The sequence below is a fragment of the Cyprinodon tularosa genome, unplaced genomic scaffold, assembly GCF_016077235.1.
Source record: "Cyprinodon tularosa strain WSP-4 unplaced genomic scaffold, ASM1607723v1 ctg966, whole genome shotgun sequence".
NCBI classification, from domain to species: domain Eukaryota; kingdom Metazoa; phylum Chordata; class Actinopteri; order Cyprinodontiformes; family Cyprinodontidae; genus Cyprinodon; species Cyprinodon tularosa.
The window spans coordinates 49,429-119,952 of record NW_024039747.1 but is presented as its reverse complement, the minus strand read 5'-3'; the positions used below and the strand labels follow the sequence as shown (position 1 = coordinate 119,952).

Here is a 70,524-nt window from a genome sequence, read left to right as displayed (position 1 = left end):
GCCATTCTAGTTGTTTTCCGGTTTTATTTGTGTTCTTATATATTATATAATATTTATATAATAGAGTAATATTTATATTACTCTATTGCCCCATTGAGTCAGTCTCCTCCCCCTTGGTTCCCTTCTCTGTCCACACCTGCTCTCAATCAGTTGATTACTTCATCCTTTGTTCTGTTTGGCATATATACTCCTCCAGTGCAGTTACTCAGTGCTAGATTCTCTTCATTCCCTCCATGTGTTCCACTTATGCTTCTGTTGCCACTACTTCTTATTAAATCAGCAAGAAACAACCTCAGCTTCCGTCTCTACATTTGGGTCCTCTAAAAACCAGCACACAACTTGACAAAACATGGGAGCGACAGCATGTTCGGTGAATGTTTACCTTTAGCAGGGACAATGGAGCTGATGGAGAGAGAGATGCATGGAAACACAGGGCAATCCTGAAAAATAAAAACTTGTCAGCGGTTGCAAAATACTTTTATCTTGGGTGAAGGTTAATAACGGACAATAACCTAAGCACGCAACCTGAGTAAATGGAATGGTTAGGAACAAAGCATGTTTATCCACTGAAAAAGCTGATATTCTAATATTCTATACTAATCAGGACAAGCTAGAGTTAGGTTTTTGTTTTATAAAACCTGATTACAGATGTTTTAGTTTTAAATATATAAAAGCTAGTACCAACATAACCCAAAAGGCCTGCAGCTGAGCCTGCAGCAAATGGTAGTAAGTTGTACATTTTTTGCATTTTTCCATCAAAACACCTTGTTGTGCTTCGTATGTTCCTTATGCTGCCTTTAGCTTGTTTTTGTTAATTTTTTTAATTTTACATAGTTTTTTTTTTTTTTTTTTCAAAAAAGCTTTAAACTTTCATTTTGATTAAAGTTTTCTTGTTTCCCACCAACATTAGTTATCCTCATCTTTTTTTCCCCCATAATATATTCATTCAAATTTTAGAAATTTAACCAAACATCTTGAACAATATACAGAATATAATCACAACAATAGTTACGTTACTGTTCAAGTCAAAATAAAATACAGACAACAAATTTCCTCACACAACATTTGTTCCAATGCAACTGATCACATTTCATGCTTAGCCTCTTATACTAAGAATTAAATTTTACAGTATTTGTCCTCCAAAAAATTGTCTTTGGGAACTTCGGTTCACTTGTTCTTCAATCACTTGCACCTTTTTTCGAGATATTCAGTCTTAACAAAATTAATGAAGGAGTTCCAAATAGGTTCAAACAGGTCCCGTTTGTCCTTTAATATATAAATGATTTTTTTCCAGAGGGAGGACAGATAACATCTGCTGCAGCCATTGGTTTATTCCTCGGTCTGTGGGTCTTTTTCCAAAACATAGATATACATCTCTTTGCATTAAGCAAACTTAAGTTTATAAACACTCCTTCATTTTTTGTCTAAATATGTTTTTCAGGGAATAATCCAAACACAAACAACCTTGGTTCAAAAATTATTGGTTTGGAAATTATGTTTTCTATAGCACCTTTTACTCCTTTCCAAAACTGTATAATTTCTCTACAATGCCACATACAGTGAACCAGACTCCCTCTATCCCCTGTGCATTTTGGACATACATCAGGTATCTCTCTGTTATACCCATTGAGGTCTACTGGTGTTATGTAAATTCACATTAGCTGTTTATATTGAATCATTTTCAGAGATGTATTAATAGAGCTGGTATGGGCCAATTTACATGCTGTTATCCTCATCTTTACTCCGGAGTACCATCTTATCATCTGTTTTTATTGTATTAATCAATTCAGCACTCTGTATCTATATATGAATATTTCAAATTAATTTTTGTTGTCATATTCTCATATGCATCATATGTTTTTGTGTAGAATTATACCTTCTTGCTGCCTTACAGCTGTATATGGATTTTTTTCTTCTTTTCCCAAATGTCAACTTATTTTAACTTCACTACCCAATATCTCTTTCTATCAACATAATTTGGTGACACTTTAGTGTAAAAGTCTTCAGAACTTAATAGTTGCCAACCGCACCAACAGCAGAGCTTTGATTGCAGGACACATCCAGATATGCAGTGGATCAGACAGGCATTACCAGCAGGCTCTACACCCACAGACCTACAGCTGAATAACAGCCTGTCACAGCCAGCTAATGCTTACCCCCTGGCTTCCCATTATGAGGCATTCCAAGATAATTCCAACTTACTTTTGCTGCTGGCTCAATTTCACAAGCTAATTTAATCTCTTTCAGAACCAAACATCCAGTTTTGCCATAAACCTAACCTGTTCATAAATTGAGTTTCTTGGATTAGGTCAAATGGTAAGCTATATCAGTGAATGCATCCTTGTTTTTTTATTTATTCAGTGTAGAAATGTGACACCACTATGACCAATTACAGTGTTAATCACAGCATTCTGTCTGAAAGGAATGGCCATCACCATCTGCCATCTATTTCAGAGATGTTAATAAATGTCATGTTCTGGAGACGGAATGATACAGAAAGAGGTAAGCATGCAACACTGGACTGTCACACAGATTTCTTTCTGGTAATTCTTACGCTAATAAAACCAAGATAATTTTGTCAAAGTGCTCTTTATCCCTGAGAACTTGCTTTAGCTGATTCGACTGCTGAAAGCATGCTTTGAACAGACTCTTTACAGAGGTAGATTATGTAGGAGGTGATTTCACCTTAAGCCTGTGCTCCCAGTGATAGTTTTAAAATGCATTATCCCCGCAGTAGCAAGTTTCTTTGATTCTCCTAAAGTAACACAAGGACTGATGCCTACTTCCATCTGTTTGTGGTCCGCTGTGTGCATTTGTATTCATCCACCCTTATTCAGTACTAAGAATAATCTACTTATGCTGCAGTTACTGCTGCATGTCTTTTGGGACATGTCTCTACCAACTGTTCACATCTACAAGCTGAAATTATTTCTATTCTTCTTTGTAAAATAATTTACCTCAGCCAGCGCCTGTAACTACAGTTTTAAAGTTTTCTATAGTTTCTTTAGAGAATTTGTGTATTTCCGTATTAACAAATAAATTTGCTTTGATGTAAACCTTTCAGGTGTCGCTAAGGCTGTATGTTCAGAATCATCCTGCCACTGGAAGGTGAACCTCTGTACCATTCCCTAATCTTTCAGAGCCCCTAACACTTTTCCTTCATGGATTGCCCTGTATTAAGCTCAGTTCGTATCTCCACAACTCTGAGCAGGGGTTAGGTTTTTTTTTTCCATCACTAAGGACAAAAAAAACTATATAAAATCTTGTAAGTCCAGCATCCTGTTTCCTTACAGGTTTTTGTCAACAATTTTGAATTAGGGTTTGTGATATTGTAGTTTAATCTTACCTTTTATAAAGTCTCTGTCACCTTTTTAAATGAACTACTGTGAGTCTACATTTTATTATAATTTGTTGACTCTTGTGATTTTATCTGTGAAAGGTGCTATATAAATATAATATTAATGAAATTTCTTCTTCTTTAAACTGTAAGAGTAAATTATCATTCATATTTTTGTATGCATGATCAATGAAATCCCATAGACAGATGCCACAATCTGATTTTTTTGTTTAGGTATTCATACTTTGCAAAGAACCCCAGGATAGACAGAATATGCCATCTAATTAATTTATATACAGTCATATAACAAAAAAGGCAATCATATACTCCAGGAGCATACGATTGGTTACAAACATAAGTCCAGTTAAAGTTAAATCAAGTTAGGAATATTGTAAAATAATTTATCCAGTATTTATATTGTTATTTTCTTAAATAGGTCAGGCTACCAGAAAGTGCTGCTATAGAAATAATGGAAAATGCTTGCATTGCTTAGAAATCAAAACCAGTTTTAGAAAGATAAAAAAAAAAAAAGATTTATCATTTTTTTCCTTTCTCTTTTCTAGCTTGCCTAGTTTCTTTGCATATGTGATCCAAATATGAGTAATTAATCTCTGACACTGAGCCCTGAGCAGGAAGATGTTTTGGGATGGCACCATATGATGTGGTGTCCACAGCCCTAAACAAAGCCTGACAAGTGACTGCGGCCTCAAGAAAACTCCCTTCACACACGCAGAAGCCAACCACATGAGGCATTTTAAGGGGATATCACAAACAATACTTGCTGACTATTTTCTTTTCCTAATTGGGATAAAGTCTGAGGGAGCAATCTCTGCAGTGTCATAGTTAATTATACAGCTGGGCTTATTTAGTTCTTTCAAAGTTTTTTCCATTTTATGAAAAACAGAAAAAAAGGACAGATTGCAGGCAGCAGTCTATGTTGGTTAAAAGATGAGAGAAATGTTCCAGAAAGGCCTAAATTAATTGTCATCTCAAATCACAGGCTCAACAAGCCTAGAGCCTGCAGAAGTATAAAATGACTGTAACATGAACTGCAGTGAAGGGCTAGCTTATTTAGTAAAAGAAACAAATAGTTTGCTTCCTTTTGCACAAATTTATACTCTGCTATTTTTGGATATCTCATTTAGAATATGTTTTAACTATTTGCTTTAAAAAATCCATCTTTTTTAGTTTTTATATCCTCGTTTCCCTTGCTCCCCATGCTGATTTCTATTCATGTTTGAGAGGCAGCTTGAGCCCTAAAGCTCAAAGAGTTCAGTATGTTCTCTGTGAATAGAAGGAACTAGTAGGCAGAATTAAAAACAACACAACTGTGCAGGGAAACAAGCTTGAATCTAAAACATGTGCTTTGCCAAGAAACATACTGGCTTATTCATCAAAACTATATTCTTCACATTATCACTGTGGTTGTTACAGTCTGATACATGGCGAGAAATGTAAAAAGCCATTTTTTTGGGAATTTTAATAGTCAAATCCTTCTTTTAATACACATGCAGAGATTCCAGAGCGCATCAAAAAAATTAAAGGAAATATTTTCGTGGTAGAAATATAATTCCAATGCATGCTTTGAATAACATTATGCAGGTAAGTAGTTCTAAAACATTATGTAAAACTAGGGATGAACAATATGTTGAATATCATTTTTGTTGTTCTTCTTTGCAAAAATCAATGTTTTTACTGAAATAGCCAACAAATATTTCGATGCAGCTTTGTTTAAATGATTATAGCACACACTGACTAAACATACCAGACACCGATTTCACTAACCAAAGGGCTTGAGATGTGCAAAGGGGATGAGATGGCAAGAAGCATAGAGGAAAGGGGGATAATTGCAGTTAACAACTTTTATGCAAAAACATGTTTACATGCAGCCAGATTTATAAGACATATTTATTTAGAGCAAAAAGGCAAAATTGCTATAACTGCTAACATAACACAGAGGCTTGCTATGATTCTTATTGAAGCAGGAACTGACCTGTTAACCTAAGAATACTGCTTTTTTTCTGCTGTTCTGTTTGTTAGAAATTAATGATTGAAACCTGAAAAGCTGTTGTTAAATAGCTTTTTACACTCTAAGAATGGTTAGTCTGGGACTTCAGCCAGTCTAGTTGGTTAAACCAATTTTGGTTAGATTCACCAATATATTAACTGACCAACCCATTGATTTTGGAAACAACCAATACATATGGTTATTGATGGTTTACTACCCTGACTATTTGGCTGTAGTCTAGTTTAGTGTTCAATAGTTATGGATCTAGACAATAATTATACTGATGTGTAAATGTACAGCATGCAAATCCAAGTATTAACCATTTTTAGAACTTATAATATAAAGAGGTATTAAATTCCAGGTACCATTAACAGGGACAATGGTATTGGATGCAGAGTTTGCCTCGCAACCAAAGGGTTGGTGATTCAAGCCTTGGGGCCTGTACCACAAAGCCATATTACTGGGTTAGCAAGACAACTTCAGCCTCAACCCATACTTTCTGGTACCACAAAGCCATATTCATTCTTAACAAAGCTAGTCTCAAAGCTAACATACTCTGAACGGTAAATCTGCACTGGGAAAGGCTAGCTTTCAGAATTGATCTGAATCCTAGAAAACGCTCCACCCAGCAGCCAATCAGCTGTTTGGGGACCAATGCATGTCATTACATTGAAGACCTGATTTAATTCAGAGCAAAAAACAAAAACAAAAAAACAAACAAAAAAAACTATACAAAACAACATCATAATAAAATAACTTAAAAATCTAATAGTATTTTAAACAAAGTGTGTTCTTGACAAATTGAGTTGTTTTTTTTTATTGATTTTTCCTTTGCCTCCTTTTTGACAAACCAACCTTTTACTATTTTTACTACTTGTATGATGTCCTCACACCCCTGGCATACTCTTGTTTGTTGTATAATGATATAAGAAGCTAAATAAACAATGTGCAATACATATCAGAGCATAAATTGTGAGAAGATCCTTTGGATCACTATGACAATTACTTATATAAGTGATAAAGGTTTTCACAGGACAGACTTGCATATATTCCAGATCATGGAACTCACAGGGATGCGTTCATAACGTTATCACAAAATATATGTATGGACAGGCAACCAGCAGCTTTATGTACACCTTAAGGGATGCTGAGCCACTTACCTGAACACAGTCTACAAAATGCAACTACAAAACAGATTGGTCAAATTCAACCTCTGCCTTCAACTAAATGTTCATTGATAACTGATTCTCACATCCATGCCAATCCTTGTGTATTTTTTGTTTTTTGTTTTACTTGAATCCAATGAAAAAGTGTGTCTGGTTTTAAAATTGAAGTGCATGGAATCAAGAGGTAAGTAACAGAAAAGAAGCAAAGTAAATCCTTAATTGTTGTGCTTCATGTACTGTTTTTTTTTTGCCTGACTATCACACATAAATAAAATTTGTTTCTCCAGTTCAATTTCAGGGGTGCTTTCTTTAGTATAACATGAAAAATAAATGCAAAAAAACCATGTGAAAGATTATAGGGCTGCATATGTTTTCCCTCGTTATCTCTGTCCTGGCTTTTACATGCAAGCCTCTCTCTCACACACACACACTTACACACACACACATCCACGTTACACACACACATAACCATCAGTAAAGACAGCCTGGCAATTCTGTTTACAGATATGCGGATTGGGTTTAAGAGCGGAACACTGAGCATTTCAATCTAAACAGTAAACAGTCCTAATTGGATTGTGTGCTTTGATGTGAATCCTCTGAGGACTGTATATTAATAGGCCTAATTGATTATAATACATATTTGCACAAGTTTAGGAAATTATCCCCAAAGAAATGTGAGTCGTTTTATTGTTAATCTCACTGCAATGCATTAAATTACACCTTTTACTGGAAAGACGCTGGAACGGAAACTCTGTGGTGTCTGAGTTCATTTGGCAGTCCGGGGAGTGCACTCTTTCTGTGGAGATAAACTACAGGTCTCCTGATCATCACAAATGAGGCCCAGAGGTGGTGATAGAAGGCAACTGATGGGGCTGGGGTTAAGAGCTGGAGCACTGATAGTGTGTTGCTGACCCTGTTTACCATCACCTGCCTCCAGAGGCAGCATGTCAAGCAATTCAACCTCATCCACATGAGGTAAATGTCTGTTTCAGTGTTCCTGGAACAAACACAAAGCCAATGCAGTCGCCTTGTTGATGGACATGCAGCAGTCACTTCCACTGGGTGTGATATACTGTCTCAGTGAGTGGATGTGTTTTTCTCAATCTTGGGAACTCCATAGAGATCGACAAGTCAAACTGCAAAGTTCAAGAGAAGTGTAGAGTACTCTTAAAACAGACACACAGTTTTCTGTGTGAAGGAAAAGGTGAGGACTGATTGAGGGCTTCTTTCTATTTCTTCCATTGTGTTTCTTTGAGTTTAGCAAATATTTGCGACTAAGACACTAGTGTTCATTATTGCTAACAGATTATCAAAACTCAAATCGATCTCATTGCTTATCAATTGAATTCATTTAATGTGGAGCATAAAGAACATCTGTTAATATAAACTTATATTTACAAACATCGAATAAAATAGCAGACAATTCTAAGCTAGACATCATTTATCATACAATAGTTATTTTGTATGAAAATCAAAGTTGATTAGAGCCCTAATCTAATCAATCCTATTTTTGAATCTATATCAAAAGAACTCTTATTTTAGTAATGGGTTTCAAAATTGTATCATCTATCTTATGCTAAAAGAAAAAGATTAGAACCAGGGAAGAAAGATCAATGTTCCTGTTACAAACCTCTGGAAAATCATTCACATCAAATTCTAACCAGGACAACCATCCATCCATCCATTTTCCGTCACGCTTATCCGTGCTGGGGTCGTAAGGGGTGCTGGTGCCTATCTCCAGCTGGGCGAGAGGCGGGGTACACCCTGGAAAGGTCGCCAGTCCATCGCAGGGCAACACAGAGACAAACAGGACAAACAACCATTCACACACACACTCACATCTGAGGAGAATTTAAAGCAGCAAATTAACCTAAAATTAATGTTGTTGGACTGTGGCAGGAAGCTGGAGTACCCGGAGAGAACTTAAACATGCACAGGGAGAACATACAAACCCCAAGCATAAAAAACACAGACCAGGAACTGAACCTGGAACCTTCTTGCAGCAAGGCAGCAGTGCTACCCACTCCTCCACTGTGCAGCCCTCGGGACAAGCATAAAGGGCCCTTTGTGGTCCAGTAGATCCTGTTGTCTTCTGTTCACAGGAGGAGCTTCAGGTACTTGGCCCCATTATGACCGTCTCTTTGATTAATAGGTGCATCTGAACACAATGGATGGCACTGCTTTTGTTGTAGCACATAGTTCACTTTAACACAGGATTGTAGCAGTAGTTTAATATGCTCTCTGTTAGGAAATCTATTACCGGTAGATCATTTTATTTGGAAAAAGGTTGTAAATGCAAATACACTTACTGAAGCATAGCACATAGAAAGCATTGCCCACATTGAAGATGGTGAAAGGTCAGGGTATTTTTTATGGGATTTTCTCATGAGAAAACAATAGTGAAAAAATGCAAATCCATAAATTATTCCCCTTTAAAATACAAATGGTTCAATTGAAACTCAATACTTTATTTTGTTTTATTCAAAATGGAAAGCAGACATTCAGTTAGATTTTTCCCTCATTTATGTTACAAATAAAAACATCATGAAATCATACCAACAAACAAAAAAACCTGACCTACTTTTGTCTTACTTTTATGCAACTTATTCTACAGCCATCATATAATGGGGAATGTAGGAGATTCTACTTCCTTTACAGGTGCTGTCCCATATTTCCTGTCAGCACAAAACAAATATGGATAAACATGAGCAAATAAGACAAAAGAAACACACTTATAAGGGTTTGTGCATACTGTAAACAAATAATGTAAGATGCTTGTGAAAACAGTTATGAGGCAAAGGTCTTCAACCTACAGTAGAGATCTTTGTTAACCTTCATTATGTTTGATTGCAATGTTTCTTTTCATTTTTTAGATGAGGAGAATTATCAAAAGAAGTATAAATAAAATTAGGTTAAATAAGAGGCCATGCAGCTGCAGATAGTTTTAATTTCGAAGAATAGCCTGAAGTGGCACAAAACCATTCTGTTGTGAGGAAACTGGTTCTTGGAGAATAATGTAATCATTTGGCTCATTAACAAAATGGCCATTTTAAGAGTCTTTGAGAAGGACAAGTCAAAATTCAAAGGTTATTTAAGAAGGACTGGTAGCTGTTCCCCGCTTTGCCTGAACATCAGAACTGAAATCCATTATTATCTTTAGTATCGTTTAAATAAAGCCTAGGCCTATTAATCTTCACATGTAGGATCATGGTAGAGGTGAGTGTGCAATTAAAGATTTGAATCAAGCCCGTGTTAAGCTTGTCGCTCCTGACACAAATAATAATTTGCCTGAATTATTGAATCCTTGCACAGCACTCAGCCTCTTCCCAACCTGAGCTGCTGTATTCTAACTTCTGCTTCTTTAACTAACAAGCTAAGACTTTAAACTGTACTTTTTCAAAAGACTTTTAAAAAGTTAAAATACTTTTACTTATTTACGATCATTGTGGCAAATATATAAAAAGTTTCACTTGAAATTTTGGGGGTCTGATGATTCAGAAAGTTTTTAATTGCTAATTATTTTTTATAGTTTAAAGATCTGAGTCATGGGATTATGTTTAAGTAAAAAAACAATGAAAACTTTCAACATTGCACTATGTAGAACATTAAAAATGCACAAATATATTCATTTTTTTTTTTTTTTTTTACATTTTCTCTAATGTTCTCTTCAATTAAAATCAGAAAGATCCAAGTATCTTTTTGTGATGAATCCCAAATTTTTTTTTTTTACCCATTTCCATAAAAAAAAAGTTAGCAAGTAGATTACCAGACTCAGTGGTTTGCTTTTAACCAGCATGGTAACACCTGTCTGTAATCAGCAAATCAGTCTCTGTTTTAGGTCGTAGGCTGTCTGATGCTTTGCAAAAACATTTGGAGAGTCAGAAGTCAGCAACATTTTGCTGCCATGAGGATTACGATGACATTCCAAAAATGTCTGCATCTCTTGTGTTTTCTGAGGTATTATTTAATTTGACATGAAACCATCTCAACTTTTCACAGCCCTGCCCTTCCATTTTTATTTGTTTTATTCATCTAACCATCTGTTGTTGTTTCCAGTACTGCTGTATTTTACTCTGTATCAGCTGGAGGTGCTTACTGTGCTAAAACAGCAAGAGGTATGTAATTTGCTTTAATTACTGTTATAGAATACTGATAATTTCCAATTAGTGGGTATATATGACATTTTTAAAATGACACAGCTAACATACTGTAGATAACTATTGTTGCCACTTGCTTGCTCAGGATGAGGGGCTGCTACTTGGATGACACAATCCAGTCAATGCTCCTCACCTGAACAATTTATTACTAATTGCCATTATGTCCCAAACTGTTTTCTACTCTGTGTGTTTAACTGGACTATATGTAATTTGTATTCTGTTCCAAATATCCTAGAAAACAACAACAACAACAAAAAAAAAAAAAACCCAGAGATATTTTAGAATTTGATATAAATTTAAATTGTTTTCTGTTTATTTTGATTATGGTTCATTAAAACCCCCTGAATTCTCTTTTTAAAAATGTTGTGTTACAGAAAAATATCTAATCAATACAAATATGTTTGGCTCTCGGAAAGGTATACCCAAGCAATCTACCGGTAAATGTTTATGTGCTCACCTTGCATCAATGACTGGCCTAGTGGTTAGGGCATAGAGTTTGAAATACTGAGGTTCTGAGTTCGAGACCCACTCCCACAAACTGCCACTCTGGGTCTCTGAGCAAGATCCTTAACTCCACACCGCTCATCGGGTACCCCACGATGGCAGACGACTGCTCCCCACTGGGATGGGTTAAATAGCATTAAGCCCACTAACCAGTCCTATGTCTTCCAAAACTCTCGAAGTGCTTGAATTGACTATTTTTTTTAAATCAATTCAGTTCTTTGTTAATCCTATTGCATATGCACCCATCCAGATATTTTTCCTTCCGCTCAACCTTCAACTGCTGTTGGATAGAGCACTCTAAACACTCAGTTTGTTTTGCAATTAACTTTTTTGTAGATTGTCCTCTGAGGACAGTATGAGGAATTGTATACTTCACAACTGTCAACCCTGCAGCTTTTTTTTTTTAATAACAAAACCATAAGATTTCTCTTAATCCTTTTCAAGCCAAACATTATTTTTTTCTAATATACCATTTAGAGTTTGTCTTAGCTCTACTACCAAAATTAACTGGTACTGAAATGGGGGGGTGTTGGCCTAGTGGTTAGAGCAGTTTGCATGTTCTCTGAGAAGGTTGCAAGTACCTGGCTTGATCCTCACAGCCTGTACTCTGGGTCCCTGAGCAAGACCCTTAACCCCATACTCTCGCACAGTGGCAGCCCACTGCTCCCCAAGGGGATATGTTAAATGCGGAGGTGAATTTCTCCAGTGTAAGATCATTCAAGTTCAAGTATAATTAAATGGATCTCTTGTTGTAATTAAAGCAAGTCTTTAGTTGAATTATTGTATTTAAATTGATTCAACTTTACCAAGAAGCAGCTTTCTGTTCACTAGAACAAATTGAATTTCTGATTTCACTTCAGGATGAAGTGGACTAACCAGCATAGGGAGCCCATCATGTTCCTAATTGCTGCCTTAATCTATACCGTTGCCCACAGTCCTTTTTCGTTACCGGACATTTAGGCAAACCCTCCTCACATGGTTTAAAAAAAATAAATTTCTTCACATGTACTGTGTGAAACATGCTAATGTTTGCAGTTCAGTCTGTTATGTTAGTTTGTCTTTCTTTACATTTTAATTTTGAACTGGGTCTACATTTAGAATGTCTGTTTCAGCTCGTGCCGCTGCCTTGGGTTTGGAGTATCCTGGAATCTATGGAGCCCCTGATCTCTCTTCACCAGCTGCCGGTTTGATGCATTCTAAAACCTTCAGCTTTGATAACCCGGCTGCAGCTGAACCTAACACGAACTCTTACAGGGATATTCAGGTGGTGGGAACCCCTTTTGATCCCACACTGTATAGACAAGTTCTCCCCAGGGCCTCCGGTGGGTTCCAGTTAAGCCATGACCCATACCTACAAGCATCAAGGAGACATCTGGCTGACCAAATGCCCCACTTTTCTCAAGGTCAGTTCTTCGGAGAGCCAGAATCCAGTATGGAAGCGGTTGGACATATTGCTCCACCAACACTTGCTGAAGCCCCCAGCCGTCCCTACCTAGCGACCTGGCACCCTCAAGGTCACAGAGGGCTGCTTCTGTCTGTCCACAATGAACGGAACCCACCTGGAGAGAAGTATGCACCCCAAAAACGTGGCCTGCCTTATGCTGGGCTTTCTTCCCTTCTGAGCAGAATTCATGCTTCATACCATGGTGGCATTAATCCTGAGAGAGCGGTCCCAATTCCACGCTCTGCTCGTCTCTCGCACAGAAAGCGGAAATGGCCTGGTTTTTGGAAGGGGGTCAGAAATGCTGGTCGCCTTGCTCGCAACCCGCATCAAGTACTTTCTAAAGCTTTGGTTCAAAGCTTGAAAAAAGCAAAGATGCCTTCGAAATGAGTGTGAAGAAAAGGGCCCGACATGTAGCACAGCTGTCTTGTCAGATAATGTCACCATGACATGTATTAACAGGCTACCATTTTAGGGCTGATGGGAGGGGAGATGAGGTTTGCATGACCTGACTTCACTGCAAATGTATATGCTGTCATACATCTTTACAAGTTCCTGTGCTGTTGCTTTCTCATCTGTAACTCCAAAGCAAGTCATATCCCACCCTCTCCCAAATATAAAATCTTTTAAAATTGTCAATGCTTCTCCTTCATTTTGGTTCCTCATTATAAATTAGGTCTGTTACCAGAGTGCCATCTATTGGTTCTAATGGGTACAAAGCATTTTGGCTCAGTGTTTCACACAGGTGTTGTTTAACAGAAGGTCAGCCTTTGACAAATCCCATAGTCTGTTAACAATCTGTGTGCAAGTACTAATGGTGCATACCCTAATTTCCCTAAATGGGCTTTAAATTATATGTTTCACTGGTGGTCTGGGCTTAGTTAAAGCAAATCCAAAATTAAGAAATGCATCCTTTTCTACTTGACCATTTTTCAGTACAGAACAATAGTGCCACAGCTTATTTCCTATAAAAGATTAATAGAAAAGGAGTCTCTCCTTTTGCCTTTGCCCATTGAGTTTGAGCATGTGACGTGGCAGGTGGGTAAGGTTATCGCTGATCGACCCCCATAAATCAATCAATCAGGCACTCTGGGAGGGAGTCGGTCTATGAGCAGTCATTTGGAACGGGGAGTGAGAAAATGAGCAGCAGAACAAAGTAAAGCAATCAACTGTGCATGAGCAGCAGGAAGGAAGGCAGGCAGGCAGTCGACAAAAGCAGCAATACATCACAAAGGACATTGGGTTGGGCAGGGAGAACAAGGGGACCACTTGGCAGCAGAGGGCATCGAGTTTGAAGCCATGATGTGATGTTGGGTTTGATTTAAAGCAGAGTAAAGCCTGCATGGAATATTTTGATCCAAGTTTCTAAAATAATGGAGAAACCTGTTTTGTGCAGATTTGCTTTGAGATGCTCCCCTACCTTAACATTGATCAATAATGCTTTGTCATGTGTTCTAAGGGCTTTTATTTCTGTATAATGACTGGTGCGCTAAAATGCTTGAAGAGGGAGAAAAGCAAGCTGTAGCAAAGATTATATTTTGTTCAGCAAGCAGCTCATTTTAAAACTGCAGGGCATGTTAAAACTGAATCTATACCTAAAAGCAGTTTCCTTATCCACAGATTAACCAGAGTTTTTTTTAGGGTTTTTTTTCTCACACACAAGTTATGAAATACTGAGATGGTTTCATTCAGTTGTTACACATGTTTATTTTCTGAGCAAAGTTTACAAATAATCTAAATCTAAAGTATCTGGGTCTAGAAACTTGGTGGTTTTCTTATAGGTTTGTATGAAAGTTTTTCATTTTAATTCATTTAAAAGGGAATAGAGGGAAATTTCCATATCAGCAAGTGGTGAGCTTTTCAATTAATTTTTTTTTATATCTTTATTTTACCAAGAAAGGTACAACTAAGATTAAAAACCTATTTTTTTTTTAAGGCAGTACTGGCTAAGAGGCATCAAAAGTAACATTACAATTACACAAAAATGCAATAAAACATGATTAACATTAAACAATTACAATTTATGGAGGCATCCTTACTTTGCCTTAAAAACTATAGATTTAGTTAGCTGCCTATGTTTTTGAAGACTGTTCCATGTACTGTAGATAGAGTGAAGTGAACAAATTTTTTTTATTTTTTCTCCCCAGCTCTGTGCTGGCAAATGGAACAAATAGAAATAAATGATAAAGAGCAAGACTTGATTCTTCCTTGTGTGATCAAATTGCAGATGTAGAATGCAGAACTTAGGAGGCAGAGATCGGAGCTACAGTTCAGGATATGTGGGCTGAGCCTAAATGTTGTTGCCTAATAGAATACTCCTAGCTGCACTGTGGATCCCTGCAGCTCCTCAAATTGTGTTTATCAGACAGCAGACAAGTTTACTACTTCCTAGTAAAAAGTTCAAATAAGCCAATTGGTTGGACCAGATTTTATTGTGTGGTATCAAAATAAAAGGATAATAAAAAAACACTTTTTTTTTCAAAATCCTGTCAGCTCAATGTTGCCTTGGTTTTGTCCCATAAAAACCCCAATTAAAATGTGACGCATGTGGAGAAAGGATTTGTATTTAAAAAGTACAGATTACTTTTATACTAGCCTCTTTTTATTTTCAGATAATGTAATATGTTTTTTAGTCCTCAAGGTTTCAATTACAAGCCAGGTTAGCATATAACTTGAGAAAGGACTGGGCTATTGTATCATGTCTGCTGTGTAAACCATCATGCCTACAAAATGTGAAGACATAAAACTGCATTTTACTCATGCAGTCATAAACAACGGATGCTATTGTGTTTTTTAAAAGCACCAAATGAGTTTAATTTCTCCATTGTTTTTAATTATAATGGTGTTGGCAGCTGCACTTGGGATGTTTGGCAAGGAGCAGCTAAAAATGATATCGCTGCAGACCACACAGGCAGCACAAGCATTTGCAGGCCTCTAGCTCCTGTTTAGTGTTTAATTTATTATTTGAATGAATCATTCGTTTTTAGACTGATAGGAAATGTTGGTAATACAACGTTGAGTTTGTGTCAAAGAGCAGGAAATCTGGTTTAACCTGAGAAAATAATTGCAGATCAATGTTTTTTTATCTCGATATGCAAAATGTGGCACTGAGCTCAGAATGAATTGTGAGCAATTGTGATGATTAAAAAGCCAGCGATAAATCAGCACTAGTGATTTTGTGTGTAAATATGTCTACAGCTATGGACTGAGTGAAACCCTTATATGGTAGCTGTAAGGATCAAATACCTCACTTAATGGTGAAGGCATATAGTTTGGCTGAGAACCTTTCATACACATGATGGGAATAAGAATATCATTACATATTTGCACTCTAAAGGTGAATTTTGCACTTTTAGCATCAGATGATTCTACATCCAGAGGCGTGCACAGACTTTTGGGGGGCAGGTGCTCAGGAGGGGCGGGGCTACTTTTTAGCGCACGTGAAACACTTAATTATAAAAAAAATAAAAATACACACGCATGTTGAATGAAATGTGACTTTTATTTGTAACATTCTCTAAACGTGAGTTTTCAATGGAAAAAAGTCACACCACCAACAGAACAGACTAAAGCGTACTACTTGCTCATCTTTCTTCTTTCATCTGGCTCATCTCCCTGTTTTCCCTCACCCATCTGTTCTCCCTCATCCTGGTCTTTTTCTGTCTCTGTGTCTTCCCTGAACTGTTCCTCATCTCCTGTCCTGGTAGATGTTGATGGTATAGAGCTTCCCTGCTGTGACTGGCTACAATATAATAATAGCCATCATGACAATAATAATGATAATAATAATAATAAAAATAATAATAATAGCAATGACTTATGGTAGCCTACAAAATAATAGCTATTTTAATACCTGCTGATTTTGTACAAACCACTTAAAAATAAAATGTGAACAGCTTTTAAGGTTTTTCAATACAATTAACCTACCTTTCTTGGCATTGTGCTGCAATTACTAAATCAATATACAATTAACACAATAAAGAGACCAAAATGTGTTAATTTATGTTGCCTAACAAAACCTATACAACAGAAAACGTTTGTCTTAACACCTAGATTTGCAATTGAAAACTCTACCGAAATTATTCGTAGCTTATGTGGTCGTCCTCACGTTATCTGTCATTGACTTGGGCTACAGTGTAAAACTTTATCTAGCCTAACTAGTTTATCAGGTGACCAGTCGGCAAAAATGCTTGTTTGGTGCTGCTGATTGAGACATTTTAATGCACAACAAAATGATTTTGCTTGATCTGTATATTACCTGGCTAATGGGGCACGGGAAAAGCAGCCTGTCAGCGACCATTCCTGCTATCTGAAGATGCTTACTTAACTGCTATGATGCTGCGCATCTGCGGGCGACCGCGCGAGTTCACGTGAAAAAGGGAGAGAGATAGGCTGTTCGGGTGTGCGAGTGTGAGTCGGAGGTGGCTCATTTCGGGGCATTGTTTCAGTCGTTTTTAATGGCTCAGGTTTTCAAAAGATCATTTCAAAACCAACATCAGTAAAATCTTAATAATAATAATAATAATAAAAAAAACGAGTTTCAAAAGGGCATTTTCATTGATAAAGGGCAAACTTCCTAGTGCTTTCTAACAATAAATTATGCCTTTTGCTTTAACTGACTCTGATGAAATGTTTCAGTGCATGTTTTTTTTTTTTCTGAATATACAAGTACCAAACATTTTACTCCAGTATTAGTAGCACTAGTATTTTCCAAGAAATGACTCGAGTAAAAGATTTGTGTACAAAAAAAATAAAAAATAATAACTTCCAAGGTGCTTAGTAAATTATCTCCTTTTTAATTATCTAAAAAACTGGTTTGATATTTTAAAATATATGTTAAGTTACTCAAACATGTAAAGTTTTACTCCACTTCTGGAGTTTCAATGACTAAGATAAAAAATAAATAAAAACATACAGTATTTACATAACAATTTCAGGTGGGAGAGATCCTTTTTAAAATATATATAGTAATACTGTTTGCAATACAGTTTGTAAAATCAATACTTACATTATGTTCTCTTAAGTAAAAAGTACAATGAAGTAAAACTACTGCTTTTTTTTCTCAAAAGTTACTTTTGTAAATGTAACTAGTTCTAATCACCTCTGCATATACAAAAAAATTGGCACAGCGGTGGGAGCAATCAAATTAACAGTTATCCACCCCGGTGCGCTATAATTATCTTTGGTAGAATTGTTTTTATTCTAGTATCTTTTCCAGCTGCAGCTCATCAGCTAGAAGTACCTTCCTTAGCCCCTTAAGGCAATACATTAAAAGAAAAAATCAGGTTGATGTATCATGCTATTAAAAATGCAGATTGCTATCACTGAAATAGTTCTTAGGTTACATTTACAAAAAACTAAATCTGAGTGCTGCTTTGTGTGTTGTATTGTAAAGCATCGTATTAGTGTGTTGCATTTTAACCAACAATGCTTTTATCTCAAGTTCACCAATCTACAGTTAATTTCAACCTCCCCTCTAGATAAATCACTGCAATTCTATCAAGGCTGTACCCAGACTTGTGTGTGTCTGTTTGGCTGTGCCTCTAATAACATACAGCTCTTTTAAAGCAACTGCCGCCCTCTATACACTCAGCGAATGAGGTGGTTAGCAACAAAGAGTATATGTCCTTGTGTGATTTGTCGTGTGTGTATTTCCTCCTCCAATATCTGCTGCCCTCCTCTTGTTGTCCCACTCGAGGCCCTCAGCAAGCCAGCTATGGCCTGCCAGCGCTACTGACCTGCGGTAAGGGGGAAATCAATAGTCAATTCCATTTTGCAGCCAGTTTGTGACAGGTACTAGATAGGAGTGGATTGGGTGCATGTAGGAGCAGAGGCGTGAGTCTAAGCTTGTTTGAGCCTCCTTTCCCACAAGTACTAAATGTCTCATGTGGTCACTCTGAAATCCCCTACAGTGGACCTTGCAGTTAAAGCACAAGAACATGGTTTACTCCCTAGCAACTTGGAAAACTATGACACACAGCGCCCTGTGTTTGGGTGTATGACATTCTCTCAAGCAGATTAATAGTAACATTAATAGTAACATATTGTCCAAATTTCAAAGAAAAATCCATCCAAGAAAGGTTGTTGATCTATGTGACAAAAGTGAAAAAAATAAGGATTTTTTTCAAAAAGGAATACATGACTGACAAAATATCATTTCTTTTTTTTTTTATGCTTAATTTTTTTTCTTAAAAAAAAAGACAAAACAACAAGTGCAAGAATACATAAGTAAAGCCAAAAAGAAAAAGAATTACACTGAATTACCAAAAATAGTACATCTACACAGGCAGCAACAGCAGGTAGTGCTTGGGAGGCAGGATAATGTCTTTCTGTTGGCTTTATGTTTTAATAGATGATCCAAACAAGTTGCCAAACATCCAAAAACCTATTAAGCATATCCTATAATGTATATCTGATTCTCTCCATGTGCAGTAAGGCAGGCAGTCCTGTGAACCACATTTGAAATTGGGGCACAGTGTCAGACTTCCAAATAGTCAAAAAAAACTTTCATAACAATTACCATTTCTAAAAAAAAATCATAGATTGTGTCGAGGAGCTGAGGAGTAAAAGGGGAGAGGATCCGAAAAGTACAGTTACCAGTTCTGGCTTTTATGTGAAGTTGTACATATCAGCAAAGCATTTAAAGATATCCAGCCAATGCTTGTTAAATTTGGGACATGTCCAAAATAAATGAGGTTTCTCCAGATTTCCACGTAACACATATAGGACTAATAGAGGGGAAAGTTCTTTGGAATTTTTAAAATAATGGCATCTATGAAGCAATTTAATTGAAAGAACTTTCTTGTATTTATAGAGCAGGACCGGATCTTGCACAAACTTCTCTCCTACACCTCTTCCCTAATTTGCAAGCTCCTCTTCCCATACTTTCTTCAACATGGGTCAACTTAAATGCTCAAAAAAATAAAAAATCACTATACCAGTAATCAACTTTTCAGGATTCGGGGAGCCTGTAAAATAATCACTTGAGAGATTTCAACTAGATCATAATTTACAGACCTGTGGTCCCAATTCAACAAAAACACAGTAAAATAACTTTTTTTTTTTTTTTTTTGTATCTCTTGTCTTAAGATCAATTTAAGACCTGGGTGAATACCTTGATTCCTTTACACAGTTATTTTCTTTATAGGTGTTGGATTGTATAGTAATTATTTGTATTATCTTATGTTTGTGTTATTTTTCTGCCGTTTTAGTGAAATAATCACAAGCAGACAGTGAAAGTGTTCATGCAAATTGGGCAATGATGAGCAAAATTAAAGGTTTTAATAATAATAGTTTTTCCACAGTACTTGGTTTTAATCATATGTGTTCAACCAATCTTTTGGCTAATCCAACCAATCTAATTTGGCTGTGTTTTTACCCAATCTATATTTGTTGTAGGGCAAACCAATACGAATTAGTCATATTAGCCAAAATACTTGTTAAGTATTATCACAACTTTCAAAAGTCTAAGGTGGGTCTCAAACCAAATACCTCAGGAATGGCAGTCAGTGTTTTATAGCTGACACCACTAGCAATGGTAACTGCACACATACTACTTAACACTAATGTTGCAACTGTAACCACTGGCTTCCTCAGATTTTCATCATTACATTGTTTAATCTAACCAAAATAGTTTTAACCAACTATATTGGTTGTTTTTCAAACCAACCTGTTCTTAGAATATATCCAAACTCTATGCAACTGTCATAAACTCTCCTACAACTCCCACATCTTGACTGAGTAGTAGCGTTTAAATGCCTGGCGAAGTTCTTGCGCAGTCCAAACCACTTCCTGTGGATCTGATGAGAGATAAGGAGCGTATGGGCGAAGCAAAGCAGATAAATGAAAAATAAATAAAACCCAAAATATAAAGAAATTTTTCCTGTATGTGTTTTGTTTCCACTTGTTCCTGACCTGTTTGTGCCCCTGGACTTCTGAGTTTTGGCTGCCCCTGCTTTGGTCTGTTTGCCTGTTCCAGACTGTTACCTGGATTCCACCTGTTGTCGACCTTGGACCTGTCTTCTGACCACGGCTTGGATTTGCCTTCCTGGATCCTTCGGTTCATCTGCATACACTGGCAGCTGCAAGACGCTGCTCTTCTTCTGTCTTGATCTCTGGTAACGGCTCAGTAACAAGCAACGCAGTTCCGCTCTTCTGGATAATAATCCTCCTTCTGAGCACAAACTGAATTTTGCCAGGTTGTTGGCTTTCATGCTCATTATCGTTCCTTGTTTGAGTTTTGAAGTCACTGACCTGAGCCTCTACTCCTGCAGAGTTTCCAGTGAGCCCGCTGCAGGTCTATTTAATAAAAGCTTTTTAATACATCACTATTCTGTCTCGCCTGAATTCTGGGTCCATCAACCATCCAAGGCAGAGCTCTTCAACAGGGGGTCCACGACCCCTTGGGGGTCCACGGAGGTACTGCATGAGGGTTGTGAAAGTTTTTTTTTATATTCCCCCCTGCAATTTTTTCCACTAATGTCTTTAGAAGCACATTAACATGAATTTAACACACTGTAGTAAACAGATAAATGGAGACAGATGTCTTTCAGTCATCAATGCACACATTCACTCTTTCAAGCTGGGCACAATTTCATTCAAAACACCTGTCCCATCAATGAGGAATGAGAATCAGAATCAGAAATACTTAAATTATCCCAGGGTGAAATTACTTTTGTTACATTACTCCATCTGTAATAGAGTGACCATAGGACCAGTTTGATATACCGGTAACACAATTTCATACAATATATATAATTAGGGGGTCCCCGCTCCATTTTGCCATCAGTTTTGGGGTTCTTAGCCTTGAAAACTTTGAAGACCCCTGATCTAAGGGAAAACAGGACATTACTATATTTTATTTCTGTTAACAGAAAACAGTCTGCAAAATCTTGCCTGAAATGTGTTGATGGGAGACCTTCTTCATCAGAAGTCTCATCAGCGGCTGTTCACATTAAACATATTTGTCAGTAACAAAATGTGGAATATTCTACAATTTGCTTTATTACAAGTAACCCTCATGGACTGTACTTCTATGAAAATGTTTTTATTTTAACAAAAAATTTCAGAAATGTAGTTAACATTTTATAAAAGGTTAACTTTTTGGCCACCAAATAGATTTTTTAATTTAAATCTAAATCTTCATAGTTAGTATCATTACAAAACTAACTGCATTTAAAGTTCACTCCAGTAATAAAAATAAATTTTTGAAGGAGTAACTAGTTTCAGGTTAACCCCAATCTTTAATGTAAGGATTGAAAGACAAGACAGCATTCTGGTAAGTACAGTGGAAGAACTGCAATCAAACCAAGCTAAGCTTCGTCGGTTCAGCTTAGCTCCGGGACTCTGCTAATTTTACTGCTCACTGAAACGTTGCGTGTAATACCCAGTGGATGGAGAACACTTTGTTCATTACTGCTGATTAGGAAATAAGATCAAGAAAAATATGTCAACTCATGATAACCAGTTAATGTGTTTTTAATTAGAGCCCGCTTTTCCCCTGTCCCAATGAGTCTTGCTCTGAAACCCACCGCCGCTTGTGTTTAATTCCTCCTCTAGAGGCCTCTTGATTAAGAGTTAGACCCTATTATGATTTTAAGGGTAGCCTGGTGACAAAGCAGAAATGCAGCTGCTAGATTAAAAGTTTAGTGGATGGGCTCACTGGTGAATCTCACTGACTCTTTGAAATGACATCTCATTAATGGAATACTTTTAGATCTCGTGTTAATAAAGGTGATATAGCAACCAATCTCCAAGTGCCCCTAGAGGGCTAAAGCCTGGCTTAAAATCCTGTTTAAAAGCTTGTTCTATTATCATGCAGACAAAAGTAAAAACCTGCGTTGAGACAGAGAGAGATAGTGGCATTTTAAAGCAGCCTTGGTAACGCTGCAGGTTTGCTGCTTCAAAGGTCACCCTCAAAATAGAAGTGGTCTTAATGCAACATTATTTCATTTACATTAGAAGACAACTCCCTGGATTAATCATTTTCCACGTGTTATATATTTTTTTAACAAAAAGAACAGAAAAATCAGTTTTATGGTTTTTGTATAAGATGTTTAAAGATGAATTGTTCAAAGAAAATATTGGAAACAAAATAAACAAAATCACAACAATCATTTTTCATTTTTAAGATATGCACTTACCATGATTTTATATATGGTTGTACTATGTGCTGTATTCCCTCATCACTAATGACCCCAAAACCTGATTGAAGTTTGCCGAAGATGCCACCAGACATGTTCACAAGTCATTTTTTGCGAGTCCAAGTCAAGTCTCAATTCTTGAGTAGGCCTATTGCAATAATCGATTAATCGCATAATAAATTCTAATCACGTTTAATTCAAATAAGTGCAATAATTTGTGTAGGCATGCTTGTTCATTTCCCCTTTTGATCCCATCTCTGTCACTGAAACTGTTAACTTGTCCAAGATTAAATTCAAGTTAATCTTGCTTTTTCTGCAGCAAGCTCAGTTAGACGTTTGGTCACTGTGTTGCGACTTGGCAGGCATAATCTCTCCTCTACCACTGCCATAGTGTTTTTAAAGCAGGGCTTTTTGATCAAAGAAAGAAGGAGGTTGTATGAAATAATAAAGTCCTGTATTATTGCTTCAGTAATAGCCTTATGTCTGGGTTGTCCCTGGCTGTACACTTGCACTCCCTTTGTCCGTAGGACTTGATGCTGCTCTGTCCCTCTCCACTTGCCAGTTTTTTGGATTTACTGAATATAGAGAACCTGTAGATAAACATGGTTGTTTATTTAGATTATTACCTAGCCTTCTCCAATATCATAGTTTTTTAAAGTGTACCGATATTAGTGTGGATCCAATAATTAGTAAGATAGAAATAGCTTAAAATAATGCATTTCAAAGCTTCTTTTCCTTCTCTATAAGCATAGAGAAATAGCAAAACATTACATTAAAGTAAAAAAAAGCTGATTTTAACTTATTTTGATACTTCAATACTTATGTAATTTAATAAAATAATGTCTGCTTTTCTAAGTACTCGAGTATACTTTGTTTCTAGCATAGATGTTAACCTATTACACAGTGACTAACCTTTCTGGCTGGGTTTTCAGGTGGCAGATAAAATTAGATGTGGTGGACCCAGCATTGTGTATATTTTTTCTACAGAAGCTTCAGTTTGTTGCTTTTTTTTATTCCCTCCTTGTGTGAAGTCTTTTGTAGCCAAAGGTTAATATGAAAGGTGGGACAGAAACGGGTGAGATCAACATAGCCTCCATATCTGTATGGGTTGCAGACGCGCGCATGTTTCATGTAGCATTATGTCAGTGCTGCGTTACCGCCTGACAGCCCCTCTGAAATCAGACATTCAATGTAGTAAAACAAAAAAGAAACATTTCAAAATAAAAGATTGTTCACAAGTCTGAAATGATATGCGACTTAAGTGAGACTCAAATAGGTGTCCAAAACTCAAGTCTCCATCTCTGTATGCCTTCATCACCAGAACGATCAGCTGCAGCAACAAATCAGAGGACAAGGTGGAGATACAAAACCTGGTCAGCTGGTGTTGCAAGATCAACAGAGAAGAAGGATCTCGGTTTCATATTCAAGAGCCTGCAGACAACACTTCTATCTTTACCGATGGAGAGATAGTTGAAATGCTTACCAACCTCAGTTTCAGGTCACTTGGAGTGCACAAGAACACAACCATGCACACTACTGCGCTACAGCAACCATTCTTCCTGAGGATTCTGGAAAAGACTGGACTGCAACATAAGGTGCTGATAACTTCCTACCACGGCTGCAATATTTTTATACACCGTGTCTCCATATGATTTGTCTGACAGAAAAGCCCTTTAGTGTATTGTCCCCAGTGCACAAAGAGTTGTAGAAACCTAACTCTCAAAGTCGGGTGATATCTATAAAACCCAATGCCTTAGGAAAAATGGCAGCATCTGCAGGAACCCCGCTCATGCATGCCACCTCTTATTTGAACTGCTGCCATCTGGCAGAAGGTACAAAGCCCTCTACACATACAAAACAGCCTAAAGAATATTTCTTTCCCCAGAGCTGGGGCTCTCTCAATGAGCACTGTGAAGATGTAACAAACTGACCTGAACCTGCTTTGCACATGAATGATGTCTACATTGCAATATGTTCAGTTTCTTTTTTTTCCACTAGATTTCTGCACAAAAATGCATTGTTCTGCTCCTCATTCACCCCAGTTATTGCTATTTTACATGGTTGAACAGTTTCTGATCATTCACTTTCAAATCACCTATTTAACTGTTTGAATTCTACCAGTTGTGCTGTAATGTAAGAGGTTAAGTTTAATTGTTTCAAGCTTTTGTCCTTATTAGCTGTACAATCAGGCACCGGTGAGAGTAATTATACATAAGTTGAGGAGTAATTCTTATTAACTCCTTGAAAATCAAAGTATGCAGTGCAAAAATTATATTAGTTATTAGTAACGAAAAATAGAAAATCTTTCAAATAAACTTTTGCCTGAACCAACCACCTCCTTTTCAAAAAGAAAAAGAAACAATGCTGGTAATTTAAACACCCCGCTTTTCCTTCCCAGAACAGGGCCCCATCAGTCATGTGTTTCTTCCTGGAAAATAGTGAAGTTTCACAAATCAAATTCAAAACAAGGATGTTAGTGCTGCTGTTGCTTAGCTGACACACATGTACGTCCTCCAATCTGCGCCGCTTTGAGCCACACCGTTTCATCTGGTGCTATCAGGGTTGATGAGAGCCTCTTGTCTTTCTCGGTCTGCTGCAGCTGCTGTGGTGAGTGGCAAGCCTCTCTGATGGCTCCCCTTTATCTTCACATCAAGCAATTTGCTGCTCCTTTTTATTATGATCCTTGTGCCAGATTGAAAATGAAAACTTTGAAAAACTTGTTTTTTTGTGTAACTTCAATAAAAGCAGACCAGCTGGAAATTCTGGTGTAATTTAATTCAACTTGAATATGTTTTTTTTCTATTTTAGCCTGTTTGTTAGTTGTTCTTCTTAAACATTTTCATTGCAGACAATTTACATTAGATTGCAAAGTGAAAATGGAAAGATTTCATCTTTAAAGATAATGAACCTTTGAAAAATTAAATTAAATGTTAATTATTTGAACAGTTTGGTCAATTGGTTAATGACTAAGAAATCATTAAGTCAAAGCTTCTCTATGTTTTTTTTCTTAGTGTTAGAGTTTGGGAGGCAGATTGTTGTTCTCTAATAATGAAAATTGAGGATGTGAGCCAGATTATCTTCTTGTTTCTAAGATTGTGGGACTTTTATGAGTGCTGACACAAACCATATCAGATTGAACTTCAGCAAAACTAGGATTAACTCTTCAAGGGTAAAGTGAAGCATTTGTAGAAATTCCCTATTTAAAATTCATGGCTTGGTGTGAAAAATAAGTCCACAAAAGAGGAACTAGTAGAGAGTTGTGATTGCACTTCGTGTGAAGGATATTGCCAAATCCTGAGGGTGGGCGTTGTGTAACCCCTGAAAACAACGGGGAAGGAAATGTACAGAGACTAGAGGGGAACATTTCTTTACCCGTTGTGACATTTCTCTGTGAGACAAAAGGAATATTCCAGACACGCATTTGCATTTTTTAAAATGAAAACATGTGCAATTTATGTTTGTTTGTTGACAAAATACACTCCAGGTTAAATACTCTCTCTCGGTCTGACAGCCTCTTTTTCTGTCTTTTTCTCGGTTGTCTTTTGTCACAACCGCAGGCAATTATCCATTAGCGCTGAGCAGGAATTCTTAAAAAGGCAAGAAGAGAAAATGGAGGTCTTTTTGCACACTGCTGATAAGAAAAATGGGAGAAATTCTATTTCACCCTTAATGCAAAACAAACATCAAATATTCAGTTATGGACAAAGAGCAGAAACTTTAGTTGGAGTAAGAGCTGTGAATGATTTAAATCATGAGACATAGTTTAATAAATTGAAGCAAATCCTTTTTTTTTTTTTTTTTGTTAGCCAAAAGGAAATACCAATACAACAAATCATTTAGAACAAATATATTTTAGCCAAGTATTTCTGGGGGATTCTAAGATTTTCCAAGTGTATAAGAAATTCATAGATCCTCTATAGTGCTCTGGGTCATCCCTGGTGTCTCCTCTCAACAGCATGATGATGGTATCCTGATCCGAAGCGACCCACCGTGACTGTTTTCTTTTAAATTGGAGGAGTGGTAGTTCAACTTTAAGCTCCTACTGGATTTGTGAGCTCTTTGTATGCTGGATCTCAGTTTGTCTGTTATGATTCATAGCACATGACCAGAAGAAAATATATTGACAGACTTCCAATAATCAGTGTTAGGGTTTTAGACCAACCTCTTTTATTACAGACTGAAGAAGCACGTTATTTCAGAAAATGTCTTACTTGCTCTTATCTCTAGCCATCCATCACTTTAAAGTGTTTTAAATCTGCTTGAGACTGAGCCCCAATGCTAAGACAGAGCAACATCAAAGATTTTGACCACCATGATTAATATTGTAGGGGGAGTGTGGCCTAGTGGTTAGGGCATTACACTTGGAAACCAGAGGTTCTGAGTTCGAGCCCCACTCCCACAGACTGCCCTTAGTCCCTGAGCGAGACCCTTAACCCCGCACTGCTACCTGGGTGCCACACAGTGGCAGCCCACTGCTCCCCAAGGGAGGGGTTAAATGCAGAGAGTGAATTTTATTGCTGTGACAGTGTAATGACAATTTAAAAAAAAAAAAAGCTAAGAAAAAAATAATATTCTCTTGACCTCATTACAATTGTACAAATGTCCCACAGACCCAGTGAGCATAAGATGTCAATTCCAGATCAAAAGGACATTAAACACAGATGTCAAACTGTAATTGTAATTTGGTCAGAAATGTTAATCAATTCTTTGACATCAATTTGGTGTATGTCAATTATTGATTTTAGTGATATAATTTCATTATTCAATATTAAGCTTACTTGAATTTTCATTCCAAAAATGATAATGATAATGATATTGATGTTATTTTAAAACTGTTTAAGCTGTTTTTAGGCTCTAGCGCCTTAAGCCTTTATTTTTGTTAGAGCTTAAAATAGACAATATATTTTAAATAAAAAAGTTTGAAATAAAACAGTGTCAAAGTATAACTCAATTAAGGTAGTGTCAAAATTATATCAATAAAATCATGAACATACATCTAGTTGATTTCTGTTTTTTACCAGTTTATAATGACAATTTGATGTTAGTGTGTGATATGCTATTGATGTAAAACTGACATCTTTTGCCAGTTGGGAATCCAATTTTTGAAAGCATCAGATTTAAGGGGGATGTTTTTTTTTTTTTTTTTTTTTTTTATCAAAGCAGCTTTACATTTTGCAGTCTTTTGCTTTAATGTATGTAAAAGATTGTGGCTTTAAAACACCAATAGAACCAGATCATCTGCAAAAAAGGAAAGATGCGACCCTAAGGGTCCCAAAGCAGAGAAGGAGCTCTTCAAAATTATGCCAAAAACACTAAAAACAGGATGCTCAAGAGGGGGCACCCCTGATGGAGATCACTATAATGTATGTCCCTCTTAACTTGGGGTTATCCAAAGCTAGCTTAGTAATGTCATCTGTGTGGAGGAGGTCTGGTTAACTAACTTTCCTCCATGACCGAGGGTTGATAGATTCGAAGCAGCAACAGGAGCTTGCTCACCGTAGTCTCAGATATTAGCATGAATTTTATTTCTATGTGGGAGGTCAGTGATGATGAAATAAAACATTTCTTAACCCTTAGCCTACTGGGTTTCTGTTGACATATGAACATTTATCTCTGTGTGCTTTCAGCATTAATCAGTTACTACAACAAATGCTGCCATAACTTTGTTTTGGAAGTGAAAGATGATAACTGATAAAAAATCTATAATTTCCCAAAGCATTCAGCAGATCATTTCAGTCCTTATGATGTAATGCTTTGGATTTATTAAATGTAGTCCTTACTTGATCAGCTGTTATTTCAACATCAAAAACCTCTATTAAACAGTTTACTCAAGCAATTTGAGTAAATTGCTTGAGTAAATTAAAAATACTGGAACAATATGAAAGCTTCAGTTTGGTTAAAAATTTGCATATATGACACGATGCATTATAAGTATTCTCATAATGCATCTTGTCATATATGCAAATACATTGCAAACATAAAAGCATGCATTCTAAAAGAAGCTTTATAAGTAGTAGTATGAGTATTCTTATAATGCATCATGGTTAAATGAACTGTTAGCTTCTCTTTTGGTAAGTAACTATTTTCATTAACTGTGGTGACATAAAACAGTAAAAAATAGATTTTTTTCAGTTTTCTGAAAAGTGTATTTCGAATTCAATGTATTGAAAATTTTGGCCAGTATGCTTGACCACTAATCAAGCTTAAAATACCTTTCAGCCAGCTCCTAATGGTAGGTATTATTTGCTGGAGTACCAAAACTATGTTTTCTTACCTACAAACCAAAAAAAATATATATATATTTGTCATTGTTTGGAAATGAGATGTATACCAGTTATTTTCATTGCCTTAATAAAAATGAGAGGTATTTATGTCCAAACATTGAACGGTTTTTCAGTGATTCCAAAAAAAGATAATTAAAAACATTCCACTGTACTTTGTTTCCAAGTTTGAAGACATTTCGCTTCCCATTCAAGAAGCTTTTTCAATTTAAAATGTCACGAGCATTGAGTTCCAAGTTTTATACAGTAGCCCATCAAAACCTTGTTTTTATTTAAAAAAAAAATGCAAATTGAAACGGACGAAGGGGTCCATCCCTTTGGATTTTCAGTGACTATACTATTAAAACCAGTTAGTTTTGGTAAGCTGTATCTGTACATGCTAAAGAAAACAAAAAAAACTCACTTAAATGGTTACTATGTTGGTGATTGAAATAAAAATTTAAATGGTTTATATTACCTTAAAGCTTGGACTGGAAATCGCATCTACAGGTGCTGGTCATAAAATTAGAATATCATGAAAAAGTAGATTGATTTCAGTAATTCCATTTAAAAAGTGAAACTTGTATATTATATTCATACATTACATACAAACTCATTTTTTCAGATGTTTATTTTGTTTAATTTTGATGATTACAAATGACAACAAATGAAAATCTCAAATTCATCATATCAGAAAATTAGAATATTACTGAAGACCAATAAAAACAAAGGATTTATAGAAATGTTGGCCAACTGAAAAGTATGAACATGAAAAGTATGAGCATGTACAGCACTCAGTATTTAGTTGGGCCTCCTTTGGCCTGTATTACTGCAGCAATGCGGCGTGGCATGGAGTCGATCAGTCTGTGGCACTGCTCAGGTGTTATGATAGCCCAGGTTGCTCTAATAGTGGCTTTTAGCTCTTCTGAATTGTTGGGTCTGGTGTATTGCATCTTCTTCTTCACAATACCCCATAGATTTTCTATGGGGTTAAGGTCAGGAGAGTTTGCTGGCCAATTAAGAACAGGGATACCATGGTCCTTCAACCAGGTACTGGTAGCTTTGGCACTGTGTGCAGGTGCCAAGTCCTGTTGGAAAATGAAATCTGCATCTCCAAAAAGTTGGTCAGCTGCAGGAAGCATGAAGTGCTCTAAAACTTCCTGGTATGTGGCTGCGTTGACCCTGGACCTCAGAAAACACAATGGACCAACACCAGCAGATGACATGGCACCCCAAACCATCACTGACTGTGGAAACTTTACACTGGACTTCAAGCAACGTGGATGAAGTGCCTCTCTTCTTTTCCTCCAGACTCTGGGACCTTGATTTCCAAAGGAAATGCAAAATTTACTTTCATCAGAGAACAGGACTTTGGACCACTCACCAGCAGTCCAGTCCTGTTTCTCTTTAGCCCAGGCAAGACGCTTCTGACGCTGTCTGTGGTTCAAGAGTGGCTTGACACAAGGAATGCGACAGCAGAAACCCATGTCTTTCATACGTCTGTGTGTGGTGGTTCTTGAAGCACTCACTCCAGCTGCAGTCCACTCTTTGTGAATCTCCCCCACATTTTTGAATGGGTTTTGTTTCACAATCCTCTCCAGGGTGCGGTTATCTCTCTTGCTTGTACACTTTTTTCGACCACATCTTTTCCTTCCCTTCGCCTCTCTATTAATGTGCTTGGACACTGAGCTCTGTGAACAGCCAGCCTCTTTAGCGATGACCTTTTGTGTCTTGCCCTCCTTGTGCAAGGTGTCGATGGTCGTCTTTTGGACAACTGTCAAGTCAGCAGTCTTCCCCATGATTGTGTAGCCTATAGAACTAGACTAAAAGACCATTTAAAGGCTTTTGCAGGTGGTTTGAGTTAATTAGCTGATTAGAGTGTGGCACCAGGGGCCATCAATTTTGAACCTTTTCACAATATTCTAATTTTCTGATATGATGAATTTGAGATTTTCATTTGTTGTCATTTGTAATCATCAAAATTAAACAAAATAAACATCTGAAATATATGAGTTTGTATGTAATGTATGAATATAATATACAAGTTTCACTTTTTAAATGGAATTACTGAAATCAATCCACTTTTTCATGATATTCTAATTTTATGACCAGCACCTGTACTGTATTTGTTAACAAGATGTCTGTGAATAAGTTTATATGCAAAAAATATTATCATCCTCCTTTTTTCCTCTTCTTTTCAAATATTCCTCTCTGTCTACACACAAACACACAATCTTAGCATCTCTTGAGCATCGTTTGTGTTGTTGGACTTTTTCAGAAAATTTAATATAGGTTGGATGTTTTTGAACACACAGGTGTCGACACCAGTGTGTGTAATGTAGGCTCTAAATGATTCAAAGATGCTGTTTTTTTAAACTATTAAAAAGTAGTAAAAAGTAACTATTAAAAAGGAAGTAAAGCAGAAGTGCACTTTTTTGTCAAGGGTATTATAGTGCATACCTGATTTTACCTTGGAGACGGATGTGTAATGCTGTTTCCTCCAAAGACCATAAAAAGGCTTTTAGTGTAAATGGCATCATGAGGTCTTTGACATAGCGAGAGAATCAGGAATCTGATGGATTTCACTGATACTTGGAAAATGAACCGCCCATGGGTCTTTTAAGCATGACTATCTGATGTGCATAGCCAAATAAACTCTGACATGATTCATCAGACACAAAATCAGACTGTAATTTCGAGCCTAAGACCTAAATCCTACAGAAAATATAAGTTAAGTTGATTCCCCTGAAAACATCAAAAAGGACTATTCTTACTATATCTTTATATATATATATATATATATATATATATATATATATATATATATATATATAATTTCGAATTTTTAAAGAAAGCAAATAGGGTGTAATGCAAATTTAAGCAAAACAATCTGTATATTTTAATATATTTTATTATCTTTTACAACAGAAGAGCTTGACCCTGAGAGGAATCACAATTCCAGGTTTGTTGTGGTATAGCATGCAAAGTCTGCATTTTTATAATGATGTCCTTCAATTTGGCTGCCCAACAGGTTTTTTTCAAGATGATATTCACATGGATGGTCATGATTGCTGTTGCGGTAGACTCTGCAAGCGGAGCAATGAATGGTAAGGTTTTCTTTCACAAAGAAATTGAAATGTAAATTACTAGCCAAAAGTTACAGGGACAGTTTCAGACATCTTGTTTTTGTGTTGCTTTATCATCTGCTTAGGAGATAAGAAGAGAAATTCTCCATTCTTAATATTAAGCTACTGTTTTTGTGTAATTTGTTTTATTTTTAAGGGGATGTCCAGCAGCCATGTGCTAAGATCCACACATCCAGTTTGGTGGTACCTCTGGGATCACCTATCACAGCCACCTGTGTTATTAGACAAGACTGCTATGAGTTGAATGAAGAAGATGTTCGTATTGCGTGGTATCTTGGCACAGAGCTTATTCCCAGCAGCCTTGCAGTCAATGAGAGCAACATGGTTTCAAGGATTGTTGTACCAAGCTTCAATCACACCAGGGAGGAACTCATCTGTGGCTTTCAGGATCCTCGTCAAGATCTTGCAGGGGTGGTGATCCAAGCTGGATGTGAGAAAAATTAAATGTATTTTTTTTTAACTCAAAGTAAGAGATCAAAAATTAACATATATGGTTACTTGTTCAATAATTTTTTAATGCATACAGTGCCCTGCATTTTGAACCCCTTGTAACATTACAACCAAAAACATCTATTTGCAAAAGCAAAATATCCTCTTAGAAACTGATGATTGCATTTTTTTTACAGAGATGTTTTATTTAGCAGAACAAGGTAGGAGGTCTGTGTTGATTGGAATATGGATGCAGCCAAAACACAGAACAATCACAGAGAAAAAAAAATAGAAGAAGACTTGGGATAACAGACAAATAGCTGGATCTACAATGTTGAATGGGTTATATCAAAGCATAGATAGATAGATAGATAGATAGATAGATAGATAGATAGATAGATAGATAGATAGATAGATAGATAGATAGATAGATAGATAGATAGATAGATAGATAGATAGATAGATAGATAGATAGATAGATAGATAGATAGATAGATAGATAGATAGATAGATAGATAGATAGATAGATAGATAGATAGATAGATAGATAGATAGATAGATAGATAGATAGATAGATAGATTAGAAAGGTCTAGTTCAAGAAAGGAACAAAATGGCATAATCAGATAAAATGTTGGCTTAGGATCAGTAAAATTTCAAGCATGCCACTTTGCAAAAGGCTTAAAACTTAAACCTTTCTCTTCACTTTACAGCTTTGCTGAGCTCCCTATAAAACACATTAAGATTTACAACACAAAATGTAAACATGTTCAGCTGATAATATGAACGCTTTATCAAAGACAGAATATTATGTATTCTCAATTACAAACACCCTAAAAAAGTGAAACAGTGCAGTTGTCCAATAGAAATAAATTTATTTACGTTCTTTAAAAAAGTGTGATATGTTTCAGTGTAAAATAAATGTTATTTTCTTTCCTGGAAAAAAAGAAAAAGTCATTTTTAAGCAATGAGTATCCTTTGCCGTCAGTTACACAACAACAGAAAAATAAGTGCTACTAGTCACGTCTCAAGTGCTTTACATATAAACGATAATATTTTAAGAAACCCACTATCAATAATCCGATTGTAACGTTTTCACAGTGTAAATATTTGAGAGATCACCAAATATGTGTATCTTTTTTCTAATTAGATCCACCAGAAAAACCAGAAAACCTGAGCTGTCAATTAATTATCAATGCTTTCAATTCTCTCATCTGCACATGGGACCCTGGACAACTGAACACCTCCCTCCCTACAAAATACACCCTGTATACTGAAACAAGGTAAACTGCTGTTTAAAACTATATGTATGCTAAGATATTTACAAGGAAGGAATACGTCTGAAATCATTGCTCTAGCATCTAATGTGGATCATTGAGGTGTCATACTCATATTCAATTCAGTTCATTTCAAACATGCTTAATTATTCCTGAAAGGAAATTAAACACCGTTGTCTTATATTATTCTTCATTCTTCAAATTTTGAAGTTTTTAATGATACATGTGACTGCATGCATAGGCTGGATCTCCAGTAGTAGTCTGTCTTACAGTGATGCCAGAGTTGTTCACTATTTTCTTATACTTAGGGAAAACTCTTCTTTGTAAATTTGTCTCCAAATGTTCTGGAGGAGTTTCAGGATCAGAACCGTCAATTGCTCTGACTGCTAGTTCAACAGCTAATGGCAGCAGCGATCTCACTCTCCCATCAGACTCATATGCAACATCTTGTTGCAAACACTGAAGGACCTACATAGCATAGTTTTTTTCTAATGTTATATATCATTTCAGGGATTTAAATTCAAACAATACTTATGAAGTGCCACCAGACATCCATCATGTTGTAATTTCTCGTGCTGATTTTGGCATCTACATGGCAATAAAAATCTACGTAAAGGCCGAGAATGACCTCGGAGAGGCAACTTCAGCAGAAATGGTTTTCAAACCGATAAGTGTAGGTGAGTATCAACATCAAATGGGAAAATGTAAATAAAAAACTCTGGCAACAACCTGGGTTTGACCAGCATATATCTAAATCAAGGTTTTATTTTTTAACGTTAACTGTTTGTTGGTTTTTTAAACATTAACTATCTGTTGTCTTTAATGATGATAAGGCTTTGTTTTTTTAACTTTGCCTCACTGTCCAAAAATCTTTCTCTTATTTTTTTCTTAATCACATTGAAAAAAATAAATACAGCACCCACCACTCTTTTAAGCAACAGTGTCAGTTTTTGTGTTGACAAAATGTCTCCTTCCCAAAGGTTATCCGCTCTGTCTTTTTATTTACTGTTGTGTTGCCCAAATGATGGAGGTGGGCTAGATCTGTTATCTACGCAAAATACCTCATATTGCGGTGAAGTTGGTCGATTTTTTGCCGCTAATGATTGATATGTGACATTTTTTTAAATATGGAAATAAGGATAATTTCCCTTGACACCACTATATAATAGCTCTCCTGATAATGCTAGAAAAAAAAAACAGAACATATTTGTTCATGCTGGCAATCAGAATTAAGCATACTTTGAGCGCTATGAGAAAATATAGCTGTAGTTGAAATGTGAATCAAGATTCTTATTTAGCGATAGATTTAAGGCATAATCAGCTGCTTTTAGGGGCTCAGTAAAGCTGTTGGGCTTGCCAAAGTTGTTTACAGCAGCCTTCTAATCATCACTAATAGAATTCCATCCATTAATGCCCCTCCTCTACTAATATGAAGAGTACCTGGGGTGTCATCCAGTGATGTTTTTTATCACTGAACTATTTTGAAACATCCCCATTTCTTGTTTACGCTGTCTATGATGTATTTCAGGTCAATCTTAAAAGATTCCAAATAATGTTATTCTTTTTCAATTCCTTTTTGCATTTGCCATTAGTGGCCATCCTGCACAAATTGGTAACACTTTACGATAAAGTAGAAATAAATTTATTTACTACTACAGAGCACCTGGGGAACTTACCAGCATTTAATCAGCACTTACAGGGCAACTCCCAGCCAAGCCTTATTATGGGACTATGACTTAGTTACCTGGGGAACAAAGAGTAACTAAGCAAGACCTAAAAAGTAGTTTCACTTTACTTAAAGGTACACAAAAAACATTAGTTACTGAGTTGACACAGTGTTCATAAAATAATAGTAAGACAATAATTTGGTGCATAGTAAATTTGTTTTTTGCAAGCTGTGACTTCACAGGTATAGGGTTTATTAAGAACCAGCACAAATAATGTCTCTAATTTTGTGGTAACGGACCAGCAGTCCTTTAACATGTACTGGTTAACTTCACCAGTGGGAAACTGTAACTCTGCGGACATTTGCTGGAATGTGTCTGAGTGTCTGTGCTCTAGCGTCTGTTTTTGTCTGCACTTTTTTGTCTGCAAAGAACCATTAGCCTAAATTAGTCCTTTAGTAGTTCCTCTTTGTAGGTTTTTCGTAACTACCCATTTGTCACTGATTGGTTACTTCTTTTTTTCTTTACAACACATTAGTTTCTGATAAGTTACTCTGTATTTCCCAGGTATTTAAGCAGTAGTCCCATAATAAGGCTGGGCGGGCCTTAGTAAGTACCAGTTAACTACCCATTAGTTCCTCATTACTGTAGTTCTTTTGGCATTGTCTTGTAGTTAATCTAGTTTTGTTTACCTTATTGTAAAGTGTTACCCACAAATGATAAGATCTACAAACCTTCTGAAGATCAGCCCCTTACCGTCTGTATGCTGAAAGAGTCACCTGATGGGCATCATTTGTTCTGCACCAATCTGTGTTCACCTTAGCAATAGGTTTCAAGGACCTTTTTATAGCTACAAATGCAAAATTTAGCTATTGATTACAGTTTATTTTTATGGGTGCCAATGATACAATAATGTAATTGCCAATATTTTTGTTACCAACAGTGAGTTGGAGTTGGAACAGTGAGTTAATGGAAATTATTTTCGTAACATCATTATTTTGCTGAATAAAAAAGGGGTCAAATCAATGGTTGAATTTTATTTTGTACAATTTTTTTTAATAAAAAAAGCCAGAGCAAGAAATGATTGCTTACTTTTCAAGCCTTTACATTAATTAAATATAATTAATTAATATGTCTTGAATTCAAATCCAAAATTACTTAAATTTTTACAAATTACGTTTTTACGTAAAAATGTTTCTTTTACGATACAAAATGTAGAAAATGAAATAACCATACAAAGATATAAAATGCATCTTTGTTTCAGATAAATAAAATCTAAGGAAGTTTTAACATTTGCAGTTTCTTTGGGTTAAAAGCAAATGATTGTACTTCAGAAAATAAAAATAGAATTCTTGCTTTCAACCAAAGCAGATAAGCTCATCCAGATGGTTGGCCAATTCTGTGGGGAATGCAGAAATATCTTTAGCAGTAATGATACTCTGGGTTGTTTTTAAAGGTGAACCGGTATTTTTGTGTGCGATCAAAATACATCAGTCCAGATGGTGTCAAACTCTGGGTCGTTCTTTAAAATTATGCTTCTTGAAATACAAAATGCACTTTTAGAAAAATCTAATATGTTTGTTTTTCTGCCAGTTAAACTTGACCAGCCCAGTATTGTAAAAATTGGAGTGGTGCCTAAAAGGTTTGGTTGCCTACAACTGACATGGAAATTATCCAAGCAACAGGCTTGGTTGCATCACAACCCTTTCAACTTGGATATCCGACTGAAAACTGCTGACAGCAGCCAACCGGTGAGTTCAGCTCAAACTGTAAACACATCATGAGTTTATATCACTGTACTGTTGCACCCAATGTGACCCCGTGTCCTCTATGGAGATTCACAGCCAGCTAAACTCTTTCCTGCATCACTTCCTCCAAGGAACAGGCGTGTGTTGTATTTGAACAGGATTTAATGCAAAAAAGTGTGAAACTGAAACGATACAGAATACATAAAAATATTACTACACAAACAAAACATCAGAATGAATAAAATAAACGTTTTCTTTGTGTAAAACATGCATTTAAATGGTAACTTAAACTTAGCTGTAGCATAACATCCACTCTAATCTAACTCCAGCGTATTAAAGCAAACAACATATCAAACGTCTCAAATTTACAAAAATAATCAGATATATAGTATCTAGAAACCATAAACAATTATGTCTCTTACTCATATTGCCACTCAAAGGGATGGAAAGGAGCGGATGGATGCAGATGAAATCCAAACCATACTCATGGCAGTAACTTCCTGTAACACACCTTCTACTCATTCACTGGCTCAACCTAGCAAACTGTGCAAACATGCGCCCCCTAAGGGCCTGGAGAAACAACAACATAAAAAAAGAGCTCCAGCACAATCACCTCAGAACTGATCGCATTCCTGGATGCATCTTTTGAGATTAGAGCCTACCTGAAAATTAGAGCTTATCTAGCTGTGCTGAGGTGCTTGCATGATTTATTTACTTATTTATTTCTCTTAGATCCTTGTGAGCTATGTTAAATCACCCAAAAAGGTGGAATGTTGCTCTCTCCTTGATGGGACTCAATACTTGGCCCAAATTAGAGTGCAATGCGAGCAGAGCCCCTGGAGTGAGTGGAGCAGCAGCAAGTCCGGAGTCACCTTGGAGACCGGTAGGGCTCGGATCAATTAGCAACTATCTGTTTCCTTTTCTCTACATTTTTTGTCATCTTTTTAGTATATGCAAATGTCAAGTTGTGCATCTCTCACTGTTTTGCTCTGCAGCACAGGCTTAATTGAACTATTGAGTTTTGTTGCCTATGCAGACGGTGAATTTATAGACTTGTCTTGTAGAGAGACAAGTTTCCAGACTGACAGCTTTTTCTTTCTTTTCAGCTCCAACTGGACCCTTAGACTCATGGATGAAGGTATCAAAGAATAAAGAAAACAAAAACCTCAACATACAACTGTTCTGGAAGGTACCTAAATAATTATTTCAAGCCTGCAGAAAAAGTATTTGTAACCAAAGTTTCTACAGGATTGTATGAAGTATTCCTTTTTTTACTGTTTCAGCCATCAAAACTATTCAGTGCAAATGGGCGAAATCTGTCCTATGTTGTCTCACAACCAAAACTGCGCAGTAAAAGGAAGATAATGTGCTCTACAAGTGAGAAATGCTGTGCTTTCCAACCTTCTAAGGGTGCAAGGAAATTTTTTCTGAGCGCTGTGAACAGTGCGGGGAAATCTCACCCCACTGAAATCCGAATTTACCAGCCTCAAGGTAAGTCATGTTACTTTAAAAGAAAATGTACAGTGTTTTGCAAAAGTGCAATAGCCCTAATGTGTTATAACCACAACCCTCTCTGTGTCTTATTGCCATTTCCTTTGACGGATAAACATAAAGCAGTGTGTGTCGGTTTTTTTGTTTTTTTAATTATTATTATTATTCTTTTACAAGCGAAAGCCTAGAAAGCATGATATGCATGTAAATTAACCTAATTTAATTATGTAATGAAAAAAATAATGCTGCACTAAGGATACAGCCCCATAATGAAACATGATGATGGCAGCAGTGATATGGAAGCTAGTCAATCTTAATGCTTGAAGTGAAATAAACAGCCATATTGAAGGGAAATTTGTTAAGAAATAAAGACCTGAGAATAATGGATGTTGTTGACCTAAAGCAGAGCTACATTTAAATGGTTTCCGGTTCACCGAAGTCCAGTCCTTAAGAGCTGTCCTGCAGATTTTACAAGCATTCCTTCTGGTAATTGATAATATTGGTAAGTTTAGTTCTACACATTATCAGTATGGAACAGCTCCCTTCGAATCGGTTCAGGTAAAAAGAGCGAAATTTAGCAGAACCTTCTCAGCTGATTGGGAAACGGGGCACCATGTGCATGCCAACCAAAGATCTGTTTTAGCCACTATTGGTAACAAATGAAATAGCAGGAGACGCTATGAGAAACCACAACAACTTAAGCTTTTATGCTCTTACTGCTCTTCTTTGTCTAACATTTAATTTATGAGTGTTTGAGAAGAAGATGAAGGAGAGTAGCTCTTGGAGACTGGACTATGAAACTGGGTTTAAATCATAGCATATTAAAGTTTTAAAATATCCCAATTAAAGGCTAGGCCTAAATGAAATTGAAAAGCTGTTGCAAAGCCTTAAAATTACCTCTTCCACCTCAAAATGATTCACATTCTCTTTAACAATCCCATAACTTATACAATTCGATTTGCAGTTACATTGTCAAAAATTTATACATTTACGGTGCAATGTAAAAAGAGTTTTGGTTTACTGTTTTTTTCTGTTTACCTGAGCGGATTGTTTTTTTTTGTTTGCCTTTTTTTCTGTCAACAGCTCAGATGGCAATTATGGATGTCACAGCTGTTCCTCATGCTGACAGATCATTTCTGGTCCAGTGGACAGCTGATAGCAATTCAGATCTCATTGATTATGTGGTGGAATGGAAACCTTTACTAAATACAGACCTCTGCAAAATTAATTTTGAAATTGTGAATAAAAGCCAATGCAGTCTCATCATCACTGGTAAGTCGCCAGAGTTTGCTTACATGTTTCAGCATCAATGAGCTCTGTTGTGGTCACACTATCATCTCTCACTACATGAACTCAAATAATCTTTTATTGGCAAGATTCGTTTTTTCTCCTTTTTCACAACCCGCCTTAACACTGTATTAGCTTGTGGCCACTGATCCACTCTGTGCTCTACGCTCTCATCTATAGGCAGCTTTGAGCCCTACAAGCCCTATGGGATCTCTGTATATCCCAGGTTTAAGGATGGGATCGGGCTTCCTCAGACTGTTAATGCATACTTGAGACAAGAGGGTAAGTCGCCAAAGACAAACTGGGATCATACAAAGAGCATGTAAAGGTGCAAGAGTCAAGTTGACTCAACTTTAAAGAAGTAGAATTAAGCAGATTTACATGAGCAGTGTGGGCTTTCAGGGAACAGATCATATGTTATGAAATGTTGCCCTCTTGTGGAGAGAAAAGAATGATTAATTTGATTATTCATGTGCAAGCAATTTAACATAAATGGTCATTTTGTTTAAAGCTCCATCAGTGGTTCCTGAACTTAAAATTAAACAGAACTGGAATTCAGATATTGAGATCTCCTGGGAGGAAATCCCTTTAGAGCAAAGGAATGGATTTATTAAGGGTTACAAAGTCTTCTACTGGGAAGAAAATGGACCTGTTAAAGGTAAGTTAAAGGCCTAAACTGTTTGCTTATAAAATGTCTTTTTGTTTAAAGTTTTCTAAGCCTGGATTTTTTTTTTCCAGCTGTGAGCGCAGATGCAGAAGACAGAAGGGTGATCCTGAAGGACATCAACCCTGTATCTCTATATGAAGCTTTCATGATGGTTAGCACATTTGGTGGAAGCCTGAATGGGACAACAATCAGGTTTAAATTCACCTCATCCGGTTGGTATCATACTTTAATTTGTCAGTTTTAGAGTCAGTGAACTGTATTTATTTTTTTCAATTAGATTTTAAATAATGATGTCATATTTTCTTTTTCAAGATCAGGCTACTATTGTGATCATTGCAACTGCATCTGGAACTGGATTGACAGTACTGATCCTTTTGCCTCTACTGGCCTGCTTCTCTAAACACAAAACGTAAGCCCACAACAAAAAACGCACAAGACTAAGATGTAGTAGATAGAATACAATTTCTTCTGCCACACTCGCATCTCAGTTCATTTATTTATTCATTTTGTTTATACAGCTCCACTTTAAAACATATGTTGTCTTGAAGCACTTAATGCAACAATTCAATCAAATCATAAAGACCGATTCAAAGTTAATCGTAAACATTTTAAATGTATCCTAATTCTAAAACAATGCAATGGAGTCCAGTTTATTAGTCAAATTGATTAAAAAGCATCCTATCCAAGAAAACCCATCAGATTGCTTCGAGTCATTGACTTACATCCTTTAATCTTCCTGGATGAGCGTGAAGCGACAGCAGACAGATGCTTGCATTGTCTAACAATAGAGAGGAACTCTACAGAGAGTATTTTCTGTTTAGAAAAGTACAAATTAATGGGAGTTGTTGCTTTCTTTGTAGTTAATTACCTGCTAACAGATCATGTTGGGTTGTCAGTAAAGTGTTCTTTTTCTAAATTGCTGTTAGTTTGTACCAGATTTGAGCAGCAAACGGCTTTCACGTTTTATCTTGTAAGACCAAAGATTATAACACATAAAATCAAAGATTCTCCAGAGATTTATAAGTTTCTCTCCTACAGAGGGCATTTTTGCCAAGTCTCATTCCCTATGTTTTCATGACACTGAACTTAACTGTAAAGAAATTAGATCTACAGTCCTTTGATAAATCTTATTAGATCTATATTATGTTTAAAACTCCTGGGAGGATTCTCCATTTTCCATGTTTTCTCCAGTTATGAGTATATAAAATTTATCTATTGAATTAAAATAATTATTCATGACAAAAAGACAATAAAGAAAATAAATCTATAAGGAGGCAACTGCTTTTTTTTTAACCAATTCACTATATGTTTTTAATTTAACATAGTTTCTTTCTTTTTACCAAAAGGATGGATCTGCGGTTATGGCCAGTTGTTCCAGATCCTGCCAACAGCAGCATCAAGAGATGGTCTTCAGAATCAACCCAGGTATGTGTGTATATATATATATATATATATATATATATATATATATATATATATATATTTCTCTTTCTTTTTAGTGTCAGGAAATTATTAAAAAAAAGATAACTTGGCTTTTTATATGGTATGTCAAGTTCTGGTTTTAACTGTATGTGCTATTCCTTTCTAGTTTAATATATAAATTCATTTTTTTCTGTGCAGTTTTCTCATCCATCCTGGGACAACAATGAGCCAAATCCAATATACTTGTCCCATCTCAGCTTCCTGGACCTTACCACTAAACTCAGCAAAGAACAGGATGATATTTGGTTAAACAGCAAAGAGGAAACCAGTGATCTTCCAGAGTCTATTTGTGGCTCAGTGTTCATGCCTACATATTCAAGTTCAAACAGCGAGTCGGTTCATTATGCTACCATGCTTCCTTCGTCTACATGCAGCAGCCCGAAACCGAACGAGCCTGTCTATCTGCGCTCTGAATCCACGCAGCCCCTCCTGGAAGCTGAGGAGTCTTTGACTCCAAGACACTACCAAAATGTTCCATCTGATGGGATGCCAAAGGAGCAGTGCTTTTTTGGGCCTTGTGATGATGATATACCTGAAGAGCAGAACAACCAAGGCGTGATTTGGGATGATTTTCCTTTCCTACGAGCTTTAGCCATGAATGAGAGGGAACATAACTGAAGTTAATGTGCTGGTCATCAGAGTATGCTTGCAAAAATTTTGATGCATTTTATGTCTCCCCCTTGTTGTGATGACAATGAGCACACCCCGCTTTACCAACAAGTCAGATTTAATGTACGTTTGTAATTTTACTGTGGTGCTTTTTTTCATTTATAAATATACCTCATTGTGCATGCTGCTAGCAAACAAAACCACTGGTGCTTAGTCTGTGTCTTGATAAATGTATATTATCAAGTTTACAAAAACTTTACCATACATGATTGCAGGTTAGGGCAAGTAGCTATGCTCTTGTAGCCGTTTCCAATGTCTGATGATCAGCATCTGTTGAATTTGTTTCAAATGATTCTTTTCTTTTTGAACAGTGACTAGAAAAAAAAATAGGCATGCATCTCACTTCACATTTTAACTGGAGGGAAAAAAAATTAAGTTTTTTACTGATTAAAATTCCAAAATCAATGTATATTCAATATTTGAAAAAGTGCATTATTTCTGTTTATTTTATTGGATTTGCCAAACTCAAAACTTTGACAATTGTAATTTTGCAAAGGAAAAAAAAAGAGAGTTCATGCAAAAGCAAAAAAATCTTTATCATGGGAGCATCTTTATCATGGGAGCAAATCATGGAGCAAACTAAAGCATAAACATAGCAAATTCGGTTGATATTTTCTAAAACTGTCATGTTGATACCTGGATATATTGCAGCTTACAGAGAAAAAAACAAACATGTGATCTGGTGGAAATAAAAAAAAAACACAAAAAAATGCAATGAAATTGTTCTGGTATGTCTTGGACACGTTTGATTGCTTTCCTCTAGATGATGATTGACATTATTTTTTATCATACTCATATTAAGCATGCAATAGTATGTAAGTAAGCCAGTGATCTGTAAGAGGCAGGATGCTATTCTCTTCTAAAGGATCATTAAAGTGCTACACTCTGTGAAATGTTTTAATATAAATTTTTTCAACGTTACCTCTGTTATTTGTTTAAAATGAATCTGATTGAATGTTTAGTTGAAAAAGCGATTATTTGTGTCTGGTCACCTTTTCATAGAGTTTGTAATTTAACCAGATATGTTGTAGAGAATCCCAAAAAAGGAAAGCCATCTCCAGTTCTCATTTTTACCAATCTGCTGAATGGTGCCAGTGCCTTGCAGCAAGCTGGGTCTGGGTTTGATTCTCTGCTCAGGGTCATCTTGCATTGAGTTTGCATGTTCTCTCTGTGCATGCGTGGGTTCTCTGTGGGTATTCCAGCTTCCTCCCACAGTCAAAAATCATGACTGTTAGGTTGACTGGCATCTCCAAATTGTCCTTAGGTGTGAGTGTGGTGTGCATGGTTGGCCAGGGAGTGCCCTGCCTCGCTCATAAAGTGCTGGAGATGAGGCACCAGCCACTCTACAACCCTGAAAGAACAAGTGGGAGAGGATGGATGGATGGATTTCATTTATTTTCATATATTTAGGAAGGAAGGAAGGAAGGAAGGAAGGAAGGAAGGAAGGAAGGAAGGAAGGAAGGAAGGAAGGAAGGAAGGAAGGAAGGAAGGAAGGAAGGAAGGAAGGAAGAAAGAAAGAAAGAAAGAAAGAGGTGCATATAAATAACTGAGCATGGTATAAAGCAAATATTTCCAATACTCTTATAACTATAGTTGAAAAATACAGATACTACACATCATTTTAATAAAAACAATCTATTGAAGTGAAGCGAATCGTATCGATGCGCTCTGGGATTGTTAGGTGACGCCTAGCAGTGTAATCATTTTCCAGACTCGGCTAGCTACGTCTACCTAAAATGGCGGACCTCATGTAGGGGTCGGGTGTTATTACATGTCAAACGTAAAGCATCTTCATTAGGATTGTTTTCTGACTATTTATCTACATTATTAGCAATGTTTTCCAGTTGTGGCCTGCGGGCGCTTCTGAAGTGTTCTGTGGGTGTTTTCCGTGAAACCTCCGCGGTGTCAGTTAGACCCTGGAGCTGCAGCCGTCTGCCTCTGTTATCAGGACCAACAGTTAGCAAAGGTGAGCGAAAAATAATTAAATTCTGGATAAATTAAACGGTATTTTACTACGTTGAACGTGGTATTTATGATAAAAATGTTCTGACAAGCTGCTGACCGGGCTTTACTCTCACTAACACTTTCACCAGCAGAGGGCGCTGTTGAGAGAGATACTGCATCATTTTTCAATGTTTATGTCACCTTATTGGATGAAAGTGTTCTCATATAGCATGCAGACAGAGAGAGAAGGAGTTCAGAAAATATTGTTTATTTGATATGTGTTTGCCTGGACAGGTTAGCTACATATTATAGCTGCCTTACTCTTCTTAATCAGATCTAAATGTTTTATTGAGTAGTATTTCCGATTTATATAATGCAAATCCTCTTTTAGCTCCTCTTACTTAGGAAGATAACTTTAAATATTATGGTCTTGCAGGCTCTAAGATCATATAATACTGAACTCAAGTATGTGATACAATTACATAAAGGTAACTGCTAATTAAGGAACAAAGCAAAGATAATAAGAACTTAGTGTGTGAAAAAGTTCAAGGTCACTTAAATCTGTGTGATTCAACAGAGCAGAACAACAGAAGCACAAGATAATTTTAAACTATTACTGTGTTTCACAAATTTTTTTTTCTGTGCCCAAATTTAAATAACCATGAATAAATGTTACAAAATATGTTTCATGCATGTAATAATCATAATTCAATGCTGTAATAGAAAAAACCCTTTAGAGATGTTCTCTGTTACAGTTTTATCAAGTTTCAAATTTCAAGTCATATTATAAAAATCAATGTTTGATCATTTAAATAAATTTAATGACTTTAACTACTTCACCATGAAGACTGCCTCCATTTGACAGTACATTAAGGTTTCTTCAGTTAGTAAAAACATTTTTTAATTTTGAGTGTTTTCACACAGGAAAGTCCTTTGGTCCAGATTAAAAGAGGACTTTAAAACATTTTTTTTTGTTTAATTGCATTTATTGAAAGTGGACTAAAACTCACAACATGCGTGTGATGATCATTGTTCTCGTTGCTTGGAAAAGACTACAGCAGAACATAGTCCCAAAAATGGAGGAAAACTACTATGGAGGTTCTGCACTGAGGAGTTCTACTTAGCATATTGATGCTCTTATTAAATTTGCAAAACTATTGCAAGTATCTCAAGCAGCTCATTCAATATAGTTTTTAAATTTCATTTGTGACAGTGTTGGAAAATACATCCCACAAAATGAGGGATGTCCACTGCATGCTGGAAGCAGTGTTGCTAAGCAACAGACAACAGAACAGCTGCATTTTGTTACTATGCTACCTGCCACAGTAGCTTGTTGCATCTAAAGAGACGTGTGCTTTCTGTGATTGGGTCAAACTGACTAGAGTTCACTGGTCTTTTTTTACACCTGTCTAAAAGGTCTGGACCAAGGGGCTAAACAAACTCATCCGTTTAAAAGTGTGCCAGGTGTGAATAAAGGCTGTTGTTTTAATGTTATTTAAACTGCCTATGCTGCCAAAGTGGATGAATGGTAGCTACTGCAGCTGAATTTCCACTTTGTTCAAACAATACATGCTGGGCCATTCCTACATCACAATATTCAGGTAAAAAAATAGCTCAGTCAGACATAGGTCTCTGTACCCAGTAATCCTGCCCTCCTTCGCCTCCGAGGCACCGGCTTTGAGCATCTTTTTGCCAAATCAGCTGCTCAAATAAGGTTATGACCCAATGTAACGATCAGCAGCAGTCTGCTCAATTCAGTTCAATTCAGTTTATTTATATAGCGCCAATTCACAACACGTCATCTCAAGGCACTTTACAACGCACCGGATCATCCAGTCAGATTGATTAAAAGTTTTCTGTGTAAGGAAAACCAGTTGATTGCATCGACTCATTGACTCAAATGCAATCCCTCACACTAAGTTTGCTTGTAACGACAGTGGAGAGGAAAAATTCCCTTTTAACAGGAAGAAACCTCCAGCAGAACCAGGCTCAGTGTGAGCGGCCATCGGCTGAGGCCGACTGGGGTTCAAGGAGACAGAAGCAGAGATGCAAAAGGCGGCCCCGTCCAGGAAACACACAGCCAGGCAGACGAGCTCCGAGCCAGCTCCCATGTCAGAGGATGAAGAAAGCACTTCAGCCAGTGACAGACTCAGAAACAGGACTACAGAGGAAAAACAGGCCGAACCCCATCATCTATAAACAAAGGTGTTGATGGCAGCAGCACAGCTTATATTTCTCTCCAGGATGGAGTCACAGCCAAACAGGAACAGAAGCTACTATGAGAAAAAGCAGAGAGAGCATAACGTCAGAGATTGAACTAAGAGATTCTGCAGAGTGGGAGAATAGAGATAGAATGAAGGAAGCAAAATTATGAAATAGGGGTCCCTATGTCCTCCAGAAGTCTAAGCCTATAGCAGCATAACTATAGAGATAGCTCAGGATAACCTGAGCCACTCTAACTATAAGCTTTATCAAAAAGGAAAGTTTTAAGCCTACCCTTAAAAGTAGACAAGGTGTCTGCCTTACGGACTAAAACTGGTATTTGGAGAGGAGCCTGATAACTAAAAGATCTGCCTCCCATTCTACTTTTCAATACTCACTGTCCATACTTCAAAATTAATAAGTTTGCAAAAGGCATCCTACTAGCAGTAGGGTGCTATGTTATATTTGCAGTGTTCTTGTTCTTAATTATCTGACGATCTGTGTTTTTCTTCTGGGTTTATGCGTGAGAATTAGATTTGTTTTGGGGAAATAACCACTCCCTATTTATTGCGGCTTCTCATACACTAGAAATGTTTGCCAGATGAAGGTCATGTACCAAAACGTTGCAAATAAATATCTTCTCTTGCAAGTTGGACTGTGTGGGAGTCCTCTTACAACACTGAACAACTTTTCCTTTAAACTGTTTCATTATAAACTTTAAGATAATTCAAAGTTATATATTGTACTCTAATTTTAAGCTGTGTTACATCAAGGACCCCTGATTGCTTTTTGTACAGATGTTTGAACACTGTTCATTGTTTACTTACCAAAAAAGAAAGCTTTAAAGTAGAGGTTTTGGAAGAATCCAAAACCTAAAGTCTGTGGATTTGATGCCTAAACCTTACTTATTACTATCGGTTTATCCCCTCCCCTGAAGGCTAACCATAATCCTAATGTTAGAGGATGAAAAACCTAAACCCAGGGTCAGTAGATTTAAAATAAATTTTGTATTTCAGTTGGGAACGACTTATTTCAGGAGCAACTTCTGGTATGTTTTATTAGCATTGATTGTGAAAATGACAGCTTCCTGTCCTTGTTGTACAATATTCATATGCCTGCCAGGAACTGAACACACTGACTAACCCTTCCACCCCTCATCTCCACAATCAGCCCTACCCTTTATTGTCTCATGGCACTGACCACTTTTTTCTCATTTTATTTATATCTGAAGTGCCACATCAAGATGTAAATAAAGATGCATTGTGTCAGTGATCTAAAAAACAATAAAAAAATTCTGGGGCTTTCAAATGAAAGTTAACATCTGCCTAATATAACCTGGGATCTTTGGTGCTTGCATGAAAGTAAACTGAATATTTAACTACAGTGGTGTGTAAAAGTGTTTGCCCCCTTCATCATTTCCTGATTTTTTTTTTTGCATGTTTGTCACACTTAAGTGTTTCGGAACATCGAACAAATGTAAACAATAGTAAAGGACAACACAAGTAAACACAAAATGCTAATTGTAAATGAAGGTGTGAAAAAGTGATTGCCCCCTAAACCTAATAACTGATTGGGTCACATTTAGCAGCAACAACTGCAACCAAGCGTTAGCGATAACTTGCAATGAGTCTTTTACAGCATTCTGGAGGAATTTTGGCCCACTCATCTTTGCAGAATTGGTCTAATTCAGTTACATTAGAGGGTTTTCGAGCATGAATGGCCTTTTTAAGGTCATACCACAACATCTCAATAGGATTTAGGTCAGGACTTTGGCTAGGCCACTCCAAAGTCTTCATTTTGTTTTTCTTCAGCCATTCAGTAGTGGACTTGTTGATGTGTTTAGGATCATTGTCCTGCTGCAGAACCCAAGTTCGTTTCAGCTTGAGTTCACAAACATATGGTCGGACATTCTCCTTCAGGATCTTTTGGTAGACAGCAGAATTCATAGTTAGCTCCATTTATCACAGCAAGTCTTCCAGGTCCTGACGCAGCAAACAGCCCCAGACCATCACACTACCACCACCATATTTTACTGTTGGTATAATGTTCTTTTTCTGAAATGCAGTGTTTCTTTTACGCCAGATGTAATGGGACACACACCTTCCAAAGAGTTCCACTTTTGTCTCATCGGTCCACAGAATGTTTCCTCATAAGTCTTGGGGATCATTAAGATGTGTTTTGGAAAAATTGAGACAAGCTTTAATGTTCTTTTTGCTTAGCAGTGGTTTTCTTCTTGGAACTCTCTTGGCCATTTTTGCCCAGTCTTTTTCTGATGGTGGAGGCATGAACGCTGACCTTAACTGAGGCAAGTGAGGCTCGCAGTTTGGACGTTGTCGTGGGGTCTTTTGTGACCTCTTGGATGAGTGGTCGCTGCACTTTTGGGGTAATTTTGGGCGGTCGGCCACTCCTGGGAAGGTTCACCACTGTTCCATGTCTTCGTCATTTGTGGATAATGGCTCTCACTGTGGTTTGCTGGATTCCCAAAGCTTTGGAAATGGCTTTATAATCCTTCCCAGACCGATAGATCTTAATTACTTTCTTTCTCAATTGTTCCTGAATTTCTTTGGATCTCGGCATGATGTGTAGCTTTTAAGGATGGACTTTACTGTGTCAGGTAGCTCCTATTTAAGTCTTGATTGAAAACAGGTGTGGCAATAATCAGGCCTGGGTGTGGTTAGAGAACTCAGGTGTTTAAAAACCACAGTTATAGTATATTTAAATGAGGGGAGCAATCACTTTTTCACACAGGGCCATGATGGTTTGGATTTTTTTTCTCCTTTAATGATAAACACTTTCATTTACAATTTGCATTTTGTGTTTACTTGTGTTGTCCTTGACTATTGTTTAAATTGGTTTGATGTTCCGAAACACCTAAGTGTGACAAACATGCAAAAAAAACAGGAAATGAGGAAGGGGGCAAACACTTTTTCACACTACGGTACATAAAACTAGCGGAGGAAATGTTCAGCTGATATATAGGGAAAAATAAAAACATCTTCGAAAAGACGATGGATATGATCTCTCAGAAATCCAATGATTATTTTTGATTATGAAAGGCAAGCACGATAAAAGGCACATTCATAATTAACTTAATAATAACTTAAGGGTTCTGCAGATGGAAATAAAGTGCGATATTGATTTTGTCAGTTTTTACGAAGACTGACAAACGCAACTGATGTGCTCTATTTTTCTTTTTTGTTTTTTTATGTCAAGCTTATCAGACCAAGCAATGTCTTTCATAGTTATCAGTTAAATCAAGAGAAGCTATGTCTTCATTTCCCCCTCAAATCTACCTCATTCTTATCATACACTTAATGGAAAGAGGAACTTTTGACATTTTACAGCCTAAAACCTGATGATTACAATGAAATTGTGTGATTGACAAGTTACGTTTTTGATAAGCATATCCATCTTCATGCATACACTCTATGCTCTGTAGAAATGGCTGTTGCTGCATAAAAAGGGAACTTGGAATCAGTTGCACATGTGGTTATGTTTCTAATGAGAACTAATCAGAAATTCAAGAAGCAACTTTTTTATGGTTTTGATTAAATAGAAAACCACTATCTTGTCACCATCAGTTTTATGCACAGTGGTGCTATCAGAGATGCAGGACAGGAATGTTGCAATCGTTATCTTGTGCTCTGAATAGGGTTCACTCAGTAACAGTCTTATCATATTGACCGGTTGCATCATCATCATCATAAGTTTATATTATTGACGCAGAAAAGAAATCTGACTCTTAGTACTTAAAACAGAAAAAAAAAGAAAAACATTTGTGTTGTTTTATCAAACTGAGACCACCATGAACTCCTAAGAAACTTTTTTTGGACTAAACTGACTTTATTCTTTTTGTATTTTTGTTCCATTTTATTTGTCTTGATTCTGTTTATGTTTTAATTCCTGAAATTTTCTTACAAAAAGAGCAATTTTCTGTCCAGTACGCACAACTTAAATGTTTTTTTCTTTTGTTTCAGGAGGATTTGCAGTTCCACATCCAGTGAGACACTATGCCAGGGTTGCAAAGAAGAAGAAGACTGGTATTTCAAAACAGCTTTTTGTTCTGTTACAAAACTAAGTATGCTTATTTCAGCTTTAGAAATCTCATGTGAGAATTTGGCTTGTTTCAGGACCAGAGAGCCAGCTTGGTGATCTTCCTCCAACGATGCTGAAGGCGGATTATGCAGCCGTCCCACTTGCTCAGTCGTAAGAAAAGCACTTGCATCCTACCTGAAAGCAATTCTAGATACAAAAAAAAAAAATATAAATATACAAAAAGGTGTCGTACAAAAGTATTTGCATGTCCTGTACTTTTTATATTGTGTCTTTATAGTCACAATCTTCAATGTTTTAGGGGAGTAAATAATTATTTTTAACATACGATTAATTGGTTAAGTAATTGATTACTTGGACAAATCATGTTTTAGTTTCCACATCCTTATCACACAACACAGTATTTAGACTGACAGAAAATAAGCGGACAAAAACAGGTTGTTCTGTTACAATAATATTGAAAAATCTATATTTCTGTGTCAAGGAACTTTATGTTGACCACTAATTTAATCACCAATGTTGTTCATATGAACAGCAATTTGGAAACAGCAAAACAAAAGAGAACCTGTAAAGCAGCGGTGTAAAATGTGGTTTGGGTGCACCTTGCTTTTGTGCAGTTGCACCAAGGAAAAATAAATTGGCCACAACAGTGCAACCAGAGCAAAAAATAAAAATCCTGCTGACAGTCAAATAAACAACTAGCCAATATCATAGACTGTTTCAGCACAAGGTGTACTTTATGTGAATACTACATGCTACATTTCTGCCTCCCAATTCACTATGCAGTCAGCCAGCCTTGATAACTTTTTTTAAATGCAGCTTTGAAAACAGTAAAAAAAAAATACATGAAAACAGTAATATAAATTACTCAATGACATAGCAAGTAGGGCTGAAGTCAAATGATCGTGATTAATCGATTATTGTAATAATCGTTAACCAATTTAGTAACCTCTTAATTGTTAACTGGAGTATAGGGACTCTAAAACATGCCTTTAGCTGACAGAGCAGCCCAATTAGAGCAGTAATTATACCAATATTGTAAAATATATATTAACAATTTACATATAAGTTTAAAAAATCTATATATTTTTCTTCTGTCAACATGCCCTATCCAGAACTCCTTAAGTGGAAATGTTTTAATTTCACCTGGTTTGATTTCATAAAAAGTCTTCTGTCAGAAACCTTTTGCTATCCGATTATTAATCGATTAACTGAAAAAATAATCGACAAATCAATTAGCAAAATAATTGTTAGTTGCAGCTCTAATGGCAAGTGAGACATTTATAGGGGGACATCGCAAAACAATACACACTACTCTTATTGTAGTCTGGACGTATTTTAGCAGGATTTATGTTATAGTAGAAGTAAAAGTGAAATAAGCTGAGCAGTTTGCAAACTTTTTTTTTTTTTTATAAAAACACAAGAATTGCATTTAGAAGTTGTCAGATTATTTTTTTTCCCCTTTTCCAATTTTTTTTCAATTCCTTTATAAAAACTTGATCTATTTCCTTCCACTCCACAGCTATGTTATAGATTTTGTTGATCTAATGATTAATAGTGTAATAATAGTTTAATAATGTCTGATAAAGTATGACATTGCTTTTCTTTTACAGGACAGATGATCTTGTCAAACGTCTTCTTTCATTGGAACTGGCAAGCCATGTAAGGATTTATAACTATATATCACTCTATAGTTTGACAGTTTCTTTTTAACATCTAAAGAGCTGCAGGTTCATATTTTATTTTCCTACAAAAGGTATCAACAATAGCTGAAGCTAATGATTCAAAATTGGGTGACATGATTTGCTAGTTAGGTTTAGCAATTGACCTAGAATTATTTCCATTCAGCTTTTTTTCATATTTTTGTCATTTTCACAGCATTTGGTTTGGATGGCATTTTTTAAAGAGATTAGTAGGTGAGGGATTGATAAGCTTAGAGTGGGGATGTCACCTGTTATTGCTTGAGAAAAGTAGCCCACAGCATAATACTGCCACCACCATGTTTCACCTGTGGGGATATAGTATTCCCTGCAGGCTTTTTGACCAGGTCATTCATTGTCAGTGATATATACAACTGTGATATTTGTCTCCTCAGAGAGAAAAGCTACAGCTGAAAACGCAGCAACTGATTGCCAAAGTTCAGAGAGATGAGAATGACCGCAATTCAGTGGAAGTCCAGGGTGAGAAGCTGTTGGTGTTGCACGTTATGTCTCCAGTGAATGATATATACAGTCATATGAGCAAGTTTGGGCACCCCTAATAATCCTAATTATTTTCATTTCTAAATATTTGGGTGTTTCCAACTGCTATATCAGTTTATATATATATATATATATATGTGTATTTATATTTAATAACTAATGGACACACTAATATTTCAGTATTGAATTGAGGTTTATTGGGCTAAAAGAAAATGTGCAGTAAGCATTAAAACTAAATTTGACAGGTGCAAAAATATTTGCACCTCAGCTAAAATGAGACATTAATATAGACAAGCCTGAGACAACTTTTTGTATCCTTCCCCTGAACGGCAATGTTGAACAATCTTTGTTTTCAGATCATTTGAGAGTTGTTTTGAGGTGCCCATGATGAATCTTCAGAGGAGATTCAAACAGGAGAACAACTTGCAACTGGCCACCTTAAATACGTTTTCTCATGATTGGATGCACCTGGCTATGAAGTTCAAATGTTAATGAAGTTGCCAAACCAATTTTGTGTTTCAGTAAGTCAGTGAAAAGTAGTTAAGGGTATTCAAATCAATACAATTATTGGGGTACCCAGATTTCTTTGTGTTGTTGTAATGCATACTGCACATTTTTTGTAGTCCAGTGAACCTCAATTCAGTACTGAAATATTAGTGCATCTATCAGTTATTAGATATATCAAACAGAAATAGCTGTCTCTAACACCCAAATATATATATATATATATATATATATATATATATATATATATATATATATATATATATATATATAGCCTTATCGACATCAGATGACAGTTGTATTCCCTTTCTGATTTTTGTCATTACAGTGGCTATTTTGACTGCAAGAATTCGAAACTATCAAGAGCATTTGCAGAAGCACCACAAGGTGAGTGAAGTCATTTATTCCCCCCTCTGCATATTAAATCATTTTGTGTCCATGCTTTATGAAAACAAGCTAACATGATTCAGAGTTGTCTTCATGTGTGCCGGTTTCCTCTCCCTTTAACTTCCTTTGGTATGAAGAGTTTATATGTGCTACAGGAAATCCTGTGTACTAAAACCCACATGAAATAAAATGTGCGCAAACAAAGCCGTGGTCGGAAGTTTCCAACTTACGTCACACTTTAAACATCTTATTATATTTAAAACTGCTGCGTAGAGGTTGTATATTAAAACAGCATCCCCGTTCTGCTAATAAGTTGCATTTGTTTACCATTTGCAAAAAAGTTGAGCCAGCAGACACTAATGGTTCATTTTAACATGTTTTATTCCAGGACAAAGCTAACAAGAGGCGCATGCTTATGGCCATCGATCGTAGAAAAAAGCTTCTGAAAAACCTACGTTTGGTTCGTTTTGACACCTTTGAGAAAGTGTGTGAGCAGCTTGGCATCACCTACACCTTCCCCCCAGAGTACTACAGACGGGCCACCCGCCGCTGGCTCGCCAAGAAAGAGTTCTGCATCAAGGTAATGAATAAATTAAGCCAATCTTCTGTTTGCATTGAAGTTTTCCTAATATTGTTTCTTTGTTAAGCAGTTTTTCTGCTTTATGGAGGGTTATTCATAAGGACTGCTTTGTCTTACTGGTGCTTTAAGGTCGGTTTCACACCCAAACTTAATAGTTTTCCTGTGTCGTTTCTCAGGTTTTCAAGGCGGTGCAGAAGCAGAAAGCAGAGCAAAAGATGAAGCAGCATTTAGGAACCACACAATCAGAGGAAGCCAAGGCAGCAGGAGCTCAAACACAATAAAACCACCTAGTCTGAAGAACTGTCTGCTCTCAATGTTTAGGGAATCGGTTTCCTTGTTTGATCTGTCCCATTTTTTTGTGTTTTCATTCTGATGTTCTTTAATTTTCACTTCTGGATTTATCTTACAATGATGAAGCATCTTGGAAATAAAATATATCAAATGCATCTCAGAGATGTTTGTTTTGACATGTCCCTTTGGCACATCAAAAAAAAAACGGTGTCTGGTTTTAGTTTATCAACAAACCAACAGATGATTTAGATTACCAAATAAATGAAATTCTTAGAATACAAAGTTAAATCCACTTTAACAAGAAAACCCCAGCCTGCAGATTATTCACTCTATCTAAACTTTCTTCGTACTCAGTCAACAACATTCTTAAAAAAAAAAGTAGTTTTTCCTCTGCATTAAACGGCAAAATTTGTGCTTTTTGCAATGTTTCAAATCCAAATAACTGATAATTTTAGTGCTTAATCACATTATCATTGTATTCCTCTGTTTAAAATTGGATCTCAACTTAAAGCCAGTCCATTGATCATATTATTCAAAATATTAAATTGTTCTAATACAGAAAACTGGGTAAAAACATACAACTGGAATATATAAAGAAACTTTCTATAAAGGAAATCTATAATGTTTTGACAAACCAAAATCAGAGAAGTTGCATTTGCTGTGTGAATGCTGTAGAACAGGACACCTTTTTCTGCTGAAAAGTTTGTCAAAGGGTTAAACATAATTTTAAAAACACATAATGTATTAAACTTGAATCCTAAAAAATACTGCATTAAATAACATATGGATTTGCAGTTTTAGCTTCATGGCTTTTTAATTTGGTCAAGAATTGCAACGATTAGCCATTTGGGGGGAAATGGTAAATGGCATGTACTTATATAGCGCCTTTATTCAAGTCAGGAGACTTGACCAAAGCGCTTTACACTACATTCATTCACCCATTCACACTCACACACTGATGGTGGCAAGCTACATTGTAGCCACAGCTGCCCTGGGGCTCACTGACAGAAGCGGGGCTGCCGTACACTGGCGCCACCGGGCCCTGGCATTCACGCTCATCATGAGGGGAAAGCAATATTCATTAAGAGCATGTAGGCTTTTCTCTAGCTCAGATCAAGAGAAAGGGCTTTGTATGGTGATCAAGTAGTTTCATCGTACTACAGTTTTTAATTAATTGACATGGAGTTCGTTTTTTTTTTTTACTTTTTTTTCTGCCCAAAGTTAAGCTGACAAACCAATGGAAATGCATACTGAATTGTATACGTATATCTATATATGTATATATAGATATAAATAAAATGGCTTCCATAGTTTTGTAGCTGTTAAATAATTTAGTTAAGGACTTTAATCAAACAAAAGTGTGTTACATCATTCAAACTCAATAGTATAAGTCTTACAAGGCTTCTTTTTCCTTACAGGATGTCCTAATAGTTCTAAAAAAAAAATGCCTTTAAGCGAATGCTCTAAAGCTAAACATGTGATGGTTTTAAGTTTAAATATTAAAATGGTTTCTGTTCAGTATTCGCTCCATCATTTGGCTCAGATAGAAACAAAAAATTATGATACTTAGGCCTCTCTCATCAGATGTCATGGAGGATAGTAGAGCCTACGGTTTATGATAATAACTTTTGATTGTTTTAACAGTATAACAATATATTTATAATATCAAAAGCAAAAACTGTCACCTTAGCCTGACCCACTCAGCTTGAATCTTCAATCCTGAGTGCTTAAGTAGAAATCAGCTGTATTTCTCTTGTATTTTCACTCTTGAAAATAGGGCTTCTTCATTATTTAACACAGTTGGAAGGAACAGACCACTTTATTGTCACAGTAAGGAATTTTGTCAGAACTCCACAGAAGCAAAACCTAACAATGCATACAGAATATATATCACAATAAGGCAATTCAAGCTATTTGCAGATGTGAGATTATCACTGTCTGGCCAATCCCTTAAAATCCCAAAAGAAATGACTGGAGAAAGTAAAATGCAGATGTCCAATCCACAACATGTTGGTGACTGTGTGTTTACTAAATTCCTTGAAAGGTGGGTTTCCTAATAGCTTCTCCACCAAACATAAAACTGGAATAAAAAAAACATACGTTTGCCCTGGCTGTCCTCTGGTCTTGTTGATGCAGGAAGAGAACTATGTAAAGACCACTCCCTCTTTTATAGACCCTCCCATGAAATAATAGTGGAGAGCTTCTTGCAGTATTTCTATTTCCCACTAAACTGTTTTCTAATATGTGTGCTTTCAACAGTTTTCACAAGAATTCATTTATTAAAATAGTTTAGACATAGATTTAGTTGTGCTCATCTGTTGGTGACCTGTATCATTTGAACTGTGACCCCAAGAAGCCTCTTCCAGTTAACTGTTGTTAACTGCTCATTTAGATTCTCCACAGATCTTTCTCATCCTCAGAAAGAGCAGTTTGTTGGTGAACCAGCATTTCACAGCTCGAGATCGTCACAATTTCCTGTGTGGTGTGAAGCTTGTCAGTTGATCAAACGGAGTTCAGACTTCTGGTAAGTGACATGTTTCTTCTCTCTGTCTGCAAGTTAACCTACGAAGCCGTTCGGTAATTAATTTCAACTGTTTAGATTGGATTTTTAAGCTTATTTGATATTTCAAATGTAGACTAAAACTTTCTCATATAATTTGACATACCGTATATTTTACTACCTTGTGATCTGTCCATCTAAATTAAGGTTACATTTAGTGTCTGTGGCTACAAAATTGTAATTATTAAAAGTCCAGTAAAGGTTAGGTGTTGTTGTAGAACTAATGAGCATTATATATATATTATCTGTATATATTTAGAGCATATTTGTTGTTTAAAAATGTATATCTTCAGTTTTTTAGGACATTCAAAATATAAATCTGCAACTGATGTTTTTAAAAAAATAGTTTGAGTATGTAATTGAGTATACAAAGGAATTGCATTTCAGCAAATATATGAAAGCTTTGTTAAAACAAACAATAGGTAATTAGTGAAGGGTTTTGTAAAGTCTGCTCAATCAAAGGTTATATCTAACATTTTTCTGTATTTTGTGAGCACTAAAACTTTGATTAGATGCTTTTCTAAAAAAAGACCCAAATGGTGACATTTAAATGTTTCATAAGCTGTGTTATGATGCATGGAAAGAAATGTTGTCATCTCTTCTTCCACCCACAACAGTCTTTAATCTCTTTCCAGGTTTTTTTACTAGCTGAATTTGAACGTTTCCTGTCCAAATGTCAAACCCAGTGGTCACCAGTCAACCCGGTACAGGAGGCTATGGAACGAACGTACAGACTGGGGAGTGGAGCACAGGCTTGTGTTCCTGCTTTAGTGACTGTTTAGTTTGTGAGTGGAATCTTACAACATATCCATAAAACATGTTTATAGTTTATGATGGTCTGAAAGAAACTGTTTTGCTTGTCAAACTGTCTTAATAGAATGTGGTTTTTTTAGGTGCCCTCGGTTGCTTCTGTCCGATGGCTCTGCACTGTTACACTGCAAACAAGTATGGTGAAAACTGCTGCCTGGGTTGTGTGCCAGGAGGCATGACTGCCATGAGGACTCACATGAGACTGACCTATGGTATTCAGGTAGGAAATTTGCTAAATCTTCTCATGTAAAACAAAGCAGACATTTTGCAAAACCTTCGATCTTAAGAAAGGTTGAGATTTCATAAATAAGGAAACACTAGTTTTCCCTGAGATGATGAAAACTGAGCTTGCATAGATTTCTTAACACAAGTTCCCTATTGTTAACTCTTCTCATCATTATCTAACTGCAGGGCACGGTTTGCAACGACGCCCTCATGACCTTTTTCTGTGGATTCTGTGAAGTATGCAGGATGGCTCGAGAAGTTCGTATCAGGAATGGAGACATTTCATTGTAGATGATGTAGGAAGCCCTGTGCTTGTAGAAATCACTCGTCAGGTTTTAATAACAACAAGAAGGAAGAAGTCATCACTGAAACCTACAGTTCAATGTAATAAGTGTAATTCTGCTCATATTAAAGGTCTGCTCTCTTGTATAGAACCTGCTTTTACCAAATGTATCATTTATATGCATGTCTTGACTGATTTGAACATATCCACAATGTCATGTTTCACTTTATTTGAATATTTTTCAGAAAATGTTTTCTTGTGCAATGATAAAGACATAAAACGTAAATGCTGTATACATATTTTGTTTTGAAATCAACTACTATGAGGGTTTTTTGTATCTAAGAAAATTTCTAGGTAAGTTTACCAATAATTTACTATCACTTCAGAACCCTTAAGAACTATTCAACCTAAACCTGATCATGTCCAACCAAAAGCATTAATCAGCAGGATTATGAAGATGTTGTTCTTTCTCCTCTATTTTTTCTATATCAGGGATTTCGAGACACTTTTTTTAATATATAGATGGATGTTCTAGTTTGACATGGTGAAAGAATTGAGTATGATAATCCAGTTTTCGTACTTTTGTTTTTATTGATATTTAAAATTGTTTATGTTTACTTTCAGTTACTTGTAATTCTATCATTCTCTTGTGGATTGCACGTACAGATTAGGTTAGTCACCGTGACATTGTTAGTGTGTGGACCACACAGATTTGAAAGCTTGATAAGTTGCAAGATAGATGCAGTGCAGTGTTAACCAGAACATTGACTCAGTTTATTGGCCTGGGTTCAGTTGGGGTGATATCTGATCATGTAGCTTCAGTTTAAGTCATCTGACATGAATTAGATCAGAGCCTGAAACAAACGTAGAAGAGGAATAACTAAAATCATAGAGTAAATAATCATCTGCATGAATCACTCGTATTTTTTTTTTTTATTCACACATATATTCAGCATCGTCTCTGATCTTTGCATTCATGCACAAAATTCAGTTTATTATTTCATGTGCATATTGTAAAAAAGGATTTCTGCCTTACAGGTTTCTTCTGCTTTAAGTATCAGACAAAAATAACCAGAGATACATAAATCTGTTTTAATTACATGATTTTGTGTGTTATGAGAAAAAATGTCCCAGACAAGACTGGCATTTGTTAAATGTTTCTAGGCTGCTTCACATGAGACAGGTCATGTTACTCATTTCTTTATTCTAAGAAGTACCGTAATCCGGGTGTAATTAGGACTGCTTGGGGCTGATCAAAAAAATAATGAAGAATGGGTTATTCACCTAAAGATTTAATAAGAGAAGCAATCATATTTCTGCACAGAACCAGTTTCCAGTTTTGTTTGTTCAATTCGGTTAAAAAGCACTTTATCAATCCCAAAGAGAAATTAAATCTTGTAGTATTTATTTATTTTTACAAAGGATTAAACTAGATGGTGATGCCTCTGGAGTGGATCTCCTGTAGCTTTCTGCATTATAGCTGATTTGAAGAAGCTACTGAAAGAAGACACTACATTATTGTATTGTTGTTTGTGGTTGTTTATTCTCTGCAGGCACTTTTACTGATGTGAGATATGCTTGTCTGACAACAAAAGCAAGAACAGTAAGATTGTTACAGGGGAAATACATTTTCAAAGAATTGTTAAATATCACAAATATAAAGATTCAGAGTAGGCAGTTTTTAAAAAGGTTTACTACATATGTATATCTACATATGTAACTCAAATACAATAGCATACTTAATTAAAGCTTATTTATTAGCATAACTGGTTATTAGTGGACTATTTGTGATAAAAAAAAATAAAAATGGGCCTAAGTTCCGAGTCCTCAAAACCAGTTGCGAGTTGGTTAAGGTAAAGCTGTTAGATTTCAATATTTTGAATTTCAAAGGATAAAAATAGTGAATAATAATGGGAGGATGAGAAGTCATATTTTGATGGAAATTGCTTGTAAGTTTACTATCATTAACCTACCATCAGGTTAAGCCATTGGTTTAGAAAAATTAGCTACTGGCTTTGTTAAATGTCTCTTTCCAAACATTTTACACCACTAAATATTGTTTATACTTAATATGAAGTTTAAGAGGAAGTCATTAAATAACAAAATGAGAAGCTATATTGTTTAGTCATCTATAGAAAAAAAAAACTTTATCTGTAAGAACTACAGGATAGTTTGCCTAAGACAGCTTCTGCAGAACCAAAACTAATTGGATTGATTTTGTAAGACAGATAATAATGGAAATGGTTTCACACCTTCACCCATTTCCAGTGTTGTAGGTTAAAGTAAACTCAAAATGACACGTATGAGAGTGATAACTAGATATGCAATGCTGTTGGAGTTACAGTGACTTGCCCTAAAACTTTTACACTTGTGTGCATTTTGTTACATTAAACAACAGAAAAGGAATGTACTTTATTGAATTCAGTGTTTTAGGCAAACACAAACAGCCCATTATTTTAAAATGTAAGGAAATGTGTTCAAAAACACCCATGTAGTCACCAATACCATGACTAATTTAGATTAAGTGCAGAGTGGAAACAAGTCCTGGTACAAACTCTAAACTGAATTTAGGTCTAGAATGGACCACTCTGAAACATGGCTATATTTTCCATTGTAGGTCTGGCTGTATAGTGTCTTTAATAAGTCAATATTGAACCCCCTCCTCAGTTTTAAGCCTTTTTCCTGGGGTTCTCCAGAATTAGGCTTAATTCAGCTTTTAATTCAACCGGCTTGGGCTTCCCTGTCCCTGCTGGAAAAAAAAAGAAAAAAATCGCTGCCACCTGAAGATGCCACTGGGTTATTTTAGTAGGATGGTGTGGATTCAGTTTACCACTACAATTACCTTTTTGTATGCTGAAAAAGGTGTTATTTTAAACTAACTTGTCCAAAGAACTTTTTCTATCTGAATGCCTGTTTCTAAATGTATTCCTTCCTCATTGTATTGTTTAAAATTCTTGAACAATGATCTTGTAAAGCCTCCAAGGAAATCTAGAGAAGCTGTATTCATACAGAGTATTTCACACAGATTGACTTTATTCATTAATTTGGAGAGACCTGGAAGAAAATGATTTCCCCTTTATTTTATTTAGAAATTTAAAAGCACATACTGCTTAATGGAAATAATACCTCACTTAATTTGTAAAATTCTCTAAAATAATTTCCATTCATTGCTCTATGTAAAGATGACTACAGGATAGTACATTAGATGATAAATCTTTGAGGTTTTTTTTTTATCTGATTTTAAGTTAAAAAGCATGTTTGTGAGTTATGTTCCTGAAACATAGTCAAATTATTATTGCTATGAAAATGTGTTGCTGCCAAAAATTTAGTAAAAGTTGTACTTCTCGCTTTGTCATAAGTTTCCCATTATTTTACACTAATTTTAATGCATAAACAGTAGGTGCATAAATGTTTCAGTTGAAGACATTACCTAAAACAAAATCAGGGGCAGGGTACAGAAATGGATAAGCCAGTCTAAAAACAGACTGAAAGACAACTGGAAAACAAAGGGGGAATAAAGCAAATATATATACTTGGTTGTTTTTCAAGAAAAACGATTAAAGGATTTAAAAATGTCAGTATTTTTCAGATTTACTCTATATTGCGCAGGTTCTATAAAGTGGATAGCGATAGTGTTGTTGTCATTAAACTGGTGGAAACAAATAAAATATTTTAAAGGAGATAAGCAGAAAAGACAAATTTGCTATTAAATAGCTTTCTGTCACTTTACGTAAGAGCAATGTGTTTTACGTCCTTACATCACTGCCCTGTGATTGGCTGTCTTCTCCGTGGCCTGGCAACCAGAAGCGGCTTTACCAAACAGACTGGTGTTATGCCGAGAAATGCATGCCTGCCGAGAATTGCATCCCCTCTCGCGGGAGCGCGCGTCGCTCTAAACTCTCGCATATTGATGAGAAAACTGACTCAAATCTGACCGAAGAGGAAACTTTTAAAGATATTCTTAACATTATCACGATTCTTAACCATATAAGCCCTAAAACGGTGGATTTCATTTCGAAGATTATTTACAATAAATACGGTTTTACGCCTTTATTGAGACATACTAGTCGAACGTTTTTCAGTCTATCTCTGATGACAATGTTCTCCGCAGCAGGTTTAAAATCCCTCGATATTTCTTTTAACACCATAATAGCTTAAAGTATGACAAATCAGAGGAACATTATATACAACATTTATTATCGCCCTTAACTATGGAGGACCAACTCTGCCATATTTAAAAATAAATACAGAAATAAATAAATGCTCAATAAATATGTAAGCATACAATTAATTGCCAACAAACATACAATAAACAAATAAATGTAAGTAGAAAATAAATTATACAGTGAGACATAAATGTATATAACTCTTTTAATTAGTTTCTTTATTTATTTGCCTTTGTAATATTTACCTTATTTTTTTTTGTCCTTTACAATCTTCAACTTAATTATTTAATTACTTATACTTAAGTATTTATTTATGTACATGTCATAATATTTTTTTCTGTTTTATTCTTCCTTTGTATTTTTTTACCTTAGTTATTTCTTCGCCGCTGTTTATTTCTGTCTGCCCTTTTTACATTTCTGCCTGTTGTATTTACATTTCTGTATGCATTTCTGTCTCATTATGCAAATGAGGAGGGGGTTATTTTCTAAATGATTTGTGCCACATAAACGGTTTCAGATTTTAAATCATAACCACAAACTTTTGCACCTTTTTATTAGTTTAGTGATTAAACAGTATAAACAGTCCAGCTCTCTGACTCTTGTACATTTGGTGATACACAAAATGTGGAAAAACAAGAACAAGAACAGAAAGGCTCCACCTCAAACTACAGAAAGCCGTGGAGCTTAAAGATCAAAGCACTAGACTGACAGATAACAAACATATAATAGGTTTATAAATCAACCAAATTGGCTACATTCTATTGAAAAGAAACTGGCAAAAACTAAATCCTAAACATCAATGTGGCCATGTTAACTGCTTGAAATATATTTGTGATGCTCTAAAAATAAAATGCAGAATTTTTTGAGACTTGTTCATTTGACAAACTCTGTGAGTCTGCCTTCCTCCTTGTTACGCTTCAATTCTCTGGAGTATTGCTTCCTTCCAGTAGCATCTGCAATCAAAATGTATTTCTATAAATGTTTGGAAATCCTACATGTCACAAAAATGTGTGTATGTGTATATATATACATTTTGTCACCTTTAACTGTTGTATGGTTCTCCTCAAAACCTTGATTTCTTCTTTGTAGTTGCTTTCCAGCACTTCCATCCTGTGAGCTTCACTCTTTATCCTTATATAATTTTCCTCTTGCTGTTCATCCATTTTTTTCAGCAGATCCTGTTTCTCCCTTTCTAGATCTTCAACCTACAAATGTGAAAGACACAGTAGGAAGTCCACAGCTTTCAGTTGCATCTGGAAACAAAGAGTGCTCTCTGCTGGATTTTTAACGAAAATCCAATAACATAGTTTAAGCTAGAAAGGGTTGAAATGATTAAATGCGGCTTATTAACAAGAAAAAAAAAGTTTTATTCATTGTAATAAATTATATACTGATGCCCTTACCCTTTTATTTAAATCCACTGTTTCAATTTCAGATTGTAGCGCCTTTCTGCTGCCATAAAGAATGCAGCTTTCAATCATCTTCTGGTAGGTTTTGATGGTCATTTGACTCTCGTCTCTGACTCTTAGCAGAAGCAGACCCATCTCAGCACAGGTTATGGTGCTCTGCCGGATTAATTCATCTAATGATGATAGAAATTAATACATTGTCAAAGTTATAAGTGATCCAGTCTTGTGTAATTTTGACAAATATGGTCATGTAGATAAAAAATGTAGTAGAAATCTTAGGTTTGAATCTACATACAACATTTACAGGAATTTCATAAGTTTGTCCCATTTAATTTTTAAAGTGATTGTTCCAGGTGGAAAAAATTACAAATTTTTTCCATTTCAGTTTATTATACACTAATACATCTCCAGAAATATTTGAATAAACAATCCTTTCCAAGAGTCAGAGAAACTATGTTCTGTCTGTAGATACTCCCAAGCTTTTCACTGATTACCATTGGTGCTTTAGCTACTTTTCCAGGCATTGTTAATCTAAATTAAAATAGTTTGTACAGTTAGGCACAGACCCAGCTTTTAATCATAGCCTATAACAATTAACCAAATGGTCGGCTTCGGTCAGACGCATCTATTCCTTGCTTCCCGCTTGCTTATATTTTCTTACTTTTTTAGAATTTTGGGAAACAGGCCGAGTCTAATGAAAATAACCACACTGGTAGCTGGTGTGGTGGGATGGTGTTCCACCAGGCCCTCTCTGTGCACCAAGTGTAGCAAGAAGCAAGCCGTTGATTGGTGGGCAGGACAGGTGGCCTTATAGCTGAGCAGGCCTCTACAAGTTGCATCTGTCTTTGTTTTACCTACATGTCAGCTGCCTAAGTGGCTGGTGTGCTTGATCTGCTAATGTGAAATCGTAAGTGCCATCTGTGGCTGGGCTTTGGTGCTATACCTGCCATGTTTTTCTGCAGCATTGCTCTGGTGCAGCGTGCTGGCCCACTTTCCCCCTGGTTAGGCTGTGTTTCAACTCCTGGATAAGCTTCCCGTTTAGATTTTAATTTACAGGTTTACTAATCTGCTTTCTGGTTTAGGGTTGTCTTGGAGCTGCAGCGCTTCGGACGCTGTGCTGTCTTTTTTTGCAGGTGTTTGTTTTGGCCGCTCTCGACAAAACCTGTTGCTGCTTGGACAGGCTGAGCGAGTGGGGCATGACTCCTCTGGCCACATTGAAAGGCCTATGAATTTGGACAGTGACAATTTGTTCCCTTTGAAGTCCTGGAATTTTTGTCTTTTACCCTTTGTTTGCTTATTATTGAAGTTACTAAAGGGTTTGCTTTTATTTTGAGTTACTAATTCATTTCCTTTTGCATTGCATGTTTTGATTTTATTTTATTTTTTTAATAATTTAAATTGCCCTTATTTCCTATGATCTCTTTTCTTTCCAGGGACAGAGTAGTAGGCCTGAAGCCATGTTTTAACAAATGTTTTAAAGAAATTCTTTGATTAAAATATTGCAGACTATTCGGTGTTCTGGTGCATCTTGTTTTAAAAAGTTCCCCCTTTGAGGGTCACACTGGGAAACTCTTGGAGCAAAGCCAAAGAACAAACAATCCGATCCAGATCTGAAAAGACCCCAGACAGTGTTGACGCCAAATCTAGATGACAAAACCTGGCCAAGACTTCAGAGAAACAGGTCTTCTTCAGATGCAAAAAGCAGTTTGTTCCCTAAGCTACTTTTTTGGACAAGGTAAGCTTCTGCAACTAGAAAAATGCAGAAATGTTGAATGTTGGCTGTAGCTTCCAGTCTGAAGCCTCAAATAAGAATGGCAAAGATCCATCCAATCGTGAAGAACTTTGTCGTTCACATAGGAATGATGTTGCTAAGAGGAAGTCAAAATTGCAGGGACATGATTAGAGTTCATAACACTGCAAGACAGACTAATTTTAAAGCGTAATTAAGGGCCCTGTCCCGCCACCTTCAGCAGGAAATAAAATCTTCAGAGTTTCCTACCTGAATAAACTGATCAAATGTGCCTGTTCTACAAGATCAATTGGCTTTATTGATAACATCTTCTGTGAAAAGGGACCCGAATGGAAGAGATGGAATATCTTTGTTTAAAGATCTATGTCAGGAAAATAATTTTAAATCAATTAATTAATTACTCCTCAAAATCTTGATTTTATGTTTCTAACAGACATGGCTGGATAAAAATAATCAGATTTTATTGGAGACTGGGTAGCACCATTTACAAAGGGTCCTACATGGCGAGGATTCATTAATCTGTTTGATTCACTGTCCAAGTACAGGGCCCTTTTCATGTTTCGGAATGTTTAGATGCCCCAGAGTCCAAAAAAAACCTTTTTTTTAATCATTTCTAACTTTTATCTGATATGTGTTGAACATGACAGCTTAATTCTTGTGGAGGACTTTAACGTATGTGTTGACAACCCTGAAGACGGGGGTGCAAAAGAACTGAGGGACATGCTTAAGATTTTTGGATTGACTCAACATGTTAAATAGCTAACACACAATTGAGGAAATATTTCGAATTTTAGAGTTTTAAACATGACTGTTTCTCTACTGATATTGCGCTAGTGGACTTTTTTTTTTATCTGTTTAGCCTACTTTGAAACCGTTTCCCCCTGATCTAAGTATCAAAAGAGATGTTATAAGAATGAATTCTCGTGGACAGTAGTCTCTGTCCAATCTACAGTATAAAAAGGCCAGTAGTGAATTTGCAAACGTCATTACTTGGAAAATTTACGGTATAAGAAAAAGCAGTCTGTCCACCAGCATCAACTCCAGTGCCAATACTGACTCTATTTCAGAAAACTCAGTTAAAATGCTCCAATTCCGCCTAATAAATGTAAGAGTTAGGAAATTGTTCAGCGGCTAAGCTCCTCCTGCTGCTGTCTTGATATTTTACCCACAGGATTTAAGAAGGTTAAACCTGTTTTAGATTCTGATTTGATTCAAATCATAAACACATCCCTTATGTCAAGTGTTTTCCCCAAGGCATAAAAACAGCAATTATCAAACCTTTATCGAAAAAGAGAAGCGCGGATAAATGAATCCCGCAGAACTACAGACCCATCTCAAACCTCCTCTTTATCGGTAAAATGAAAATTGAAAAAGTTGTTTCAACAATTAAATCCTTTAATAATGACCAGCTGCCTAAACATCTTCCAGTCAGGTTTCCATGCCAACCACAGTACAGAGACTGCCCTGATTAATGTGTTCAATAACATCTGTATAAACTCAAGACTGGAAGACCCACAGTGCTGATTTGCTATTTTCTCTATAGATCATTTAGCTTTTCCTGAAATTTTCAACTGCATATTTCAGTCATGCTCAAAGGCATTGACTTTGGAACAGACATTCTTTTTTAGTCAGAAACACTCCAGTTCACGTAGGCTATGAAGACTCATGTAGGCCTTTTAAAGGCTTGAACCTTGATGGTTCCCAAACATCTAAACAATTTCCCTTCAATCTGATTTTGAATGTTTGTGTCAGATGACTGAAACTTGGGAGAAAACTGAGCAATGAAATAAGACAATGTTTCATAACTAGTTGTAGAAGGCTAACAAACTTTCTGAATAGCCTGCCTAAAATCAAGAGTATTCTTTTAAAATCTGGATTCATCCAAGGAAAACTCACAAGTTAAAATTAATGCTACATTTTTTTCCCCCATACCTTTGGTCAGTTGTACATAATGATGCAAGAAGCTTGATGACTTTAAAAAGTGTGTAAGCAAGCTTGCTACACTACTGTTATTCAAATATTAGTGGATATATATATATATATATATATATATATATATATATATATATATATATATATATATATATATATATATATATGTATATATATATATATATATATATATATATATATATATAAAGATTTTTGTATAGTTAACAGGAAAAAACAGAAACAAATTCCAGCTGCATTATTTGATCAGTTATTTAAATTACAGTGGCTGTGTAACCCTTCCAACTCAAGAGTGCTTCAGTTGCTCCAACAAAGAGCCAAAAATATAAAAATGACTGGTGTAGCAATGTAAACTTCTCATTAGAAGTGTATGATGGTGGGTATATTGATTGCATCCCCAGCAAGTCCTTACCAAAACACTGAGAATAAAGCTGTCTGCGGATGTGACAGATGCCTGTAAGCCTGGCCTGTCTCTGCTGCAGCTTTGTATCCAGCTTTTCCTTCAGTTGGATAACATCTGCTCTTGTAGACGGAGCAGTAGATACCTTCTGCACCCAAAGCTGGTTTCCGTCCATCCATTCCCTGCAACATTAATGGTTGAGAATAAATTGTTTGAAATAAATAGGACAGTTTACTAAATAAGAACATGGGCATACCTGGGTGGAAAAATGGCTTCCAGGACCTCCTTGGTTTCCTTATTGTCTTCACTCGTTGCAGGTTTTGATTTAGAAGGTGGAGTAGCTGGTTGGAAATCTGATGGCTGCTGAGGGATTGTTGTCCAGAGAATACCAGATAACAGAAAAGTTATGTGAAAATGTACCAGTTGAATCTAAACATGCACCTAAGAGCACTTTAGATTTAAATTTTTTGCAGTGTAAGGTTTCCAAAGGGTGGTGGTTTAAAGTCCTGAATCCAAGCAAATGAAAACGTTGGTGGAAGGAAAGTGTGGTGTGTAAAATATATACAAGTACAGTCTGGATATCCTTATGAAGAAAACCTCTCATCAAAGACTGAATCCAGAATAAGAGCTAATTTTTTTTTTCTTTTCCCCTTTGGGTGAAGACACTCCTTAAGCAATCAACTTAGAAACTATTTATTCTTCCTTGAAAAAATTACTATTTAAATTAATTAAGTATACTTGGAGGCCTAATTGAATTATTATTATTTATTTATTTTAATTTTTTTAACCACATAGGCCTACATTTTTGGTTATATTGGAATTTATTTTAACGCACATATCTACTATGTTGTGGTGGTCCTGCCGCATAAATCTTGGTCCAAATAATGTACAAACCTACCATTTCAATGTGACTGCAGCAAACTCACCTTTGGAGATTTAGTCTCTGAATTCTTGATCAACATCGGATTATTGTATTTAAGAAGAGAATCGGATGTAGGAATCATTTTTCACTTCCCTTTTTTTAACACAAAGGAAAAATAAAATAAGTTTTGCCCGCAGACACCGAAACTTATTTACTCGTTGAAGTTTGTTGTAACTGTCGTCATGGTAACGGTGTCCAGACGTTCCTAACGTCTTTTAAATGGCATGGCTGAAAGAAGCACTTAAGCTGTAATTAAATTATCAATATAAGAACCCAATATATGATCTTTTTTGATGAAGGGTTATTTTTTCAAAACACACAAAAAACGGTATGTCAGCTAGTTCGGCAAATCGTGATTGGAAATCTGGAAAAAAATATTACATTGAATTTATTTTAATTGAAATTTTGACTCAGTAGCCACCTAACGTTCACTTATAACACCCTTTAATATTTTTACAGCTAACAAGAACTATACATTATACTTATTAAGAAGTAAAACAACAGCACTTTAGATGCTATATGGCCAATTTGAAGGTGCAACGTCAAAAGTAGCGGAACTTTAAAAAAAGGCAAAGATTCCGCCGAGATCCATTTTCTGTGTACCACAGGAACAATTAAGGGTGATAAAAATGTTGTATATAATGTTCCTCTGATTTGTCATACTTTAAGCTATTATAGTGTTAAAAGAAATATCGGGGAATTTTCAACCTGCTGCGGAGAACATTTTCATCAGAGACACACTGAAAAACGTTCGACTAGTATGTCTCAATAAAGGTGTCAAACCGTATTTATTTAAATAATCTGCGAAATAAAATCCACCGTTTTAGGGCTTATATGGTTAAGAAACGTGATAATGCAAAGTATATCTTTAACAGTTTCCTCGTCTTCAGTCAGTTTTCTCGAGAGTTTTGCGAGAGTTTAGAGTGATGCGCGCTCCCGCGAGAAGGGACGCAATTCTCGGCAGGCATGCGTTTCTCGGTATAACACCCCCTTCCTCAGAAGGAACTAGTTAGC

At 36.1% G+C, this 70,524-nt stretch overlaps 7 protein-coding genes across 9 annotated transcripts in view; 5 read left to right on the top strand and 2 right to left on the bottom strand.

Annotated features, from left to right (window-relative positions):
- Positions 1-10,400: 10,400 nt before the first annotated feature.
- On the top strand, positions 10,401-13,003 carry LOC119776907. The gene is made up of 3 exons (XM_038275563.1): positions 10,401-10,468; positions 10,568-10,626; positions 12,285-13,003. The coding sequence occupies exons 1-3, from the start codon at positions 10,416-10,418 to the stop codon at positions 13,001-13,003; spliced, it is 831 nt and encodes a 276-aa protein (XP_038131491.1). The 5' UTR covers positions 10,401-10,415.
- Positions 13,004-25,230: 12,227 nt separating this feature from the next.
- csf3r (colony stimulating factor 3 receptor (granulocyte)) lies at positions 25,231-43,404 on the top strand. The gene is made up of 16 exons (XM_038275557.1): positions 25,231-25,363; positions 32,049-32,122; positions 32,298-32,591; positions 33,739-33,871; positions 34,376-34,542; positions 37,123-37,280; positions 38,010-38,160; positions 38,384-38,466; positions 38,561-38,768; positions 39,852-40,040; positions 40,236-40,337; positions 40,567-40,713; positions 40,794-40,934; positions 41,035-41,131; positions 42,069-42,147; positions 42,343-43,404. Exons 2-16 carry the CDS (start codon positions 32,059-32,061, stop codon positions 42,820-42,822), a joined length of 2,493 nt encoding a protein of 830 aa, XP_038131485.1. The 5' UTR covers positions 25,231-25,363; positions 32,049-32,058; the 3' UTR covers positions 42,823-43,404.
- A 1,187-nt stretch (positions 43,405-44,591) lies between these two features.
- Positions 44,592-55,195, top strand: mrps15 (mitochondrial ribosomal protein S15). Its single transcript, XM_038275559.1, has 8 exons — positions 44,592-44,839; positions 50,997-51,059; positions 51,150-51,225; positions 52,686-52,734; positions 53,168-53,252; positions 54,106-54,164; positions 54,553-54,744; positions 54,921-55,195. The coding sequence occupies exons 1-8, from the start codon at positions 44,707-44,709 to the stop codon at positions 55,023-55,025; spliced, it is 762 nt and encodes a 253-aa protein (XP_038131487.1). The 5' UTR covers positions 44,592-44,706; the 3' UTR covers positions 55,026-55,195.
- Positions 55,196-57,264: 2,069 nt separating this feature from the next.
- LOC119776908 (cornifelin homolog) lies at positions 57,265-59,199 on the top strand. Of its 2 annotated transcripts, none has more exons than XM_038275564.1 (4): positions 57,265-57,559; positions 58,231-58,380; positions 58,489-58,625; positions 58,817-59,199. In XM_038275564.1, exons 2-4 carry the CDS (start codon positions 58,269-58,271, stop codon positions 58,919-58,921), a joined length of 354 nt encoding a protein of 117 aa, XP_038131492.1. In that variant the 5' UTR covers positions 57,265-57,559; positions 58,231-58,268; the 3' UTR covers positions 58,922-59,199. The 2 variants fall into 2 exon arrangements, with proteins under 2 accessions (XP_038131492.1, XP_038131493.1); XM_038275565.1 differs by lacking the exon at positions 57,265-57,559 and adding an exon at positions 57,576-57,612.
- Positions 59,200-63,480: 4,281 nt separating this feature from the next.
- Positions 63,481-64,659, bottom strand: LOC119776910 (axonemal dynein light intermediate polypeptide 1-like). Its single transcript, XM_038275570.1, has 3 exons — positions 64,483-64,659; positions 64,120-64,284; positions 63,481-64,032 (listed from the first exon to the last, which is right to left on the bottom strand). The coding sequence occupies exons 1-3, from the start codon at positions 64,621-64,623 to the stop codon at positions 63,997-63,999; spliced, it is 342 nt and encodes a 113-aa protein (XP_038131498.1). The 5' UTR covers positions 64,624-64,659; the 3' UTR covers positions 63,481-63,996.
- Positions 64,660-66,886: 2,227 nt separating this feature from the next.
- On the bottom strand, positions 66,887-69,762 carry LOC119776906 (axonemal dynein light intermediate polypeptide 1-like). Its single transcript, XM_038275562.1, has 4 exons — positions 69,515-69,762; positions 68,845-68,951; positions 68,525-68,770; positions 66,887-66,926 (listed from the first exon to the last, which is right to left on the bottom strand). Exons 1-4 carry the CDS (start codon positions 69,590-69,592, stop codon positions 66,887-66,889), a joined length of 471 nt encoding a protein of 156 aa, XP_038131490.1. The 5' UTR covers positions 69,593-69,762.
- A 702-nt stretch (positions 69,763-70,464) lies between these two features.
- oscp1b (organic solute carrier partner 1b) overlaps positions 70,465-70,524 on the top strand; it is a 14,320-nt gene continuing 14,260 nt past the window's right edge. Inside the window, exon 1 of one of the 2 annotated variants that reach the window (XM_038275567.1) lies at positions 70,465-70,524. This exon is cut by the window's right edge and continues 163 nt beyond it. The gene's annotated coding sequence lies outside the window, so the exon portion shown is untranslated. The other variant, XM_038275568.1, reaches the window with a different exon arrangement.

Bases quoted from the DNA above. Each gene is read 5' to 3' on its own strand.
- LOC119776908 (XM_038275564.1), top strand. From the start codon at position 58,269: ATGTCAAACCCAGTGGTCACCAGTCAACCCGGTACAGGAGGCTATGGA. The intron at 58,381-58,488 runs GTGAGTGGAATC...TGGTTTTTTTAG, and splicing joins CTTTAGTGACTGTTTAGTTT to GTGCCCTCGGTTGCTTCTGT. The intron at 58,626-58,816 runs GTAGGAAATTTG...ATCTAACTGCAG, and splicing joins GACTGACCTATGGTATTCAG to GGCACGGTTTGCAACGACGC.
- LOC119776910 (XM_038275570.1), bottom strand. From the start codon at position 64,623: ATGGGTCTGCTTCTGCTAAGAGTCAGAGACGAGAGTCAAATGACCATC. The intron at 64,285-64,482 runs GTAAGGGCATCA...TCACATTTGTAG, and splicing joins CAGTGGATTTAAATAAAAGG to GTTGAAGATCTAGAAAGGGA. The intron at 64,033-64,119 runs GTGACAAAATGT...TTTTGATTGCAG, and splicing joins GAACCATACAACAGTTAAAG to ATGCTACTGGAAGGAAGCAA.
- mrps15 (XM_038275559.1), top strand. From the start codon at position 44,707: ATGTTTTCCAGTTGTGGCCTGCGGGCGCTTCTGAAGTGTTCTGTGGGT. The intron at 51,226-52,685 runs GTAAGAAAAGCA...TTTCTTTTACAG, and splicing joins GCCGTCCCACTTGCTCAGTC to GACAGATGATCTTGTCAAAC. The intron at 54,745-54,920 runs GTAATGAATAAA...GTCGTTTCTCAG, and splicing joins AGAAAGAGTTCTGCATCAAG to GTTTTCAAGGCGGTGCAGAA.
- LOC119776906 (XM_038275562.1), bottom strand. From the start codon at position 69,592: ATGATTCCTACATCCGATTCTCTTCTTAAATACAATAATCCGATGTTG. The intron at 68,771-68,844 runs GTATGCCCATGT...TTAATGTTGCAG, and splicing joins GAAGCCATTTTTCCACCCAG to GGAATGGATGGACGGAAACC. The intron at 66,927-68,524 runs GTCATTTTTATA...CCCCGTCTTCAG, and splicing joins AAGTTTACATTGCTACACCA to GGTTGTCAACACATACGTTA.
- csf3r (XM_038275557.1), top strand. From the start codon at position 32,059: ATGATATTCACATGGATGGTCATGATTGCTGTTGCGGTAGACTCTGCA. The intron at 33,872-34,375 runs GTAAACTGCTGT...ATATCATTTCAG, and splicing joins ACCCTGTATACTGAAACAAG to GGATTTAAATTCAAACAATA. The intron at 41,132-42,068 runs GTAAGCCCACAA...TTTTACCAAAAG, and splicing joins TGCTTCTCTAAACACAAAAC to GATGGATCTGCGGTTATGGC.
- LOC119776907 (XM_038275563.1), top strand. From the start codon at position 10,416: ATGAGGATTACGATGACATTCCAAAAATGTCTGCATCTCTTGTGTTTT. The intron at 10,469-10,567 runs GTATTATTTAAT...TGTTGTTTCCAG, and splicing joins CATCTCTTGTGTTTTCTGAG to TACTGCTGTATTTTACTCTG. The intron at 10,627-12,284 runs GTATGTAATTTG...TGTCTGTTTCAG, and splicing joins CTGTGCTAAAACAGCAAGAG to CTCGTGCCGCTGCCTTGGGT.